Source organism: Prosopis cineraria, unplaced genomic scaffold (genome assembly GCF_029017545.1).
Source record: "Prosopis cineraria cultivar Desert tree isolate PC_DT_omini unplaced genomic scaffold, ASM2901754v1 PC1, whole genome shotgun sequence".
Taxonomy (NCBI): domain Eukaryota; kingdom Viridiplantae; phylum Streptophyta; class Magnoliopsida; order Fabales; family Fabaceae; genus Prosopis; species Prosopis cineraria.
This window is the reverse complement of record NW_026555332.1, coordinates 43,629,550-43,691,661: the sequence shown is the minus strand read 5'-3', so window position 1 is coordinate 43,691,661 and position 62,112 is coordinate 43,629,550. Positions and strand designations below refer to the sequence as shown.

The following is a 62,112-nucleotide window of genomic DNA, read 5'->3' as shown; positions in this document are numbered from 1 at the left end:
TGGGAAGAGGTGTAAAAGAACCTTGCCTAACTTCTGACTCTGTAAACACGACATAACAATAATAATCACATTGATGTAAAAAGATGATGCGTGCTTTAAGACAACAATTATGTAAGATGGTTGCTGCACGTGTAATGCCACGTTCATCCCTTGATCCATCTTTGATTGAATCAAATGTTATCCTACTACACTGTTGGGTTTAGGTGGTATTGAATCAATAAGGTACACCGCTATGTTCCTCTTCATAAAAGCATAACATCATTAATGATCATCTCCACATACAGGGGCAAATATAATCTCACTAGCTGATAAATCATATTTGGATCAGTTGGCCTCAATCAATCTAATATGGTCTTCAAGCTTTCATTTGTCCTTATTTATCAGCATGCCTCCCTACAGCATGTATAATGATACAATTATTTATTAGTAACCCATAAAATATAAAAGTAAACGAAGCAAAGGACGTGGTAAGTACTCACCACCATAGAAAGATCTAAAATGAGGTGCCTGATAGGTCCATCATAATGCTGCTCTAATTTCAAAATCTTCCCAATAGCAATCACCGCTTGCAACATTGTGTACAGTGAGAGATTTATAGAGGACACAAGCCCAGAAAATGGATGCATCGCAATACATACTAGTTGAACTTACCCAGCTACTTATATGATGCCTAGGGCCAAATCAAGTTAATTCTTTCCTGGTCAAGAAAGGCCCCATGATGTGACAAAAAACTTTGCCCTCTTGCACACCTTTTGGCCTCCTGTTGATGTACATGTTGTACAGCTTCTCCTGCTCCATAGGCTGATGTGCAGTACCAACATCTGAAAAGATTGGCGAAATTATGAAAATTAAAGGTATTATTATCCTTGTAGACTTTCTTGTAGAGGCTGCCTTTGTAGTCTTGCCTCTATCTTGGCTTTCCTCAAGAATGGGTCTATTGTACGTGCCCTCCTCTTCAAGCATAACCAACCCCATGAGTCTACTTAGAGTCCACATAAATGAGATTTACTTTCACCCTTGCTTCAACTTTCTTGGATCCTAGCCTTCAACTTCCATACCCCATACATTACTCCCTTTAGCATTGTCATCTCTAACCCATACACTGCTTCCTTCATGTCCTAATAGTCTCATTGAAACTTTCTCACATCTAAATTTCATGTTGTTTAATTCACTCTCCAGTACATGCCTTACAAAATCTTCTTCCCTTGCTTCATCATTCATTGCAACTACACCTTTCCCCAAAACCGTTTGCAACTGGAACAACCTCTTGGCTACATAATCACCAAGTGATCCCATTATGCCGCGATATATATGATTCATTTTCTACACCAAAAACATAAATAAGGCCATGTAACATAAATGACATACCTATGAAAACACTCAACTTAGAACATACCAAATCATCAAACTTAGTGACTGGAGGATCACTAAGGTCACTGTCATTCTGCAAAGTAGGTTTGATAGGTCCAGTGATAGCAAAGACATATGTGGGTCTTATATGTTCCCTAATTTTTGTTGTATCTGAATATAGGATCCTTACAACATTCTCTTTCTCCTTCAAAATAACCTGCTTGATCTTTTCATCATCCCAGTGCACTAATGCATCCTTTGTCTTAGCCACGTGATTACCATCCCATGAAAACTTTTGAAGAAACATAAGACAATGATAGGGTGGAAAATATGTCATACACATAAGGTAGTCAAGGTATACAAACAATCAAATTATCACTACTACAAAAATATAAATATAAGGCGTCATGAAAAATGATGGTCAAATAAAAACACGTCATATATGAGATAGGCAGGTGATAGTGACAAAATAAATGACGGATTTTAAAAAAACTGTCATATATTACTAGACTATAAATGACGAGTATTAAAAAAATTCATCATTTATTTCAAACCAACATTTCATTTACTGAAAGAAAAAAATAAAAAATAAATTTGAACTTTAAATGACAGGTATTTTAAATACCCGTCATATAAAGTTCAAACAATATATGACGGTTATACAAAAAACCATCATATATTAGTGCCCGCCATTTCAGATTCTTAAATTAAAAAAATAAAAAATTTTAAACATTTAAATGACGGGTGTTTTAAACACCCATCATTTAAAGTCCAGAACTATATATGACGGGTTTGTTAAACACCTGTCATATATTCGCGACCAATGTTTGATTTTCCTTATTTAAAAAAATAAAAAAATTTGTTTTAAATAAACAACCGTCATTTAAAGCCTTCCTTATATATTACGGGTGTTAAAACACCCGCCATATATTCTTGAATAAATGACTGGTATATGAATACTCGTCTTTTATTCTTGTTTTTATTTAGTTTTCGGGTTCATTTTTTCATTCTCGCCCGTTCGTCGTCCCTGTTTTCTCTCTTCTCCACTTCTACATGAAATTGATAGAAATCTCTCAATCTGCTTTCATTGTTGCCGTCGACCACCTTAGTCCCTCGCCGGTGTGAAAGTGCTCCTCCTACACCGTCCAATTCCTCTCTTATCAGCTTCCTCTTTGTGTTTTATCTTCTCTTCTCTAAAATACATGGGTTTGTGATTTTATGGTTTTTCTTCTTTTTCTTTCAATATGCTTAGATTTCTAGATTATGGGATTGATTTATTTAAGATTGTAGATTATGACTAGTCTTACTGTTCTCAGCTTCTACATACGGTAATTTTTTTTCATATATGAATAGTTAACATTTTAAATATAAATTAATCCATTTCTTGTATTTATAATAGGTGCTTGTATGACAAATTTGTTATCCCTTTCGATCTATGAATGAAGTTCGTCTTTGTTAGTCCTCATGAAGTGAGTGCACATGCCTTAATTAAAAGCGATAAAATTTTAGAACAAGTAAAGTCATTAAATAAAAATTTCAAAGCAAGGGCTCGAAAGGGAACATTATTCATAATACCATACTGTCAAGGGTAACGAAATTCTTACTTATCTTAATAATTTTTTTTATTTTTAATTTAATGGAATAATTATAATTTTGCCACACTTGTTAATACTATTAGGGACCATTGGATGTTGATCACCGCCGAACCATTCGGCAACACTCCAAAGATATATTATTTTGATTCTCTTGGAGGGGAACCAGGGAGGAGACAAATTTTATTGGAGTTGATTAATACATAAGTGTATAAAGTATTTTACATATTTATTTAATTATTTAAATTTCATACTAAAATATTTTTTATTGTTTCATTAGTGCGATTGTGTTATACTGCACTAACACAAAATAATCAATTCCAAGGTCCTTTACAAATTTTGATGTGGCCTACACTTGGAATATAATTAAGGTAATTGAAATTATTTATTAAATTGAAATTTAATGCATTAATACATATTCATATATTCTTTAATTTTTAGTGGTCCAAGACAAAAGAAAAATAGCTTGGATTGTGGCTATTACATCATGAGGTTCATGAAGGACATCATTATCCATAACTAGAGCATACTTTTTGAGATGGTATGTCAAAAATATTAACTTTTAAATTATAAAAATATTTAATGTATTAAAATTATATTAATATATGTTGAATCATTTATATATTGCAGTACTATGATGATTCTTATATTAAAGAATTCGGGGATACAGAAATAAATGAGGTAATTGAAAAATGGTGTCAATACATTTTTCAAGTATGAACCTCATACAAAGAAAATTAATAGAACTACCTTGAAGAAGTAGTTAGGAATTTTTTTTTAATAGGTAGTTTATTTTTGAAAAAAGTTTACTTTATGTAATTACATTTATTTATTGATTAATTTTAAAATTGAATATAATAAATTTTGTTGATATTCAAATCTGGAATGGTTGGCTGCTACTATTTTGATTTCTTTTTTCAAGGAGGCTAGTATAAAAATAGCTCACAAATTAAAAAAAATCACATAAAAAATGACGGTTATATATATAACCGTCATTTATACTGAAATAAATGACAGGTAAAAAATATACCCGTCATTTATACTGACTTTAAATGACGAGTATCTCATTTATCCATCATTTAAAATATGGTCTGAATTATTACCATACTTTAAATGACGGGTAAATTATATACCCGTCATTTAAAGTCAGTATAAATGACGGGTATATTTTGTACCCATCATTTAAAGTCTCTTTAAATGACGGGTAAGTGATATAGCCATTATTTATACTCCATTTGAATGACGGGTGTCTCATTTATCCATCATTTAAATTCTCATGTTGCTTCTTCCTTTGTAAAAATTTTATTTTAAATAACGGTTTTATAACCGTCATTTATTGAGGCCTTTAAATGTCAGCCAAATAAATGACACTTATTAACCATCATTTATAGACTAAAATAATTGTTATTTATTTTCTTTTTTGTAATAATATATGCTACTTATCACCAAGAAGTAAAGGCTGTTCAAAATTGTGCCATAAGGCCAATCATTGTAGTATGCACATTATTATTTAATGAATTTCTCTTTTGTTATCATATAATTTCATGTTTAATATCATAACTATATTCTTAGACAAAGTATAGTGATTGTCTTAAATGTCCCTAGTCAACCATCTATAAGGGATCATAGATGAAACAAGACTAGCATGACTTTGATTAATTATAGAGATATAAATCAAAGTCATATGCATTTAAAATAGTAGAAGGTGCTAGATCGACCCGTTATGAGAAAGTTGCATGGTATAAGTCATAAGCTTATATCATATGTAACTATATTACTAAGCCATTTGACCTGAAATCATCATGGATTCCTACATGATGACCATTAAACTTTGATCTATTCAAAAGTCACCTTTGATTGGATGATCATAAAAGCTATAATTGAGTTTAGTGATATTCATGTAAAGGAATATGAGTGGTCAAGATGAAATTTGTCCCTCACATTAAGTGAGAGATATTACTAGGCCCCTCGATGAGTAGGACTGAAAAAATATATGGCCATATTATGATAGAAAGGGTTTTTTCATTGCTACTGTCAATCCCCTCAAAGATAAAAAAAGTAATGGTCAAGTAAAGAAAAATAACAATTTCATGTCTCATACTTGATCAGAATATTTCGTGATAAAAAGGATGTGATATGATTGCATGATAGGTTATATTGGATCATCAATTCCCATGTGAATTGGGTAGTTGCAAAGTTTTGCTAGAGGTCACTTGTGACTTGTAGGCTAATAGCGTAATTAGCCTACTGTCAATTTCATATGGGCCTACAGGGTCACACATAAGAACAACCGAACTCGAGCTATAATGTCTAAGTTCATTGAATCTAAAATATGTTTAAATTCAATGAATGTAATATAGGGTGAATGAATTATATATATATATATATTTAAATATTTATTTGATAAATATTTATACATATATTTATATGAAATATAAAATTTAAAATATAATTATATATATATATTTTTTTTGAAATATACATATATTCATATGTGTGTGTGTGTGTGTATCAGATATATATATATATATATATATGATATATGTATATGATATATTTGATTATAAAATTAAATATATAATATAATATAATATATATATATATTCAAAATATATATGTGTATATATATATATTTTTTCATATATATATATATATAATATAATATGTATATGTGATGTATATTATATTATATTATGTTATGTTATGTTAGTTTTAAATTTACTTTTATATAATAGATTAAATTTAATAACTAACATGATATGAGAGAATATTATGTCAGTTTTATAATTTAAATTTATAAGATAAATTTGAATTAAATATGATATCATGGATTAAATTTATGAGATAAATTTAATTAAATTTTTATGAGCTTTTAAGTGAAAGACGAAAACCTAATCCATATAATATATATAGATAGGGACGTCCTTTATAAAAGAAGAGAGAGTTAAAAAATTTCTAACGGCAAAAACACCTTGAGAGCCAGGAAACACCCTATAGAAAACATTCAAAAAAGAACAGACTCTAGGAACGCTAGCACGTTGTTTAAATTAGAAAGTTGTTCATGTAGATACCGATAGAGGGAGCAGATCTACGTTGTCAGCTCTTGAGATCCAAACTCTTAAAGAGAATGTGCGCCAAGTTTGAAGAATTAAAAGGTAACTCTTCTATCTACCTTAACTTAAACGAATTCGTTCAGTCCATATCAGAATGGGGACTTTAAAATTTTAATCTTTCACTACACATTTCTATCCAACAGAGGCAACCACCAACATATGATATTTTCCCCTATTAGTTAGAGCCTTCTTGTAATCCTCAACCTCCCTCATTAACTCCTTAAGAATAAATTCACTCTAATTGTATGAAGTAAGAGCTGTTTTCTAGCAACAAATCATCTTAACCAACTGTGAACTCACTTTTCCTCTTATAGGAAGACACAACAGTGTATCCAATATGCAAAAAATGAGCATGGGCTCAAACATATCTTCTTCCTTACCTTTAATGATCTTGTTGTTTATCTCAAAACCTTAATGCATGAAACTTCCCTTTTAATTCCTTGAACAACTCACTTTGTGGATCAAGTTCTTCTACCACCTTCCCTCCTTCATAAGGTAAGCCCGTTAGCATGTGCACATCATTGACATCTACTTTCCAATTACTTTGCCTTGTTGATATTGTGTATGCTTCCAAGTCAGTAGCTCTCAACAAATTTCTGCATAAAGCTTGATTTATCTGCATGCACTTAAGGTCAAGTATCTTTCCAAATCCACTTGCTTTGGCCCTTGCCATAAGCCTTTCATTCTGCTTCACATATTCTACCACTTTGCAAACTTTTTTTAACAGGCAATGCATCAGTAGCCTTTCTTTACATGTTTCATTGGATGAAGACACACATGCTCTATGCTACCTTTCCTCCTAAGCGATTTTGTTGAACTGAGTCCTTTCTTGTTCTGACAATTTCTTCCTACCCACTCTTGCAACTTTAGATGCATTTTACAGTCCCTTCACCTTGCCTTTCTTTTTCAAGCCTTTTGCTTACAAATATAATCCACCCAACTTCAAAGGAGCCACGTCTTTTCTCTTAACCATGCTTGCCAATTGCCATTTTTTTTCATTCAAGGTCATAAACAAAGGTATAACATAGGGTCAAGAATTTTTCAACATTATAGACACTGAAGACATTCATTCATATTCCAATAAGAGGATTGGGTTTAGGCAAAACAAAAAATCACATTTATCACAGTTCCAAATACGTCATGACCATTGTTGAAATTCACAGTCAATCCCACATATGAATGGAAACAAGCTAAGTTTAAAGGCAACTAATGGAAGAACAAACACCCGTAACATTTCTTTGATTAATTAAGTCTATTGTTTAAATGAAGTGAAAACAAGAAGAAGCAACTCACAAAAAGAGAAAAGCGAATCTGTGCTTGCTCAAACAAAATGTGAACTTTTAGACACAATGTGCACTAAATCCTTGCTCATACTACCAACCACCATTTGCTCCTCTGTCTACGCCATTCGTCACCGCCAACTGTTGTTTTGTCTCTCTGGTGGTTCTCTTATTGGGGAATGTGTGTGAAAGATGGTTTTTCTTTCAACTTTTGTTTGTTTAACACAAGGGCATTTTGGTCAGTTCGTTATATTGTTTTACGAATATTAAATTCAATTCGGTTCTTAAATTTGTCTTAATACTTGATAACAATATACCTTTCAAAGAGGGATTTTCTAGCAATTTTTCCTTTTCCTTTTGTTATGTTTTGGAAAATAATTTTTAAGGATTGGTTTACAAAATAGTTTTAAAAAAAAACGGATAAACCCTAAAATTCTCCATTCCCCCTCTTCCCTTTCATTGAACTAATTAGACCTTCATATAATTAATTTTACAATTATCAATTTAATTGAGTTTATATCACATTCGAATTTGGAAGCGAGTTTATCTTGTCGTGATTAATTAAAAACACTGATCATCTCTTCACAATATTATTTATGGTGAGTCTCCTTTATAGCATAACTTTCGCATAACCTCTCTCTTGCATTTTCAAAATCAAGATTGGTTCAAAATTAACATTAACATTAATAATTTATTTTTCTTTTTTTGTTACTCAAGCTATCCCCACAGGATGAATCCAAACACATCAATATCATCTGATGCTTGGATTATGGTATTGTCTATAAATTTCAGGTAAACATTGCTGAACTGAATTATTGATGTTTCTATCTCTTCATAACTATAGCATCTCTCAACAATTGTGAACAAAAGACGAGCAATGCATTGTGATTTTTATACCATCTGTAATTTCCTAAATTAGCGGTCTTCCTTATATGACTAATAATTGACATGACATAAATTGGACTAACAAGCTACTTTCCAGTGAAAACTTTTATTGGATTTGTGAAGATGGAAAATGACTCAAAAAAATTCAGAAACCGGGAAATGACTGGATCCTTTTGAGTCTGAATTAATTATATGATAAAGTTAATTATTTTACATTTCTCAAAAAGTGATTGTTAATATCTTTAAATTTTTTTAAATAATTACTTCCTATTTTTACCATTGACTAAATTAGTGATCATAATAAAATAAAGTTCAAGAGTCAAAAGTATTCCAGCAACTTACTGTAATTAATGATGGGTAAACTTGAAAAAAAAAATTAACTATTACATCTCTACTTTAATTTCTATAAAATGTTGATATATGATTTCCAACTTTAAAGATCATTTTCGCTCTGTCAGATATGATTGGTTAGGTAATTAATCAATTAAACAACCATCGCTAATTGATTAAGCATGATATAATACGTTTCTCTTCCTTAGTGGTTCTCTTGTTTTTTGGAATATTTTCATTAAATTATTTATATTAACTTTTTCAATCAATCATCTTTAGGCTAATGCCTTTTTAAGGCCGACAAGGCACCACATCCATGCGACTATGCCTCGCATTGTAGTTATTTTTGGGTGATTTGATGCAACATGTTTTTTTCCCCCTTATATTAGTGAATGGTGACTTCGTGTTTTAATTTCTTTTTCATCATTGAATTTCTTGCTCTTTTAAGGGTTAAAGTTGCATCAAAGTTATTTTATTTTTCATCCACAAGGTTCAAATTAGCCGCAAGCTTACTTAAACTGCATATCAAGTCTTTAGTTTCAATTCTATTTATATGGTTAATAAAGAGTTTTGAATTTTTTAATGGTTAATGCATTAAAATTTCATGAACTTTGAGGGTATTGCATATAATTTTCTTACTTTTAAATGTTTAAAATTAACCTCTTAATGTTTAATTTTATTTTTCAGAACCTCCTACCATTAAATAACTATTATTTTATTAATATAGTTATTGTCATGTCAGACTAATGCAATATGCATAATACATGACAGGAAAAAATATTATTATTTTTTAACATCATTTAAGGAGGGGTAAGATTATAATTTTTACTTTTAACACATATAATGATATTCTCATTTTTTCAGTTGAGCAACATTATTCACATCTTTCATCAGTAATACAATTTAAGAGAATAATTATAATTTTATTAATCTTTATCAATTAAATAAGTCTTTTATATTAAACAAATAGAAAAATATCTAAAAATTGTGATTAATAGGAATTGTGTAAACAAAAATTATCCTTTGATACAAGAAACTATGATATTTTACAAGTTATTTTTAACAAAACCGATACAAAATACTAATAACAAGAAAAAATATATCTTGTTCTAAAATTGCACACATTCTATCTATACCATACCAGTAACATATTTTTTTCATTTAAATAAGTATTGAAAACTTCATTCAAAGGAAAATATAACAACTACAAACAAATAAAAGTATGCAGAAAATTAACAAAGAAAATAATGAAATTTATGTGACTATTGTCAATGGTAGCTTTTCAATACTTATCCTTTTCATTTGTTTAATATAAAATGTTATTTTAATTGATAAAAAATAATAAAATTATAATATTTCTTTTAAATTGTATTACTTGTGAATAATAAGAACAATGTCGTCCAACTAAAAAATTAAGAGCATTGCTATATATGTTAAAAGTAAAAATTATAATTTTACCCCTCCCTAACTTGTGTTAAAAAAATAAAAAAGATTTTTTATGTCATATACCATTTGTGTTGCATTAATATAACATGAAAATAACCATATTAATAAAATAAAAATTAATTAATGATAGGGAGTTTTAAAAAATAAAATTAAAAATTAAAGAAGTTAATTTTAAATGTTAATTGGTAAGAAAGTCACACACAAATGCCTCAAAATTTAAAAGGATTTTGTGTATTTTAGCTTTCTTTTTAATTTATGTAACGCCAAGGAGTGAAGCTCGAACCAAATTGAGAAGAAGCTAGGGTCATTATCAATCAATTCACATTCTCATTGCATTGATTGAAGGAGAGCTCTAGGATATTCCCTACGGTTTTTAACATAAGAATAAATTCAAAAGTTTTGTATATAAGATGAAGTTTATAATAATTAATATTCATTTTTAAAGTTAACCCTTGTTTATTTATTACCATTTGAATTTTTAAGTAATAATTTATTACAATCATTAATATTAATAACTAAAGGTAAAATTAGAAAGTTACAAACTTTTTCTAATTTCCAAGTTATGACTAATATTTTTTAGGAATAATATAACTTGTAGTCTATCAAATTTGTTTTAGTTATCAAATTGATCATTTAAATTTAATTTTTATCAATTTAATCCATTTAGTCCATTTTAATTATCAATTTAATCCTTATTATTTGAGAAGGGGGTTACATTGTTAAAATTGCTAATATAGATAGCAAAATATTAATTGCATCCATGTAGATTAATGAAAAAAAATATATATTATTTAAATTGGGAAAAAAGACTCTAAGATTAAAAAAAAAACAAGATAGCAAAACTCAATGTAAGATATTACATTGATAAAAATTAAATTATTTGAAAGTTAATTTTTTTTTCTATATATGACAAGTTATAAATATACTTTATATATTATATTAATTTAAGAGAGTCAACTTATATTCTAAAACTTAACTGATTCACATGAAATTTTAAAAAATATGAAGAATTAAATTAATAAAAATTTAATTTGAGAAATAAAATTAATAATCAACACAAATTTAAAAAATTAAAAATTTTATTATCCTGTTGTTTCATTTCATAAGCTTGAAATTTGCTTCGAAATATATCACGCACTGCAACAGTATATAATAGTAAAAGATATTTAAGTATCTGTCTTATCGTTCAGTGGATGTTAAATTCGTGAAACCAACTTGTCTGTTGACTTGATGGAATGCGTCTTTTTGCTACCGTCGAGGGGCATCCTTTTGTTTAATAATTTAATTTGTTGTTCTTATGGAATTGGTTGACATGGTCAGACTTCAGGGAAAGAAGAGAAAGAGAAAGAGAATTTGGAATCAAATTGTAAGGAGGAGTTCATTGACTCTCCACGATCTCTCATTGTTGTGAAAGAATTTTAATATGGTAAAAGACATTGAGGACCATCGTACTTTTTTGGGGGAACGACTGATATATGTCAAGAGTATCGTTAATTTAAATTAGCTCTTAACTATCAAATTTTAAAACTTATAAATTCATCTTTCAATTTTATAATTTTATTATAATAAATTTATAATTTATTTTTAAATTTTAATATGATTAAAAAATAAATAAATTATTTTAACTGTTAAAATGTGAAATACATATTGTAAATTTATCACAATAAAATTATAATTAAAAGCAAAATTTACAAATTTTTAAGTTTGATACTTAAAATTTAATTTAAATTAACTTATTTTATTGAGACCTCTCTGTCATTCTTCCTATTTTTATTTTCTTTTATTTACTTTTTAAATTTTAAGATTTTATAATACACTGTACATAATTAGGTAGCTTGCCAAGCATATTGATTTTAACATAGCCAAAGACATTATAGTGTGTCGGTTGAGAGTTTTTGAGGAGGAGGGGAGGGAGATGCTTCCCTCCTCTCATTTGATTAAAAAATTGGAGGGAAGGGGAGCTAAAATAATCCTTCTTCTTTCTTCCCTTCTTGTGGCTCCCTTTAAATTGAGGTTTTTTGGAGGGAAACTAATTTTTTTGACCATTTTGCCTTTATTTATTTTTAATATTCTAAGCATACTTATAATTAAAAAACTTTTTTTCATATTAGATTGTGCTTTACTTTCAAACCTTGACTGATTTCGTTAGATTTTTTTAAAAATGTTACATTTCATCATATTTTATTATATATTTAGTTATTTATTTTTTATAAAAAAATTATCATTATAATTATTAGTTTAATTTTTTTTCACATATTGATAATATGATAAGATGAGAGTGAATTTTTAAGAAATATGCAATTTAAATTAAGGTGTAAAATTATTTTCTATAAGAAAAAATTAAAAAATTTTAAACTAATGTATAGAAATATAATAGTAAATTAGTTATTATCTCTCCTTCCTAAATTAAATAAAGAATTATTAATAACCTCTCCCCTCCTTCTTGAACAAGCGGGTTTGTTTATAGTGATTAAAAACAAGTTTTATATTAAAAATTTTAAAAATTTTATCTTGAAAAGTATTTTAAATTTAAATGTTTTTAAAATAGTTTTATTTTTTATTTTAAAAAAGTAAAAACATCACAATACTTTTTATTTTCTAATGTTTAAAGTATGTTACATTTGACTTTAATAAACTACATTCAACTGTGACTAGTCATGTTACTATTATTAATTATCAACGACCACCATTGTTGATTAATTTTTTAATTTTAAAATTATTTTTAAATTATCTTAATAAAATAATTTTTTATCTTTTTAAAAAATAATTTTTAAGAATTAATTTTTCAAAATAGTTTCAAGAAAACATGATAAAAAAATTTATTTAAATTATATAAATAACAGATTAGTCATATAAAATGGTATAATTCCTTTAGAGTCTCATAAAATTTTTTGTCATTAAAGAATTAAAAAAATGATCAAATTGCTCTCAAATAAAATAAAAATCTTTGAGGTTGCGAATGATTATTAAATTATTATAAATTTAAAAATAAAAGTTGCTAATATAGTGACAAAAATTATGAATGAAAAGTTATAAATTTTCAACACCTGATGGATATCAAGATCTACAGATACGAAGTTTTGAATGACTATTGAATTGGTGCAAATTTCAAAATAAAATTTATTAATATAAAAATAAAAGTTGTAAATGAAAAGTTACAAATTTTTAACACCTGATACATATCAAGACCTGTAGATCAGGACTTACAAATAACTATTAAATTAGTATGCATTTAAAAATAAAAATTGTTAATATATGAACGAAAGTTGTGAATGAAAAGTTGTGAATTTTTTAATATGAGTGAAGGGCAAAAGTGTCATTTTTATAATTTTCTAATGATAGAAACATCCCTTAAGACTCCAAGAGAATTATGCCATTTTGTAGGATCAATATTTTATTCACATAATTTAAATAAATTTTTTATCATTTTTTCTTGTTTTAAAAACAAAAATGAAAATAAACCCAAAAAAGCCCTTAACATTTTATCTTCTTAACCCTGTTATTGGTTTTGTTTTGAATTAGAGCCAGTAAATGAGTAAGCTTGGCTCATATGTGTTTAGATCCAAAAACTCAATTACTATAAAATTGATCCTTTTTTTTTTAAAGCTCACCTTTTATTGACCAAGCCAATAAACCCTTTTTAAGGTTTTAAATTATTTTTAAATGTTCAAAAAATTAATTTTATATTACAACATCACATATTCTTTCTTTAAAATGTAAACTATAGTGTTCAAAAATTAAAGATAAGTAATATAAATTAAAGCTTTAAAATATAAACATGTATGTTAAAGTCTAAATTTAATTTTCAAATTAAAAATATTTTATTTTTAAGAGTAAAATAAAAAAGGAGTAAGAGCCCATTTTTATAAGGCCCAATAAGGTTGGGCTTAATGCCTAATTATATTAAAAAAATTTAATTTTTTTAATATCAAATTCTTAAAAAAATGGATTTAAATGGATAACTAACTGTTTATGTTCTCAACTCTATTTTGAAGGCTATTTATTGTTAAAGAAAATGTTAGTTAAGTATTGAAAACAATTTATTGGAACAAAAATCATAAAAAAATAATTTTAATATATAATTTGAACCCTAAACTATAGGTTTAAAGACAATTTGAACTTTAAACTTTTAAAAAAATATATTCTAAATCATAAACAATTAAAATTAGGATAATTTTACCCCTACCTTTAACTTTCGATAAATGTTTGTTAAATTTACTTGGAAACAATTGCACTTTAGGCTTCTATTTGATGGATGTTTGTTCAAAGTTAATGACAAAAGCAAAATTGCTCAAACTTTAATTATTTAGAGTATAGAATATACTTTTTTAAAAGTTTATGATTCAAATCATCCTTAAACTTATAGTTTAAGGTTTAAATTATATATTATCTTGTGGTAATATTACAAATTTTTCATGATATGAGAAACTATATAAACAAAGTTGTAAATTGTAATAATGAGTAAAGTGATTTTTGGTGGAGATTATGGTAGTTACAAGTGAGATGATATTAAGTTGAACATTTTTGTTCTTGTTGGGTAGGTTTTGATAGGCTATTAGTGGCAATAATAGGAGCGTAACATAATCTTTTACTATAAGCACACTTTCATATTTTTTTCCTATTTGTTCTTTAGTGTAATGAAATCTTATAATAATATCAGTAAAAAAAATATTATCATTCTTTATTAGGAAAAAATTTGAAATTGATTCCTCTTTATGCACTTTTTTTTCTGTCTCTTTATTTATCATAAAAGCATTTGATTTTGTTTTATAAATTTTCACCTTCATTGATTGATTCAAATAAAAAAACTCACACACTCCTTGAAAATCTTATTAAAAATTGATATAAAATGCAAAATACACTTTTTTCATTATTGTTAAATTATTACTAATTACAGTGAATTTTTTAAAATACAAAGAGTTAATATGCAATTTAAATCTTGAATTATAGGTCCAAGGGTGATTTAAACTCTTAACTTTTAAAAAGATACATTCTGAACCTTAAATAATTAATATTGGGGCAATTTTATTTTGCCATTAACTTTTAACAAACTTCTATCAAATTAGGGCTTAAAGTGCAATTTTTTTTAAATAAATTTGACGAACATTTGTTGAAAGTTAATGATAAGAGTAAAATTATTTAGATTTTAATTATTTAGAGTTTAAAATACACCTTTATAAAGTTTATGGTTCAATTCGCGCCCCTGAACATATAGTTTAGGATTTAAATTACATATTAACACAACAATTAAATATTGAACACCATAACTTAATATTTTTTTCACACGAGGCACATAAAATACTTCTCCCTCCATTTAAAAATATAAAACATTTTAATTGAATATTATCTCTCAATAAAATAGTTACTAGTCTCTAAACTAACTCTATTTTTTCATATTTATCTTTATTAAACACCCTTAAAAAATAAAATAATCTATTCAATAGGGGCAATTTAAAAAAAATAATGATTACGCCTTAATAGACTCGAAATATCTTACATTTTTATTATTCAACCTTTTAAAAAATACATTATATTTTTGAATGGAGGGAATATTTGTTAGGCATATTTAAAAATTAATATAATATGCAAAATATACTTTTTTCTATTACTATTCATTTATTATTGATTAGTTTTATTCTTTTAAAACATAAAAGGGTTAATATGTAATTTGAACCCTCAACTATAGGTCTAGAGATGATTTGAACCCTAAAGCTTTAAAAATATGCATTCTAAACCGTAAACAATTATTGGAGCAATTTTGCCTCTGTCGTTAACTTTCAACAAATTTCGTTCAAATTGGGGTCTAAAATGCAATTCTCCCTAAATGAATTTCATGGATGTTTATTGAAAGTTATCGACAAGAGCAAAATTATCCCAACTTTAATTGTTTAGAATTCAGAATGTATCTTTTTAAAGTCTAAGTTTCAAATCGCCCCTAGATTTATATTTAGGATCCAAATTACATATTAACCAATGTTTTTAGAATCAAACAGAATATTGAACCACGAAGGTTAGTGGTTCACAGTTTGCATAATTCAATCGAGTTGGACCAATAATTAAACCAATAACGTAATAATTAAATTTAAAAAATTATATATGTCATTAATAATGTAAATATAAGAAATAAATATAAAATTTTTACTTAACTTAAAAATAAAACTGAATAATTTAAGTTTATCATAACTTAATAGCTACATGATACAACATAATCTGAAATGATTAAAAAAAATTAGTCATTTTCTAAAAAAAATTTAAAAAAGAATTTATTGAACTATTTTTTTAAAAAAAATTGGGTTTAATTTTCAGCTTGATCTTGATTCCTAGTTTGATCGTCGGTCTAAAACGGCCCCATCTAGCTAAACCCTCAGAATGATTTTTACATGCTGATAAAGCCAAAATCTAGACCAATCGATGATTCGACCGTCTAACTGTCCGGTCTATTTTTTAATCACTGATATTAACCTAACAAGTAAATACTAAACACTATAACTTAATATTTCTTTCATGCGAGGTGCATAAAATACTACTCCCTTTATTCAAAAATGTAAAATATTTTTAACTAAATCTCACCTCTCAATAAAGTAGTAACTAATATTTGAACTCATCCTATATTTTTATATTTATATCTATTTGACACCTTAAAAAATAAAGTAATTTATTCAATAGGAGAGCTTTTTTAAAAAAAAGATAATGATTACACTTTAAAAAATTTAAAATATTTTACATTTTTTAACATTTAACTTCTCAAAATATGACTTACATTTTTAAATGTAGGGAATATCTATTAGAAAAGAAATGTAGTAACATAGGTTTGCATGATTTTTTTTAAAACTATACCTATTTTTAAAATTTAAATTTTGTTTGAAAATTATGTAAAAAATTGGGATAAATATAAAATGAAAAGAAAAAATAGTTTCGCAGGATAAGATGCATTGTCAGTGATTATTAAATACTGCAAGTCCATGCAGTTTTCACATTTTATTTTGGCTAATAATTAATTGTTTATTCATACTTTACACAAAAACTCTCAATGCCTGAAACTTTATTGACCAACTAAATGTTTTTTTTCGTACGGCTGCCTTTTATAATCGATAATAATATTGATTTAAAGTATAAAATAGGAAGTGTTAAATTATTCATAAGCAATAATTAGTATATTAGTACGGATTATCTTATAGTGGCATAGGAGTGTATTATTGGGTTTATTTTCTTGATATTCTGCCACTTGTCCCTGACCAGTGTGTCGATCAGGCATCTCGAAATGTACCAAATCTTTCATGACTCATACCTGCTTCCTTAGAATCATATATAACCGCAATTTTTTTTTAAAAAATATCCTTTCATGAATTGTACGGTTCAAAAGTATGCTCTATAAGCTAAGAGTGTTTTATACATATCGGTGATTTCCATTTTTTAGCGTGTAGATGATAAAACAAATGTTAATTGAAAATAAAAACATGAATCGCTGGTAAAAATAATAATATTAATAATAATCACCGAGTTTCACACGCGGGCACGACCCCCACAGTTTTTTTTTTTTAAATCACGCAATAATCATCAGAGCTTAGCTTGAAGCAGAGCGGATCCCGGACTAGCGAGGGCAATTTATTTAAAAATTAATTAGTAATTAAATGTCTTGTAAATTTTTTAAAAAATAATTTCATGTTTTGGAATGAAGACTGAAATGAATTTAAAGTTTAAAATATCAAAATTAGAGGGTAAAAATGTGAAAACCTAAATATCTAAATATATAATTTTCTTCAAGTGAGGTGCGAGACGCTCGAGCGTCTCTACTTGTTATGGCCGTCATACTTGTCACCACTGTAAAACACAATGATCTCCGAGTTACTTGGCGAAGGTGAAGGACATCACGTAAGCCAAGTCGCCGATATATAAAGAGATGCGTCGCTTGCGTAACAGTCAAACACACTCCCTCACTCTGCTTTCCAAACAACATTGTTGCTTCCCAACTTAATTCTATAAACACCAACATCCCCATCACCTGACAAGCCCATATTTTTTTGGATTATTAACATCTCACTTGTCGTTAATGGATTACATCATAGGAAACTATTCCTCATCAGCCCATCCATTCATGCTACTTCTTTGGGCGGCTATTCATTCCTTTTCGCTCAACAACATTGCATTACGTGTAATGTCTTCTCCTTTCACAAAGAACAAACTCCATTTTAAAAAGAAACAAAAAGGCAAGGACGTGACCTGAGCCACCGTTATTTTAATTAGATCTATAGACTTGATAATATATAAACTCGTACGACACAGTTGTTTTATACGATTAAAAACAACCGAGGTGGTGTAGAAGCACACGAAACACTACTAAATGGCTGTTTGTATAATCCTTAAAAGTACATTCAAAAGTTATATGCTTTTGCCAAATCTAATAAATAGTTGGATCCTAAATCAACTTTTATCAAATATAAATTAAAAACCAAACATACTTTAAGTGTTTTTATTGGTCTCACTAGGGATAATATGCCTTCAAGAAAAGACAATTAGTCAACCATTAGAGGCATTCGTTTGGAATCCCATCTGTTTAACAATAGGACGAAAAATTCGATTCCTCCGGAATAGAGTGATCACCCATTAACGCAATTCTGCCAACGTTGTGTGTCGTCGATAAGACTGAAAGAGACATCGAATTGTTAAGCCCAGTTGAATGAAGTGACCATGGGCTTAGCCCAACTTCATCACTGCCTCCGGATGTCGAACCTCTTTATCTCAGGCTCACGCCAACGTTTTTTGGTCACACGATTTTCATGTACTCATATACTATGAAATATCAAATTTTTTTTTTTCCTGGCCAACAAACTCCAGCATTAATTCAATTCAACCAACAGCAATGAAGGACATGGGAGGGACCTAATCCTGGAGACGATTTGATGAAGTAGGTTCGCGTTGTTCTTACTTAGCTACAAATGACTAGAAGTAGCCTATTAAACTAACACTCTTAAATTTGCAACTTTTTAAATTTATATTCATAACTCATTTCTTTTAGTAAAATTTTAAAAGATTAGTTATTATTAAAATAATCTTTTGATCCTAAATCTCATTCTTCCTACATTTTGTACGCAGAGCAATTCTCCGGGGAAAAAATAAGTTGTAACGATAAGCCGAGTAATCAAACTGCTATTATATAGTAATGGTACTATTTTTTTTTTTTTGATACAAAGTAATGGTCCTAATTTTTTGAGTCAAATATTTTAACCACTTTTTTATTTTTCTTTAATTATACAGTATTACAGACTTCTCATTTATTTTAAAAATATAAAATCTAGTTCAATTGGTTAACTTTGTCAGGAATATTCTAAAAAGATTCTAAAAGCTTTTTTAATTAAAATTTATATTACAAAAATTTTATTGACTAATTAACCCCTCATCTTAATAAATCTTAAATTATATATTTTGACAGTTACATAATTTTATTGTAAAAAGCATGTTCACAAATTTTAAATTTAAATTTAAATTATTTATATAATCTTTTAAACTTATATGATTTTATGTTATGTTATTAACAAAAATATATTTTTAACAATTTTAAAAAATATAAACAATCAAGTTTCAATAAAGTTTCAATAAATTGATGAAAATTAAAATAATAAAATTTTATAATATGATAAAAATTAATAAATTTTATAATAAAATAAAAATTTCAAAATACATTTATTATATTTTTAGTTGTATGCAATAATATTTTTTGAAAAATATGAATTTTTAAAAAATTCTTATGTTAAATAGAGTATTTTGGTTAAATTAAAAGTTTAAAAGTCAAATTTAATAATAAATTAATTGTTAGATAAATGAAAATGAAATATTAAATATACAAGAAAGATTTATATAATATATATATTTTAATTTTTTAAAAATTTTATGTACATTTTCAAAACAGAAAGAAAGTCTGTACGATTAAATCATAATAAAAAGTTGATCAGTGTATTTTACTCTAATGTTTTCCATCATCATTTTTTTTTTTTTTTGGGCATGAATCTCCAGTAAAGTTCTGAAGCCTTGCTTGCTATTTGCCAACTTGATTTTCAGTCGCCGTCGTGGGGCAACTGCTTTGGGTCTTGGACATTAACGACGGAAACATGGTGTCACTCCGCTTCCCTTTCTCGTTTTCTCAGCCTTCGGGCCATCCTCAGCGGCACCGCCACTCACGCCCATTCTCTGCCGCAAAAGTTGCCGTCGCAGCCGTCGCGACCGCTGCCGGAGCCACCGCTGCATGTGCCTCCTCCCGAAACCCAATCTCACAGCACCCCTTTCTTCAGAATGCTTTGAATTTCTTTTTCTCTCCTGGAAATTCGCTGCCTTTGTGGGCTTCTCTGAGTTTGGCTGATAGTTCTCAGCCCGTTACGGAGCCAAAGACGGGAGCGTCATTTCCAGCAGCTCTGGGCGATTCGCAGAAAATTTGCGGAGTGGGGATACGCAAGAAAAGCATTCTGGGATTGAAGAACATTGATGTCTATGCATTCGGTATGACATTCAACTCACCACAGTATCGTTGGTTTAAATGCGGGCGGCATTTTTCTTGGTAATATATTTCAGATGTTGATTGCCAGAAGGAGCTTTTCTTGATGATTTCTGGCTCTATGCCTGCAATCTTATTTTAGCATTTTCTCGCATACCCTATTTACCATTTACTTTTAATGCTCATAGTGTAATGGTGATGGCGGGGAACTTTCTGTCTCCTAAATTCTAAATGCTGCCTCCGCATGGCTGCACTGTGAATTACTTTATCCATCATGCAAGCATTTTACATTATCTTAAACTTCTTTTAATGGACTAAAAAATGCCACTAATTCTATTTCCCTCCTTGGCTCTAAATGATGCAATTTCTTGGGATGTTCCAAAGGGGCATAACGAAGTCGAAGCTTTTGTAATTTTGTTGTTTTTATGTATTCAACAAAAAATGTTTATAATATTTTGCAGGTGTTTACGTTGATGATAATGACATTAAGAAATTACTTGCTGAGAAATACGGAAATTTTCTTCCTCTGAATTGAAGGGAAAAAAGGACTTTATTGAAGATCTTATGGAAAATGATATTTGCATGACAGTTAGACTCCAAATAGTCTATGGTAAATTGAGCATCCGCTCTGTACGTAGTGCATTTGAAGAGTCAGTGGGAAGCAGACTGCAAAAATTTGGGGGATCAGATAATAAAGAGTTGCTTCAAAGGTGAATGGCTCCTTCAATTGCTGGTGTCCTTTCTATGCATTGAAAATTAGAGTCACTATATCTCATGTGTGTAAAATTTTTTCTGTTATGGTTTACTCTCCAATTTTTTGAATCCTCTCTCGCACATCCACACAAGTGATTTTTATTTGCTGCTGATGGACGAAAGCACAGGAAATTCTAGTCTAAATATCTGTGTGTGTGAGAGCAGGTGGTTTCCTTAATCTAATTCTTGTATATTATAATATTACTTCACTAGCCAGCTATGATGTAGGTTTACTTCTCAGTTTAAAGATGAATACAAAATACCACGAGGATCAGTAATTCATCTCTCAAGAGATCGGGATCATGTTCTTCGAACATCAAGTAAGATATCCCTCTCCATGCTTCGTGAAATTTTCAAATCAGATATTCTGAACAAAGATCCAGAAGCTTCAGCAAAGAAACCATGCGTCTGTTAGTTAGAGGCTGATTTTAGAATTTGTTAATTAACTCTTCTATTAGGACTTATCTCGAACTTACACGAGTTTTTCCCAGTAACATATTCCCAGTTGGTTACATAAAGCTAGGGCATGAAGCTGACAAGCTGTTTCATCCTGCGAAAGTGCATTTGACCCGAGACAAACTGTTATATATATATATATATACGTCTCTGTCATGGTAAACTGCAACAAGAACCTTCAATTTCATCTTGTTTGTTCCTTGTAGTTGATGGAAAGGAAGTGGGAAGCATCCAAAGTAAGCTACTCTGTCGGTCAGTTCTAGATTTATACATCGGGGAGGAACCATTTGATAAAAAAGCCAAAGAAGATGTTGAGCTCAACCTGGCTTCTTACCTCCAGAAATAGACTGCTGTTATCAAGAATCAGGACGTGTATGGATTTTAACCTTCTCATTTCTTCTATATGATTTTATTATATGCAATCAAAGAGATACAAAACACAACAGATGTCTATGGGGTTTGCTTCCATTCTTTATTCTTATCTTCTCTGTTTTACCTATTTCCCCCCTCTAAATATACTGCATTTGATTGCTTTAATGAATGCAGAGAATCATTGGCATGTACTGAGCAATCTAGGAATGGTTTTCGATGCGTAATAGCTTGATGTTCTAAGATGCTGTTGCAGGCATGTAAGTTATAGTATTTATTTTCATTTTGCACAGGTGCAAAATATATGAATGGATGAACGTCGTGCGGTGTGAGTGTGACCCATCAATCACTTTTTGTAATTTATGCTTGATCGCCCTTTATGATTATCGTTCTAGTGTCTTGTGCTGTTGTGCATTACAACATACTCCTTTTGCTTTTATGTATGCTATAAAGAGCATTGACGCTATTTATTAACCTTTTTATTTCTTTGAGAAGTAGTTTTATTACTTTATTATCCTTCTTCATGCATGTTTGGACAGTAAAAACAGCGCTTAATGCATAATTGCGGGCTCCTTCGTCTCTGACTTATGTTTCTTTTTCGATTTGGCTGCAAAGTACGGTGATATTAATTCTAAAACATAACGGTCATTTACATCACTCTATGAAAGAGAACTTTGGCAATATGAGAGTTGATGGTCTCTGCATCAAAGTAGGCTGCGTAGTAGTAAGCCCTCGCAACAGCAAAGAATATGTTGTTGATATTGTATTCCATGGCATTTGGAGGATTCTGGACTTGAAGCACCAATTCAACAAGCTCTCTCATTTCTGATTCTATTTCGGGTGTAGTGCTGCAGTGTGTACTCCAGTGGCTGCTTCCATGAGCCTGGAAGCAGCAAAAATATTAGCGTCGTTGGAAAAATTTTCAAAATAGGTTTAATGTGTTCGGAATTGTTATTTGTCACTGACCTTGCTGGATTGGTAATTGCGGAGGCTATTGCAAACTGAATTAGTGACTTCCATCAATTTTTGATAGTGAGGATTCAACTGTAGCTCTTCTAGGCGATAGCCAGCGCTCAAATTCATCACTTGCACCATCAGCTCTGCTTCATTCTGGGGCCTGTTTGCTTCCCTTTCCCAACTTGACATCCATCTTTGCCACTTTTTTCATGTAAAAAAAGAAAAGAAAACAATGAATAAAATAATAGAAGAAAAAGTTTTGGACTTGATCCTGATGTTGACAAGTATATGTGCGCCTTTAATTTGATTATAATAATAAATAAATAAACGTGGGAAGTTTGGAATTAGATAACAATCATGGAGACCTTGTGTGTTCCTGCTATTTTCTTCGTATTCCATTAACCATGTAAGTAATTTGATGAAGGGTTGGCTGGCATTAATACGAGTATAGAAATAAGAAAACTCACGGCCTGACGCAAATCACGGACGGCTTCATGACCACGCGGCAAGGACGTCTGCGAGCCAAGGCTGTCAATGGTCCTAAGCAAAACTTCCACTAGTCTTTCTTTTGCCCTTTTCTCGTTTGACTCCCTGCAACACCCAACACAACACGGAATTGGTTGAAAGGACAAGCAAGGAATTAGCTTGTACTTTGTACGCACACAGATACGTACATGAATATTGAGGAATCTTGTTCATTGATGCCGAGATTGAATCTCTGCACAAAGGTTCTCCTAGTTTCTTCATCGTCAATGAAGGACGAGATTGTCTCAACTAAAACTGCTGTTTTAGACCATGCAAGTCGCTCTTGAGATCTCTCAGGCTCAAATATGCTTGCCGCACATACAAAATAAGCAGCAAGAAGAACTTCTCTGCTTAATCCAAACCCCTCCAGTCCATTTTCGGAGTACCACCTAATTCATATATATCATTGGGCCAAAAAAGGACAAGGTTAAAGCTCAATGACTGTTGTTTGTTTTGAAGCACACATGAATTGAAACATACTTGGGTTCATTTTACATACCCTTGGATTTCGCCCCATTCTTTAAAATGCAAAGCCTGGCAATTGTTGTAATCTAATTTTGCAAGTTCCAGATAAACCTCATTGTTCACGTATGGCATCCTGTCAAAATTAAGAGAGTAGTTTGATATATAAGATATGAATGTAGTTCAATGGCAAGTGGTAATTCTTGTTATGTCCTCTAACTTGGGGTGAAGAGTGCATAAATCCAGAATGACAGGACAGAACTAACTAGAGTACCTGTAAAGGGACTTGCCAATCCAGACATCATCTTCACCACCATACTGATCAATGTAGCATCTTGTTTCCAATCTCGGCAAGCTTGCATACCACGGCACGTCCAATGCATAACCCACCTGTGGGCTCGGTCTCTTTTTAGTTTCTTGCAAATTTACATTTCATGATATGATTTATATACTGAACCAACGGTTTTAATGACATAATTTAAGCTACACACCTCGCCAGGTAAATCCTTCATTATGATCCATTTATCAAGGAGCTGATTCTCAGCACGTTTCTGGGTTAAATACTTGGCTGAGAATTGCATGGCATCCTCGAGTACGTTCTCCCCCGGAAACAGCACCTGAGAAGCTCTGTACAGATTGAACATTCCTGTCACAGCTGTTGTTGACTGCCCCGCGAAGCAGAAGAATTCTCCATTTTTCTTAAAATTCTTGAACACGTCTATCAAAATTAATTGAACGGTGAGATTATATATATATATATATATATATAGCGCATGCAATAATATTGATTGACCTTACCGGCTGAAACTTGGTGGCCATGCAACCTCAGTAGTCTAAATCCCATTGCCGTGTCGTCAATATCTTGAACGTCTGAATTTCTTGCCCAGCAAATACCCTTCTCATTCCAATGCCTGAAATTTAAGTCACAGGCATGTATCTATATAGACAGATCACTTCTATCAGAAACATTAAAGCCAGTGGGTTATGAGACGTGGGCGATATACCTATAAATGTAAGTGATAACGTCCTTGATCTCTTGCTGAAAATATCTGGAAATTCCAAGGCGTTGCAGCCGATCAACAGCCCAAATGTGCTCAAACAAATCAACTGGGTACACATTGGGAACTGATAAAAAGAAGAAATTAAGATAACATAGTTATTACGTGTGGTTATTGGTATATTTTAAAAAGCCAATAAAGAACTGGAAAGTGATGAAACTAATACCTCCCCCATTGAACCTCTTGGTGATTCTGTCCAAGTATTTGAGAGAAGCTTCACTTCTGGTATGCATGAGGCCATAAGCAGTAGAAGATGGGGAGAATAAGAAGGAACCGTCCTGGGATTGCAGTTTCAGAAGCTCGTTCCACTCCAAATTTGGCATTCCCTCCAAGCTATGGAGCAGCGTTGTGGGCACTTTATGCATCATATCCCTCGGTATTCTTTCCCCCACATTACCCAAACAAACACAAGTTATAGATAACACTATCATAATGTATGTATATATTTCAAAGCCTTTCGTAAGCATTCATTTTAGTATATATATGAACTGAAGCCAGGGTCATGAATTATGAATCTTTACTTTTTGAGCTTGAGGTCTCTCATCTCAAAGATGCGCTTCAAGTAAGGAGAATCAGAATCATTGGGCACTTCAATGTTCAAACTTCGAGCTAAGTCAAGAAGTGAAGGGAAAGCAACTTCAAAGCCGATTAGCACATGCTCAGCATTCTCATCCTCGAGCTTGCTCAGGTTTTCATTGAAAAATTTCATTCCTGCATATGCAAATACACAATTAATTAATTAAAACGAATAGGATCAAGAGAATCACTAAACAAAGGTCTTGGTCATTGAATATGATGATGATGATGAATCACCTTTCTGGCACTTATTGGGATGAAGATTCCAAGAAGTCAATGCGATAACACAAGCTAATGTGTTAAGGATTCTGTCATGGGCTGAGAACAGAAGAGCATCACCCCATGAACCATCAGGGAGCTGATTGTTGGCAATCCATTCGAGAGCTGAAGGAAACTGAGGAGAATCAGACCCATCATCAGCTTTAACGAGAGCAACCCACGCTGTGCCATAAGCTGAGATGGATATCTCTCCATCTTCCATGGAGCTCAACATCATTTTCACAGCATTGATTCTCTTTCTGATCTCATTTTCCTCAGCAACCTTTCACATACATATATATGACCCCAAGATCAGATAACTTTACATCCATCATGCAGAAAATTAAATATAAATATCTGTTACTTATTTTATGCAGTTTAAAATTGAAGGTGGAGACTGACCTGATGAGGAGCAGATTCCTTATCATCCACATCCTTCACAGTCACATTCTCCGGAGTTTCAACACTTCCTTCAAATATGCAATTTTTTTAAAAAATACATATTGAAGCATGTATTCGTGCAGAGAAAAAAATTTGGCGTGGGTAATCAAACAAGAAATAAAAAACAAGTGGATGAGTATTGCGTTTCACTTAGTCTTGAGTACGTCAATTTATATATAGGCTTGTCTTCAACTGTCCATGTTAATTAAGCTGATTAATATATAAGTAACACACTTTTATGTCACAAAAAAAAGTGTTATAATTAACATGTATAGCTAATACCTTCCCTCATACCTCTTTTAATATAATCTTATCCTTTAAAAAATCAAGGTTAAAATATACTTTTAGTCTTATAACTATATATATGATTTTAATTTAATCTTTTAATTTTATAAAGTGTCTTTTTAATCCTTTAATCCTAACATCATTAATTTCAAGTGATTATTTTTTATATCAATCATTGTTATTTTGAAAAAATTAAGCTTAATATGTCAACATTTGAAAATGTTTTGCCAATATTTAAAAATTTAATATAAATATTTGTTGGAATAAAACTAATAACGTTAAGATTTAAGGACTAAAAATACACTTTATAAAGTTAAAGGACTAAAATAAAATGTTATGTAAAATTAAAAAAAAACTAAATGCATACTTTAGCCAAAAATCAATTAAAGACCTGATAAAATATTAAAAATAATACTAATTTCTATTACAAGTTTACTAAAATGAAACATTGTGTAAGATTAAAAAAACTAGATGCATATTTTAGCCAAAAATCAATTAAAGACCTGATAAAAAATATTAAAAATAATACTGATTTCTATTACAAATTTACAAAACATGTCCTTACTTAATTATTTCAATGTGGTGCAATTGTAAAGTTTATCGATTATATTATCACGACAACTCTTAGGCATTATTAAGTAATAATATAAAAAAAAAACTCCCATTGTTCACATTAAAAAATATTTTTTTAAGAGATCAGAATAAAACAAATGAATGTAGTGATTGAATCGAGACGAAGTTCCGGATCAATAAATAGGCAATTCATCAGGCCCTGGCTTGTTGGTGAGAGCATTTTGCTTTCACCTATCAAGCAATGAGTAGGACTTGGGCAGCGAGGACATATGGTAGCGGAACATAAGCAAAATAAAGGTGGTAAATAAACGGACCTTGAGAGCGAGATCTGGATATGGCATTAAATGTGGCTGGAGGAGGACCAATTGCAAGATGAAGACATGCGTCGTTGCTGGTTTTGAATGGCCTGATGCCTGCATCATGTCAACATCCCATATATCTCCAATTCTCACATATACATTAGCCCACGTCAACAGTATTCTTCTTCTTCCAGTATGTAGTTTTATTTCAAAATTGGATATATAGAAATATATATACACTCACGAATATACAACGACATGTAATTTCACCATATAGATCATATATGGAATTTGGACACAATTCCACTGCCATTTAATGTTAGAAACATAGTTAGAATCCTAGCTACAAAATGCTTCAATTCAAGTGGTTCTCATAGGTTTAAATTCAGTAAGTGATTTAAATTCACTCATTCAATGAGCATCTGAATTATAATCATTAAATTTAATCAATATTTTAAAATTATCAATATATATTTTTCTTTAAAAATTTAAAACAATTATCATGATACTCCTTTTCTCTTAAGAAATTTAAAATTTAATATTTTTTTAATATTATATGACAAAATTTTTTATAACTGTTCGATTAAATCAAACAACTGTTATTGTATAATATAAGACATTTATTAAATGAGTGAACTCATATCCCTTAATAAATTTCAATCTATTATCATGCACAAAAAGATTCTATCACTGGACTTCACATCATCTACTTTTACATGTGAATTACAAGCCTTCGTGTGTTGCAATAAAAAATAGCCTTTCAAATTTTTTTCTTTGTAAATAAATCATCAAGTATTTGGATTGGCATTAGACTCCAATTAATTTGGACTGAATCCCAAATAGAAATAGTCCTCTTAAAAACAATTTTGTATTCACATTAACTTAAACTCGAATCATCTTACTTAAGAGTTAAGACTCTATCCATTGGACTAAAGCCCACTTGTGGTGTTTCATATGAATTTGATATATAATAATGCATCGTGTGATATAACGTTAATGATATCAAATCAAAAATTGGTGACAAAACTTGAACCCTGTGTGGGTATTTTAAACAAATAAAGAAATGATGATTTTTTCAAAGAAGAAGAAGCATAGAGATGAGAAGATAACTAACCAACGGAAGAGAGAGAGGGAAGAGGACTAGAAGAGAATGGAAAGCAGAGAATGGGTTTAAGGGTTGCACAAGCATGCAGAAATAGCCCTGAAGACATGGTCGATGATCTTTTTTAGTGTAGCTTATAGGATCTGAATCCCCTCCTTGTTCTCCTTCGATTTTTCAAACCAAAAGCAACACAAGAGGTGTATATATACATATAAGTATTTTTGAAACGATACATAGAAGAGGGTCAATGACAGTTACACCACTGTTCAGAACATTAACGCACATGGACGTGTTAAACATTAACTGGGAGGAGAAACATCGTACCATTTTGGTTTCTATATATTCTGATACTATTTATTCATACTATTTTTTAAATAGAAAGATATTTAAAAAACAAGATACCCTTCGTGAAATTCACATACAGAAATACGACCTTTGATTCTCTTTTTATCTCTTTTCATATCATGCCGCTATACTTTTTCTCGCAAGATAAAATATGTTGATTGGTAAGAATGTTTCCCAGTAAATTATTTACTTTTTTTTTTGGGCTTTTTTGTTCGAGAGAGAGAGAGAGAGATAACTGATTTTTTTTTTTTCCTTTTGCCGTTGTGTCAAGATATCCATGAACACAAGAATAATTAAAATTCTCGTGCCGAAAAAATATAATCTACTACTATAAATTCCATGATTTACATAGAAAGAGAGAACAAAATCAGGTCCAGCTAGTAATGCAAGATTTAAAGTTAATTATTGCGCATTTCTGTTGAAAAGAGAAAAGCACAGTGCCTCGCATGCATGTATGTTATGGGATATTCCCAAAATTATATGGTTCATGAACTTATGCAAATTCATTCAAACTGCATTAACTTTTTATGGCCAATATTCAAGCTATATCAATTAATACTGATTGAGATTCACTTTCACCATGTATCTTAGCCTGAGAATTAATTAAGGTGCATGCATATATTTTTATAATTACTCCTGTGAATGTAAAGATATTACTAACATGCCCTTAATGCATGCATTAAATTTATTTTTATTTATTTATTTTAATTTTTCTCAATTTAATTTTTAAATATTTTTAAAAATATTAAAGTCCTATTGAGAATAAGATCACAATTACTCACTGAACCTATTCGAACTCATAACTTCACAATTAGGAATATAGAGTTATGGTTTATCTAATATTCAAATTTAGAGTCAGTTTTGAGCTCTCAGTATGCAATAGCTATTAAATTTTCAGTCGGGGTATTCTTAAAGAGGTGCTGGTATAAGTAGCTGACTCGATTAATTTAATTCAAAGACCTAGGACATTGAAACGAAAACAAAAGAGAGAGAGAGAGAGAATTATTATCAACTTATTATCTTTTTAGATCACCCAATACCTTAAACAAGCTCGAACAATAAAAATGGAGTTGAGTGTGACATGTGAGCAATGATGAAAGCGAGTGTTATAAGAATCAAATAGGACCTGTTGAATCAAGAATCAATCCTAAATTCAATATGGTCATAACAAAAAACTGCTTATTTTGATCAGTCAAAAATCAATAGAACCAATGGGCAAATTAGTTGAACCTGGTGGCAAACCAAGGACCTATGATTAATGGGGGCATTTAAAAAAATAAAAAAATTAAAATTTTATTATTTAAATACAATATGCTTAACTTTAAGATTAAGTTAAACAAAATTAATTAAATAACCATGTTTGCACTCCTCTATTCAAAATATAGGAATAAATTTAAATTTTAATACTATACTAAAGCATTACTTTTTTAAATTGAGGAAGATTGACATTTTAAGTATGGGTTTAAAATCCTAAATTTTGCGGGGCAAAGTGTAAAATTTTCTTACACTAAAATGCAATATTTTCAAGTGAGTGCCCCCACATGCATATAGGCTTGTCATTAGTTGAATTGGTCTTGTTATTTTTTTAATTTTTTAAATTTTAATTAACATCTATAAGCAACAATTTATACATATTTATGTCTATAAATTTTACATGTACGTTGGGCTAATCCACCAGGGTTTTTTTTTCTGTGACTTTTATGTTTCTTCGTTTGTTTCTTAAGGGCCCCAATTGCAAGACCTTTTATTTTGTTAAATAAATTACCTTTTATAAAAAAATTATAAATGGAGAAAAATGTACAGAACTCAAAAAAATATGTATAGAATATATGTATGTATACGTACATATTGAAGTTATTAATTATAAATCATGAAAGAAGTATAAATATTTTGAACTAAAATGATGGGATATTGATAAACATTACCTTTTTATTTCATATTATTTATTCTGAAATTTAAAAATTCATTTTTATTATTATATATAATTATTTCAGTTTATTTGATACATATATTATTTAAAATATATTAATTTATTTACGACTGGTTGAACCATGAATCAATACTTTGTTTCATTCAATGACTGGTTTGGTTTTCTTAGCATTAACTAAAACTTAAATTTAAATTCTCATAATATAAACAAAGACAATACAATAAACAGAATGTTAATATTTTCACAATTAATGGCAGAAACAAGCGCATTGTTGGACTAGGGCCTGCAACCTTCGCGTCCCTTAACATTAGTTTATTTTTAATAATTAATGTTAGGTATTAGTTACTTTTATGATGAAGTGGGGTATGTGTTATGATAAAAAAATTGAGATGCAAGTTACATGGGCCTCCCTCCTCTTACACTCGCGTATTTTATTTAACATTAGTATATTGATCAATGTTTTGTTTATTTAACATTAGCATATTAAATAAGATAATATGTAATACTAGTGTATTAAACATATAATTATATTATTTTTCATGATTTAATTTTCATATTAGTTTAAGTACATAAAAAATTTAATTGCATATCTGGAATTGATATCTCGTATTCCGGTATATATTAATTAATTTTTTGTAAATTTTAAAGATTTTTCTCAGCTCTTTATTCAAATTATCAATATAAAATGAGATATAATAATTTATACAAAATATAATTTTTTATACGCACTTTATATTTTTCTCAGCCCTTAATTTTTTATAACATTAGTGGGGCAACGCTAAGACCGTGAACTAATTAACGAGTTCATAATAAGGATATGAGTTTGGAATAGTTTAAATTATAAAATATGGAGCTTATAACCAGCTGCTTATGCTATAGAGGTATTATGTTACTTGTCGGGCAAAGAGGGTAGAAGCTTGAGGGTTGATTGGGCCCGAAACAGTGTGACCTTCGTTGAGAAATAAGGAAAATAGAAGCTGGGCTCATTGCCGGGCTAGCCCATTTTAAAATACGACCCAACAGCTTAATTCCGTTAATCAGGTCTCTTTAATTAAGAGATCAGCAGACAGCGACCTGGGCTAACACAGATGATAAGGATTAAACTTTTGAGGAAGCAGGGGAAGGACATCATAATACGTAATGCCTCTATCAGGTGGCCAGCTTCCAGATAATTAAGGACCATAAGGACTCCGACCATTATTTGAAAAGGGCTTTCATTTGAGGAAATATTCGGGAGAGACCTTTTTCATGAAGCCACTTCCTCTTGCCGCGCGCTGCGTCCCTTCCGCTTTTGGGTTGGAATCCTCAGTCGCCATACACATCGTCTCTATTCATAATCAACCAGATTTGGACTCACATTTTCCCTTCAATGACTTGCACAGTCGGAGATACCACATCTTTGTATATCCAATATTAATATGAGTATGTAACTACATATAATATTTGATATCTGGTCCAGTATATATATGAGAGATCTGATCTTACACGTGATTCAGCATTTGGAATTCCAGATCATTGAAGGTAGCAGCCGGAGAGACATGAAGATCGTCCCAGATGTTTTTTCCCTCACCTGTTGACCCTATTTCCTGGTTTCTGACACTCTTTCAAATGAAATATATATATATATATATATATGATCATCATTAAATAATTAGATATCACGCCCTGCAACATTATTGTTAGTGATTTCTATGTGATTCGCCTCGAGATTTTTCCAACCGTACGTTGCAAGGCCACCTCCTTATAGAGCTTGGCAAATCAGGTTCTCTTCACTCTTGCTGTGATCAATTGAGCTTCATTATATAATTCATTTCACCTATTCGATCCGCTGCTGCTTCCATTCCTACATGGTTTACAACATGTACTTTATTTTGTCAGGGACGTCCCTGCTCACGGCAACTTTAAGTACACTGCGCGGTAAAAAAAACTCGAGGGTTTGACGTGGAATTGATTTAGAGTTATTAATAATGATTGGATAATAATGCCAAACATGGTTCTTCATAGGCAGGGGGCGCATGATGGCACGCAGCTCACTATCACATGCATCTAAGGCTTTAAAAATTTTGGAGTCACGTGCCGCTGGCACTAGTGATTCAAGTGAGATATTGGAGATATTTTTTTGTTTGTTTGATGAATCCAATTCAGTAATTGATAAATATATTTTCCAGCGCAGGGAGTGCAGTTTCAAAACCTATTACCAGGAAAATTCCAACTGACTTCGCTCTAAATCTGAATCTGAGAGGATGAAATTAAATATCAATGAATAGAGGTTTTGGGGGGACCGAAGATGAAAACCGTAAATGAGGAGGCAGCGGCGGCTAGAGCAGTGGGTGAGCCGGTGAGGAGTGAGGAGGAGAAGCGAAAGCCGAGCCGACTCAAAAGCCGAGGTTCGTGCTTCCCGCAAGCCCATGACAACACGCGTGCATCCACGTGCATCCACAGTCCTAACACGTAAGATTCGCCCCGCTACTGGACTAGCCCCTCTCTTACGAAATTAAATATTGCTAATGTACATCATGTAGTTATATAATGAAACCAAAAGCAACGCACTGTCAAATACATAATATTAAAAACAAACCAAAAAAATCAAGAGACAAGGACAAAGAGGGTCGCCTATATAACCACCCCATTCCCCCGACGCCCCTTTCAGGCTTTCACTCCTTCATCCTGTGTTTTTAACTCTCACCATCACCAACTCACAGTCCTCCTTCAGAGAGAGAGAGAGCGATTTTGAAGGGGAGAGAGAACTAGCATTGATCAGCCATTAATGTTCTTCAGCACCAGAGCGTGAATAGTCCTTTGCTTTTTCGCCTTTCTCTTGCTTTACCGCGCACACGCTGCAACTTCGACCCCTCTCCGCCTGTCTATTTATATAGAGCTTTAATTTTGATACAGCTGCCCACTGTGTGCCAACAGCGAGGGAGCAGATGGAGCTCAGCAAGGTGACGCTGGAAATCTTCTCCAAATTGGAACAGAAATGGCTTTCTCACTGTGAAACCTCCAAGAAAACTCGCATTCTCAGTATCGACGGTGGAGGAACCACCGGCATTGTAGCCGGAGCCGCCCTCCTCCGCCTCGAGGAACAGATCCGTCTCCAGACCGGCGATTCCGACGCTCACATAGCCGATTTCTTCGACATCGTTGCGGGCACTGGCATTGGCGCCATCCTCGCCGCCATGATCACCGCCGACGATGGCTCCGGCAGGCCTCTCTATACTGCTAAGGACGCCGTCCACGTCATCACCGAGAGGAATTCGGAACTCTACAGGCCTAAGCCGCCGGAGTGTTTCGCCGGCGCCGGAGACTTTCTTCCAGGAGCATGGATAGCGTGTTGAAGCAACTCTTCCAGAGAAGAGAGGACGGAAAGTTGTTGACCTTGAAGGACACGTATAAACCCCTGCTCATCCCTTGCTTTGACCTCAAGAGTTCGGCGCCATTCGTGTTTTCCAGGGCCGACGCGTCAGAATCGCCGAGTTTCAACTTCGAGCTCTGGAAGGTATGCCGCGCTACCACAGCCACGCCCAGCCTCTTCAAGCCCTTCCACTTTACTTCCGTCAACGGAAAGACCAGCTGCTCAGCAGTGGACGGCGGCCTGGTGATGAACAACCCAACGGCGGCGGCGGTGACGCACGTGCTACACAACAAGCGGGATTTCCCGACGGTTAACGGAGTGGAGGATCTCCTGGTACTGTCCCTAGGCAACGGCGCGTCAGGCGGAACACGGGGGCAAAAAATAAGTGACAATGGGGAGTGTTCGACGTCGTGCGTGATCGACATTGTGGTGGATGGAGTCTCCGAGACGATCGACCAAATGTTGGGGAACGCCTTCTGTTGGAACCATACGGATTACGTAAGGATCCAGGTACTTGCAGGGAGACTCGGTTTGACTTCACAGAATAGTGTTTGGTTTCTGATAAAAAATAAAATGAGGAAAGAGAATTACCCTGACATGTCTTTACCTTCACCATACAGTGAAAACAGTGAAGGGAATTTCAATTTTTCAAGGGGAAAAAAACTTACATACGCGTGTGTATGAATTTTGAAATGAATAATTGATTGACTGATTGTTTAATGAATGTGTGCAGGCGTTGGGTTTGGGAAGGACGAGAGAGGAGGTGCTGAAAGAGAGAGGACTAGAGTCACTAGCGTTTGGGGGAAAGAGGTTGCTGAAAGAGAGTAACGAACAGAGAATCGATAGCTTCGTGCAGCGTCTTGTCGCTTCTGGAAAGTCCAGCCTCCCGCCTAGTCCCTGCAAGCATTCCGCCGTTACTCCTCTCGCCGTCGCTGAGGCCCGCTAGTTCTATTCTTTCTTTTTTTTTCTCCCTCTCTTTCTTGGGGTTAGATTTTAACTTTGTACCTTGTAAGTTGTAATGTTGTAAGTTGTAACCTACCTCAGGTTATGGCCCAAGAAAAGAAATGAAAGCCTCAGGTTTTTTACTTCGGCTAAATGCCAGTTGTCTTGGTTAACTTCATCAATTTGCTCTGCGGTCACGGTTGTTAATCATGACAGTGACGATGATGAGGGAGTTTTCCTTTACCCTGGGACACTACAAATCCTTCCGGACTAGTTAATTACCGTTTCTTGTCAATTTCCCAAAATTGTCTGCGCAGATTGTGGAACACTACCTGACTTGACCAAAACCGTTTGATTTTTTTTTTCTTTTGAGCCTTAACTTTTATTTGCATTGGAAAAATGGACAATATGTTATTAAAAACATAGGAGTCCCGATGGCAGGTGAAGGATAAATCATTAAACGTTGGATGAGCAGTCACGGGTGGTCATTAATTTCATAGGATTCTTGGGACCAATTGACTATTCTCTCGCAATGTCTTGCGTGTTGTTACTGCGCTAGCAATTCCTTCAGGAGATTAATATAGTACGGTGACAATATCTCTAAATCAACACTCGTAATTGACGGTTAGTTACTCTTTTTTGACCATTTTTTGACCTGGGTTCAGAAGATAAAAGTGATTTCATCAGCCCCAGCAAGCATCCCAAGAGCCAAAATTACAGCCTTGCCAGTGTTAGTTAAAGTTGTTTTACAAGGGGGGAAAATAACCGTACGGCAACGAGACCAACAAGGGCGTGTTGACGTGGGAAATCGCTCCTGCTCCTTTTGCAGGATTCAAAGACAGAGCAAAAGGGAACCCAAATCACAAACTTTAGGTGCGAGATTGATAACGCTGTAACCAACAAGGACACTTCTTCATAATTCCCCCCCATGTCACAAAAGCTCGCAATATTTGCAAGGCGTGCAGAGAACCCACCTTCCCCCCCCCCCCCTTTCATTTTTCTACTTTTCAGTGTTACTCATTTATAGAATGCTCCTCTGAACCATCCTGGCGCTTCTTCTGGTAGGTAAGTTTGGTGAAGGCAGTTTTAGTACATCTTCCTCCAGCCACCCACACTGGCTCTGCTCATGCCACGGCATTAAATAGCCTCTAATCTCTTGTGCTTTACGTCACTTTCTGTCGTTGGTTTTGCCTGTGGGACTTTCTGATATTTTCTCCGCGCCTGCAGGATGCTTTATACAGCAAGTTAGGTAGTACTGTGCTCCAAAACACTCACTCCTCTGCCTCATTACCATTGATTCCCTGATAATGACAACAGGTAAGACAACATTTCCTGGCTAAACTATGGAAGAATCGGGTGTCTCTGAGCATCCTTTTACCCCAACCTGTGATGGATGTAGGACTCCGCATTGTAATATACTAGTGGGGTCTGACTCTGCATTGGGTGTTTCAGAAAATAGGGTTGGTGGTGGACCCTACGCTTTTTTCCACCACTGTACTTTGTGTGTTTAGTTACATTTCGAAGGAGAATTTGCATTGCATCGCATGGCAGTCCTTTACTTGGGCAGGGCCCTAATCTCATAAATGGCTTTCCCTTTAGGAAGCTCCCCTCCTCTCTGCGCAGTTTCGCTGGGGGAAGATTTGTTTTCCCTGTTCGTGCTGATCAGGTAATGAGGGATAGTGGAGGCGTAGGTTCTGGAATCTGACTCGCCTTGTTTTGAGAGTGTTAATCGACTTCGCTAGCGGGGTAAACAAAGACAAGAGGCCGAGATCTGTAGTAGTACTGGATCTGATTCCGTCTGTCGATTAATAAAGTACAATAATAATGCTGGAGTGAAATTAATGTCCTGCTCCCGACCATATAAAACTCTTCCCAATTTATACGCCTAACCAGTCAACTTTAACTACCATTACCGAATACCATTCTTTATACATTAAAACACTCGGCTTCGTGAATTAGAAGTTTTTTTCGGGGAGAAAAAAGAACTCTCCTCGTTGCATTTTCTTTTTCCTGTTTTGAGAAGATTCCCTGATTTCCATGGTTTGAGCTCTCGCACTCAGAATATCCAAAATCGGGAGACATGAAGAAGGAAGTATGAAAACATTTCAATTTTGTTTATTTATTATCCTTTCTCGGAGAAAATATATAATCCGACATACTTTTACCCTCATCAATCTCATCTAAAAATTATCTTACAATAACTAACAGAGGCGGTATGTTTACCGTAGAATAAGAAAGATAAACAAAGAACTATGTACAGAGACGGAAGGGCGAGATCAATATTAAAAAATATAAATAAAAAAGGACTTTCTCGAGCCATGGACTCGGAAGCTGAGATCGGCTTAGCCGCTTAGGTGCAATGGCAGGAGGGGTGATGCCAAGGACTATCTGACTAGGCGAGTCCGGCCGAATAGGGAAGTGGGTCTCAAATCTTTGGGTCATCCCTACCCTAATGGCAAGCCCCACCCCATTTTTTTTTTTTTTAACCAGACAATTAAAAATAATAATAAAATATGCACTTTTATGAAATTAATTAACAGCTGTGGTGTGGAGTGAGGGATTTACAGGCCGTTTTATTTTAGCTGAGCTCAAATTAAAAAAGCATAAGAGTCCAAATACGTCACGAGAATGTGGTGGACTCAGATTTTCTTCTTAGTCCTTAGTCTCTCACATCCTGGCTTTTGTTTTAAATTGCTTGCTTTCACCTCACTTGCACTCGCATCATCAAAGGCGTTTGCTTCCCTGCCTCCTTCCTCCACTCACCAAGCTTCCATATATGTTTAATTATAATTCACTCTCTTAACTAACTGCTCATTGATTGATTATTATGTCAACAATTATAATCATACTTATGTCTTTTAAATAATTTAAATTAAACATCTTTTAATTTTCTTCTAGAATCTAAACAAAAAGTTTCATGCGTTGAGCATTATTATATACCAGTCTGAGATTTAAATATTTTGCCTAAAAAGCTCAAATTACAATTGAAAAAAAGCATAACTTATTCTAAATTTTACTCTAACCACACAATCATGGGGCTAATTAAGCACTATCATAGAGTAAAGCTGGTTGGGCCACACACACGCAAGTGGGTGTCCTGATCGAGGATCTCCAGCATTTTTATAAGCAGCCTCCTGTCCTGGTTGGTTTATTTAATACTTACACTGAAAATAGGGGTAAAGACGTAAAGTAATGACTAATTAACAAATCGCACCACGGAATAACTGTTGCTGTGGTAAGTGGGAACTTTTCAGTCGCAAGAAAAGGGGGTAACTTTTCAGGGGCACTGGAAGTCGCAATCTCATGTCAAGTGAATATAAAAAAAAAAAAAATTAATAATTTGATCTTTCAATTTCAACTCGTGGCGACTCAATGTTGTAAGTTTGGTTCATTTGAAAACTTTATTCTTATAGCTAACGGATCCAGTGAACCATGCCTTACGTTGCTAACGGAGTTAATTCCGTTAAATTTCACGGAATTCAGTAAGCCGTGAGGTGTTTTTCACGTATGGTTTTTAATTTTGCCTTGATTCCTTTCAGTTGCCACATGTTGACTATGAGGTTGTCTTGATTTAGATGCCATGTACGGATTTAACTTCGTTAGCGACATATAATCATGGTTTATAAGAACCACTAATAAACTTTTTAAACGCGCCAAGCTTGAGAGATTAAGTGGCAACTAAGTTAAAAATTTAAAGAGTTAAATAATTAATTTTTTTATAAAAATACAAATATCTTTTATCTAATTTTTATTCAAAATATACTTGGTATTTATAAAAAAAAATTATTTCATTTCATATATTTATTAACCTAGATTCCTGTGTTTCTAAATTTATAAAATTCTTCTAGCTTACCGTGAATTATAACCAAAACTAAAGTGAAAACAATAGCAGGGATGGAGCCCAAAATTTCAATTAAGAGGCCAAGATCATAAAGTATATATTGTAATTGAAGAATATATATATATATATATATATATAACTCACATAACATAAATATCTCAACATACATATTTATGTTCAATTTTACAAATATAGAACCAAAAAAACCTTTCAACAATCTCTTTTTCAATATAAACTATTATCAAATAGGTGAAGAACCCGTTTTCCATTTTATTGTAAAGCCATGAATCAATAATTTTTTTTTTTAGACATCAATCAGTTACTCCTAAAAAATATGGATTGTAGAATATATTATGTAAAATATTAAAAGGAATAAAAAACTAGAAAAAGTCATAACACAATTGGAGATTGGAGTGGTTAACCTTAGCATTGTCCTTTACATGTGCTTTGTTTGTACTCCCTTCATCCCATATATAAAATATTTTTAATTAAATCATGCGAACCAATAAAATTAGTTATCTAATTAAAAGTAAGGTAACATTCTAATTTTACCTCTAATTATTATAAATAAAAAATAAATCTATTTTTCAAAGTAAATTAATGAGAGTACTTATTTTTTTTCTCTTTTCAATTTAATAAAAGTATAATGGTCCATTCATTAAAAAATATGCTAACAACCCCTTATATTTAGAAACAAAAAAAGATTCTAGAAGACTTCTCATATATATAGAGATGAAGAGTATACTACAATAGTCATGAGATTGAGATTGCGGCGAAAGTCATAAATTTAACAAGAAGGAGATAAAAACAAGGAGAAAGGGAATACCGAAGGCCAGAGCATAGAGGGATTGCTTTAATTTATTGATTCACCCAATTCAGTCGAAGTCACTGCTCAATTGACAATGGGATAGTAGGATTGCTTGAATATTTGATAATGGGGCGGTGACAATTCAAATTCTCATACATAGCCTAGCAAATAACGTATATTCCTCAACTCAAACGAGAAAACTTACCCAATATAATATGCTGTCTTTATACATAAAGAAAATTTGTTTTTTAGATATTAATTTTTCCAAATTTTTATATATTGGTTTATATTTATTAAAAAAGTAGATCTTATGTTTAGTATCAAATACACACAAATAACTCTTGGTGGACCAAAATATATAACTCGTGTGTTTTATTAAGAAAAAATTTAGAAGTGTGGCCCCCAATCCACCCTTGTCTCCACCATTGAACAATATTACCCCAATTCTTAATATAAAACAATTAACAAATTTTGTCCTTGTTACAAAATGGTAGTTATAACCTTGAAATAGTTGAAAAATTTGTAAATTTTTAGTTTTATTATTTTTTGCAATTAATGGCCGTAATAAATTGCTATTTAAGAATTTAAATGACAATAAACAAACAAAAAGTAAATTTAGAAGAAGCATCAATTATTGTAACTTTATCTTATATTTGGAAAAACAAAAGCTTTCAAATTTCATCTTATAAAATTAGAAGAAGCATCAATTATTGTAACTTTATCTCATATTTGGAAAAATAAAGGCTTTCAAATTTCATCTTATATATTAAAGATTGGAGGGAGTATGTATTTTCATGAGAATAAGGATTTAATTTTATTAGCATGTAAAGTTTTGTTAAAAGATGCTTATATTTTAAATCAGAGTGAGTATATTCCGTCCAATTATATATATAAGTCATGTTCTTTAAAAAAATATTGACAATCCTCTTAATAAGTTATTTTATATAAAAAAGGTGGATTATTAAATATTTTTAATTTTATTCTTTTACAATTTTTATTTATAAAGTAAAATGTTAAACATGAGAGAGGAAATGCTATTAAAAATAGTACATTTGATCAAAGTAAATTGAAAAATTTATTTATAATAAAATCAATAATCTAGTTACTTTTCCTTAATTGCGGTAATAATGTAGTTCGAAATGACTTATGTATAGATTTATAATATGGCTAATGAGGGTTGGCTCTAGTGAAAGGGGTAGTTGCTTTATAATATGATAAAGCAAGTTTTATCCCTACTAAAAGGGGTTTTTATTTTTTGTATCTAATTGCACCTCAAATAAATTGTCTACTACTCTAATCATTTTTACAAGTCATTTTTAACATGTTTTATTAATATTAAAAAAATTTTAAAACTCATTAACTCTATTTTAAAATTTAATAAATTTTTAATTATATTTTTATTAAATATACATACTTTAATAACATATTTTCTTTCTCCAATATCTAATGGAGGATAAAAAAAATTTATAATAAAAATTTAATGATATAACTTATAAATAAAATTAAAAAAATATTTTTTTTATTTTATAAATAAAATTAAAGGGAGTATGATAAAAATACATTGTGAACAATAAAAAAATACAAAGTATAATATAGCATACGTGGCAACATACAAAGGCACACAATCTAGTTGACTGTTCCGAGGGGCATACGTTGAGAAAGTACTACATAAATACAAGTGTGGGAAAAATGAACCACATCTTCCTATCACCAAAAGCAAAAAAAAGTATATATTGTGGGGAAGGGCTAGATTCTACCCTAGAGAAGCCCTAAGGCTTAGTGCAAGTTCCTTTTTGCGGACGTCAAATTCAATATCAGTACGTAAAAGCTTCAAGAGGTTCCCCACAGTATATATTTATCAATGAATAGGCGGCACCTAACTACTTGCCATTGTTTATTTTAAGCTCTCAGATAATTTCTTTTTTTGCTATAAAGCAGATTCCAAAGCCTTTGCCTTATCCTTTCAACATAGACTTGAGTGATGGGAATTCAGGCATCCCCCACAGGCCCACAGTCATCAATTAAACAATTCTTACATTATACACGATCATATTACTGTTAGGTGGCAATAAACTCCTATATAGATTATCCATTTAAGTAATTAATTAATAACGTATTGGTTCTCTCTAGAATGGTGGCTGTGTCGTCGTCGACCATTTTCAACATATCTATAAGAGTCTGGTTCCTTTATTATGGACCAGGTTCAGCTTATTTGTAATAAATTAAAAAGACCTCAAAAGGAATGTATGCGGGGAGTGAAGAGCAAGGTTTGGGAAGATAAAGTTGAAGTTGGGTGGACAATCAATCATATCCGCACATTCTATGATGATGAACACGTACGTACATACTCACTAATTTACAACAGCACCAACAAAATTCAATAACCAGCTGGGAAGGTGCCCAAAGGAATAGAAGCAAAGGTATTTTCTATTTTGTGAGGTTACTTATATAATTAATAATCATGTATAAAAATGGTGGGTAAGGCCTCGAACCCACTTGATTGGACCTAAGTTATCCTCCTCGAATCTCAATTTCAAGAGTAAATATTGCCCCATGCATGCACTTGTATTGACGCAACTACTTTTGGTGTTTTTATATATAAAACATGCGTCATATTATTGAGTAAGATTTTTAATTAATTTCTTCTCTTGTATAGCATTATTGTTCAAGCTTTTTAGGTGCACTTAAAGGACATTTTAATTTTGTGAAGGGTACACTACCAGATACAAGATGCCAAAAGGCCCTACATAAAGACAGCGTCGGCCATGCGTGCAAATAACTTCAAAAGATATAGCCACACTAATTAATTAATCTTGGATTGAACTGCAGAAAAAGCATCTTTGCTTACACAATAATATCTTAATTACTTCATTATATCGATCGGACACATCATTATATTATGTATATCGTGTACCTCTAACTTGGGGAGGAAGACATGATGAGATCCTCGACATAACTTCTAGCTAGTTGTTGGTAAGAAAAGCTCAAGACCATTCTCAAATATATGGGTTTGATTGAAAAGTTTGTCTCTTTTTTTGATCACCAATCACTCCTCCGTGCTTTCAAATAAGAATTCAAGACTTCACCTAAACCAAAAGCTAAGCATATCCACACAAAGGAAAGTAACACAGTCGTCATCAGTTTATTCTTTGCTTGTTTAAAATATAACACACTGGTTTGCCACTAGCGCATTTTTATTACGGACCTCAATTAAACCAAACGCTTTCATCATATACATACAACAACAACAAGAAGCAGGATAATTCTGCTGCATAAAGGTGGGGTTTCTAATGCCCAGCACTGCACAGGGAGCTAGAAATGACAGCAAAGAAAGTAACAAGACGATATATTTATCTTTCTTTTTTTTTTTTGGGACCAAACAAGGCGATATATTTATACAAACTTTGGGGAAATTGCAGCTAGGAAAGAAAAAAGATATTCGGGCATGATTTATAATTCAAGACTGCACGTGAAGGGGCCGGGTTGAAGATCAGAGACATGAATCATGTTGATTGAAGACTGAAAGGAACCTAACTAGCATGGCATTCAAGTACCACAAGGTACATGGTGTACTCTATGTCTGGTGCCATAATGTCAGGGTACTGATAAAACCTGAAGGCATGGGCTTCCCTCATTGAATGTTACAGTTTCGAGTTGGTAATTCCATTAAAACAGCCAGTACGTGAAATCTTCTCAAGATATCACTGTTTCTTGGTCTGTGGCACCCTCTGCTACAAAATTGTGAGGGACCTAGCTACGTCGACTCATATTATTCAATGTGAGTATTTTCTATATATTATCATCCGCACTGACATTTTTGTCATCATTCAATATTTACACTGTGCAAAACTCTAAATGGGGTGGGGATGGTGTGGCCTTAGATTCCTTTCCAGATCAATTATTATATTGATTCTACATCTACTACATTATACTATTCTATATGATAACGCTTGCGTTGTATTAATTGGATTACACTCTTAAATTAATGCTCCCAGCATCTGCATTCACTTGAATGCTCATAAAATCCTCGGATGCCGCGTATTATATCGCAGACCAAAACTTTTGTCTTACAATGTCAAATTGCGGTCCATTATTTTTGTCTTCTTTTTTAAAAAATTAAAATTAAAAGAGAGAGCAACCTGATGGAGATCATCAACTCCTTTATTAAACACGAATAATAAGTAAATCGATCTGCAACATAATTTTCTTACGCTGCATGTTTTGAAGAATTATTGCTATACTACTTTACACACACACATACAGAATTGGATTTGGTGATTATAATTAATATAGACACCGAGTGTTTATATTATCTGAGTGGTTGAAATTTAAATTAATAGTTCTGAATTTATAATTTACATGAGTGATGAGTTTATCTAAAATGTTAATTTGAGTTTCAATAACTCAGATGGTAAAGACACTCATTGTTTGTACTAAGTATAATCACCAAATCAAAATCCTACATTTATATTGAGAGAGAGAGGGAAAATCAACATAATTAATCTTTATTAATAATCGCACACCGATTGAATTATTATAAGAGAATAAAATTGAGCGAGTGACAATTTAGGAGGGGTGCGTGTGTATTAGTTGCATGTAGAAATTATTATTGGACAGATTAATGCTCATGAATCTCCACTGCATAAATTTATTAAAGAATCATCAATAATACTACTCCTCCGCTAGCCTTATTTTCTGGGCCCATTACTGCTCTCCCGCTGCACACATGAAATATAGACACACAAACAAACACATGAAAAATCTGCAATGTTTCTGTACAGTTCAGAAGCTAGCTAGAGTCCAAAAGGACGCAGTGTATTTCACACATATCAATTTGTCATTCAGATGCTAGCCAGGATTCTCTGACCATGAAACAAAGCAAAATCCGCCAATATCAGCTGCTTTACCGACAGCGGAGGTCTTTTTCCTTCCATCAACCATAGCCCACTCAATACAAATGTGCACGTTTCCATCAATATAATGCTACTCGGAATTTGTAGTACACTTACGTTGGCAATACTATCACCAGCAAGGCAAATGTCATCTAATCATCACAAATAAGAAAAATCTGTGCCATTGTAAATTTCCGTGAACAATTAACTGACACTGAACTTCGCTGCGGCGAGGCTTTCTTCGTGCATGGGCTGTGAGGAACCGTACGTGGGAGTCGATCGATCAGGGTAAACAAAAGTGTATAAAGTTAACCACAGTTTTCTGAATGCTCTGATGAAAATTAAATTAATTAGAGCTTGTAGTTTGTTCCCTGAGACTTGATATTTCCTATTTGATTATACTATATTTTACAATATCAAGCAGATATATATAATATATTAGACATGGTGGTGGCAAAAGTCTCGAGATTAGAGATAAAAGGTGATTATTCTGTTGAAGGTGGGATGGTGAGAAGTTGCAGAAAAACATGTATAGGAAGCAGAGGTTTCTCTTCCAGAACGTGGGACTCATGCTGAATCCCATGAGTGATGGAAAACATCAGCTTCAAGAAACATCGTAAGGACATATGGCACGCATGCGGGTACGTACGGTGAGAGCAACTCGTGCGGACAAGTTTAGCAATAATTGTGATTGCAGTTTGATTACCCGAGTCCAAGAGTGTACTGACTTATATATTTTTTATGGAGGGTGCAATTAATGGTGAAAATGGTTGAACTCGGACAGGGTTTGACTTATTGGAAGTTGGAAGATCTCTTATTAGTTAATCACACCTCACGCGTCAAACATGGGCTCCCTGGAGTCCAATCTTGCTGAGCAGACGCACACATGCATTACAATCAGATTATCATATATAATGTGCTTAATTTAACATTGATTGCCTGTACTTGAGATTCGCATCAGTCAAAGCAAGCTGTCTAATCTAATAGCCCGCTTATGTAATATATTTAAAAACTCGCGAGATAGATTCGTATGGAGATCAATGTTTAGGAGCTGGGAAAGAACAATAGCGATGGAGGAGTGATTAATTATGCAGCAGGAGTGGTGTTGACCCAGTGAGGAAGAGGGATGGTGGGTCGGGAAGGAGCACGTGTAAATGTTGTGTACAACAATGTCGGCTAGAGACAAAACACGCAAGCAAGGAGGGTGAGGCTGCAGAAAAGGACAAAATAAGGAAAAAGGTTAAGCAAAGTAAATCTCGTGGTGTGGACGGAGAATACCATGTCTCTGGGAAACCCCATGGGAAGCTTCCTCCTCCTCCTCGCCGACAATTCCCCCCCTGCTTCCTATTACCACTTTGGCTATCGTAATCACATCCTTTCTTTTCTGATCCGAATTCGATGATGGTCCCACATGGTAGTACAGAGATCATTGATTGAATTAAACTATTGTCGAAGATGTTAACACAAGCTACAGAGACAATGCTAAATCACATCACTACCTTTTTCCATGTCTTATATTTCAATTAAACAATTTATGTAGCTACTGAGAGACGATTGAAATGCATTTTGATAAAACTATTATTTAACACATCATTTCATTTATTCCCAATTCAGCATAAATTTTAAAGCGTTTGAAATCTTATTATTACAGTGATACTCACTGGCTAAAAAAATTGAGGCACCCATGATATCCAAATCTTAATTTTCAATAGTTTGATGGCTTTACGTTAATAACACAAATATGGAATAAGCGTTCATGGCTTCGAGGCCTGTATCAAAGCAACTGAGCTGGGATATAATTTGGTGTCTGCACTTCGATTGTTCTGATGGCTTGAACTTGATTTGAGCAAGGCTTCAATTCTGTTAGTTGCTCCTAGTAGATGTCTTCGCTCATTGCTTTGATGTTTTCCTTTTGTCAAACGCTGTTAGAATTATTAACCAGAGTCATTTTCTGTTGGACAGCCTCGGGCCAGATCCGCACTTGTCTTGATGTGAATTTTCAACAAACCTAAATCAATTGTGAATCGATTTGAAAGACGTTCAATCATTTAAGAAAGACAGTTAGGGGATAAAATTAAAACTTGGCTCAAAACTGAGCAATCCAAAAGAACCTTTTAATTGATGCATGTTCGAAATTCATAGGCCATCCAACAATTCCAGAGCATTTTTTTTTTTGCCAAAAACAATTCCCGAGTTTGGACCTATCTTTTCTCCTCTAAAAAACGTCCAACAGTTTGAGATGACCATATTGTCATTTGGGGAGCCCACCTTCATTTTCAGTTCTGGGAATATTTCCATTCAAACATGGGCTCAGGTCCAGGACCATCGTTCGGTCAATGAACGCCCATTGGACTTTTTTTATGGGCCTTTTCATTTGTGGCCCTATTCATTTGGACTCCGGCACCTGAACATATGTTCTTTCATTCTCACCCCCTTTCTGGTCTCATATTCTTTCTTTCTCAATTCTCAAATACCTAACTAAAATATATACCTTCCTTCATTTCAAGAATGATTTATTTTATATCTATCCTGATATATTCCTTTCATTCTTTATTATAAATTACTTTTAACTGTTTCATATGCCTTAAAAAAATAAATATTGTTTTCTTGATATCATTAAAAGTGATATGTGCTTTCATTGTTACCTTTAATTTTAAATAATAATACAACTATATTAAATATATTCACTCTATTCAAAAGGGGTAAAATTAAAAAAGTAATTTAATTATTGTAAAATGTATTATATTTTAGATTAAAAGGTACTTCTAAAGGACATTTTATAAATAGAACCGAAAGAAGTATTTAAAAGGAAAGACATAATTATAGGTTCTTGCACTTTATTTAAATTTTGTCATAAGTCCTTGTACTTTTTTTTGCATATAAATTCCTATAATTTTGTTTTTTGGTGTTATAGTAAATTATAATAGAGAAAAAAGTATAGAGACTTGTAATAAAATTTAAATAAATTATAGGGTCTCAAAGTTATGTTTTTCTTATTTAAAATGTCATTTTCTTAGAACAATTTTGAAGCTTAGGTGGAAATAGTGGAATAAAGTGTGGATAAAGATTAATAATTGGCAAATTGAAATCCTTCTTATGTGGCAAAATAAAATTTAACATCGATAAACATAAAAAATTATTTTAAAGGAATAAATATTATTGCATTGCTTCAAAATCGTATTAACAAAACAAGAAGATAAGGTGACTCGACTCTGATTAAAAAATTTCCAACATAAAGAGTTAAATTTAGAGAAGATAAAGAGATTAAAATAAATTTAAGATTTAACATAGGTAAAATCATAAAGCCACGAAAGAGATTATTAGCTTGATGTGATATAAATGATTCATGAAATGAATATGGCGGGAGGCAGGCGCAGGCGCGCGGCGCGGCCATACCAGAAGATTGGGGGAAAAAATTTGGCGGGCGATTCAAACCAACAAATAAAAGCATATATAACATACGGACATTTTCATTTGACACCCTTCTGGTTCTGGCCTATAGGTGTCCACACATTTATTCCCGCACTACCCTCATATTCTCAATTTGTTTTCTTCTCTGCCCTCGGAACATCGATGGATCAGCCCCCATCGTCTGCTGCTAGACGCAGCTTGAAGCGCAAGCTCGAACAGGAATTCGCGGAAGAAGGAGCAGATCAACCAACGGCCGATCGTAAAGTTTTGGTTGTTGAACCTCAACAGCCTCGTCAGGATCTGTTGAGTGAAATTGTGTCGCAAGTCACTATTCTCAACTCCACTTTCTCATCCTCTCAGTCGGATCGCCTAGCGGCCAAGCGTGCTGTTCATGTTCTCTGTGAACTCGCAAAGAACGGTAACTGTTTTATCCTTTAATTATATATACTCGTATTTGTATCCAAGCCTACACAACCGTTTGCTTTTTAATGATTTTGTATGCCTGAAATGACTCGGCGTGTTTAATTGCGGAATTGGAAATTATCCCATGTGTTGTTACCTACTTTGATTTTTCGATTCTCATCGTGATATTCGATGTGATGATGTTCATTGCATGCGTTATTCTTCGTTTCTGGTACTGCTTCTGGCTTTTTTAGTGCATAATTTTGATAATTATCTCTTTGCAGAGGAAATCGTGAATAGTATAGTCGATTGCGGAGCCATTCCTGCTTTGTTGAGGCATCTGAAAGCACCAGAACCGGTTAGAGAAGGTCATGGTGGTCCCAAGCCTTACGAGCATGAGGTGGAAAAGGGATGTGCCTTCGTCATTGGACTTCTTGCTGTTAAAGTAATTCAGCACTGCAGCCTTCCGCTCTCTCACTGTCTCTCTCAAGATTCAAGAATCTCAATTATATGACACTTTGAAGCGTTGTATATGTTTCGTTATTAGTCATATAAATTGTTAATTAATGATGTTATTACTACAAATAGTGATGCATAAACCTTTTCCTTCAATCATGAACTTCTCCATTTGTGTCGTTTGCACTGATGTTAATGAAGAACTGTATATACATTGCTGGTAGAGACTACTGAGTTTCTGCTGCTCATCCGTCAATCTATTTTAAGTTTTGTCGCCGTTCTAGTGCAGATGACGATGTCGGTTTGATGCCATTGTTTGTCCGCTTTCAATCTTTTTATGAAATCATCATAATGTCTTTTAACTCCATTGATTTATTTTGGACTTCATCTCGAGCAGCCAGAGCATCAACAACACATTGTCGATGCTGGAGCTTTGCCCTATCTTATGGATTTGTTGAAGAGGCACAAGACCTGTGGCAATTCTCGGGCACTTACTGGTCTTATAAGGAGAGCAGCTGATGCCATCACGAACCTTGCGCATGAAAATGGCATCATCAAGACCCGTGTTAGGTATTCTATTCTTCAAGCCTTTAGAAACATTATTTCTAGAGATATGCTATTCCCTGTCTCAGAGGTTGACTGTGCGTTCAGGATGGAAGGTGGTATCCCTCCTCTTGTTGAATTGCTTGAATTTGATGATGCAAAGGTACAAAGGGCAGCTGCAGGGGCTCTACGAACTCTTGCATTTAAAAATGATGAGAACAAAAACCAGGTGGATGACTTTGCATAGCTACTTTGTTCCTCTTGTAGATTCTTTTGCTATAGTTGTTGATATGAATCACTAATTGCAGATTGTTGGATGCAATGCGCTACCTACTCTTATACTAATGCTTGGATCAGAGGATGCTGCAATACATTCTGAAGCAGTTAGGCCCTAACAGAATTTTTATTATTATCTTCTATTTGTTTAATTTCCTGTGCTATAATTTTTCTAGAACCAGCTGAAATAGGAGCTGTGTAGGTTGGCGTGATTGGAAATCTGGTCCACTCTTCTCCAAACATAAAGATGGAAGTTCTTCTAGCTGGAGCTCTACAACCTGTTATTGGATTACTTAGGTAATGTTCACCAAAATTCTGCTTTGTCCTACAAGCTCTCTTCCTTTATTTTATAAACCACATTTCTCAAGTTCATAATTTCAATGACAGATCTTGCTGTTCGGAGAGTCAAAGAGAAGCAGCCCTTTTGATTGGTCAATTTGCTGCAACAGATTCTGATTGCAAGGTGGGCTGAATTATGTGTGTTGCATTTAGATAGTGGCCCAAAAAGTAAAACTTGCATTTGGATGGTTTTATGAAATACTTTTATCATGCCCTACACGTTCTTGCCCTTTAATCAGTCACATAATTTCGTGTTTAATGCAGGTTCATATTGCTCAAAGAGGGGCTATCCAGCCACTGATTGACATGCTTAAGTCTCCAGATGCACAGCTTCGGGAAATGTCGGCTTTTGCACTTGGGAGACTGGCTCAGGTTACTATTACTACATTGACCAATTTTCTATATAAGAATATGAACTTTGATGGCATTAGATTTTAATATTCATCAGGGGCTAATCTTGGGCTTTAAAAGGTTTAGTCTATTATTAGGTGTATATTTTCTTTTACATATATTTTTAATTCTAATGATGATACAATCAAGTATGTGATATAAAATTTTGTGTAAGATTAGCCTCTAGCCATTTCTTTAATATTCCTTTGTGCTTTTTATGATGCTTGCTTTAGGACACACACAATCAAGCTGGTATTGCTTATAGTGGAGGTATAGAGCCTCTACTCAACCTTCTGTGCTCGAAGAATGGAGCTCTCCAACATAATGCAGCCTTTGCTCTATACGGTCTTGCTGATAATGAGGTGAAGTCTGTTGCTTTCTTCCTAGCTCAATCATCACTGCATGTTACCCTTAATAATCATATAACTTTTTCTTCATAGGACAATGTTGCGGATATTATTAAGGTTGGCGGTGTTCAAAAACTACAGGATGGAGATTTCAAAGTTCAAGTATGCTCATTTATTTTTCTATAACATCAAAATTTATCGGTCTAAATGGAACTTTTTTCCAGCATGGTAAACTTATGTCAATGTATATTGATAGAAATCCTTCTCTTTGGTTTATCAATATGGTCGCCTAACAAGTCTCATGTGACTTGCAGCCTACAAAAGAGTGCGTAGGAAAGACAATGAAAAGATTAGAGGAGAAAATGCATGGGCGAGTGAGTTTTCTTGCAAATGATCAATTTCTGTGCTGGCAATTTTGTTTGTTTAACTTATTGATGCATGTTATATTATAGTCTAGCTATTGTTTGTTCAATTTTTGTTAGCATCATTGGACAGGACTCATCAGTTCTTTCTCTAGCAGGTGCTGAAACAATTATTGTATCTTATGCGTTTTGGAGAAAAGGTTGTTCAAAGATGCGTGGCTCTGGCTCTTGCTCATTTATGTACCCCTGATGATCGCGAATTTATTTTTGTTGACAACAACGGTAAAAAATGATTCACTTGTGGTCTGTAGCGCATTTTGTTTTTGGATGCTAAAGTATGTTCAGTTAACGTGCTACTGAATTTTGCAGGACTTGAGTTGTTGCTGGATCTTCTTGAATCCACAAACATCAAACAGAAACGTGATGCTTCAATGGCACTTCACTCGTTGGCTGTCAGAACCACATCTGTCTCTCCTTTTGATGGTGCTCCTCCATCCCCGACTCCTCAGGTAATCTGCTATTTATGTCTCATTTGTTTACCTCATTCATCTAATTGAACAAAGACAAAAAATAAATACAATTTCATGGTTTTGTTAACAAGTTTTCTTTCTTTAATCAATAAAACTATGATACTTGGTGATACTATATTGAAATACTCAATGTGGCAGTTGTTGGAAATATTAGATTTAATCACCGAGAAGTCATTTCTTTTTTCTTAATCTAGTATTCTAAAGATTCCCCCCCCCCCACCAAAAAAAAAAAATTAGTGTTGCATAAATGGGAGTTCGTGTGGCTATTAATATGACATGAGTTAATATAGATGGGTGGCATTCTCTTTCAAAATGATGTTGAGTCAAATTTCATGATGTTAAGATATTGTAAAACCGAATGTTGTTTTGGAGGGGAATGTTACTTGAGCGGGAAAAAAGGGCTCTTTTTGTTTGGCTAAACCTTGTATTGGCCTGCTTTTATTTGTTCATTGAGCCTTGTGTTGAAGTCATTTGTTGATCTCTTGATGAAAATTTGCTTTGCTTGCTTTGAGCCGGGGGGGTCTTAATAAATCATTTTGATTGGAGGATTTTAGTGACTTGGGGATTTTCTAGAGGGACCAACTAGAGAAATGAATAATGTTACAAGGATTAAATTGTGTGCTCTGATTTTTTTCTTGGTTCGCTCTGATATTTACTTTTTTTTTTTAATATATTTTTGGTCGCAGGTATACTTGGGCGAGCAATATGTAAACAATCCTACACTTTCTGATGTCACGTTTTTAGTTGAAGGTGGACAAGATGCCCTTGAATATTTTTCTTGCGCATAATTAATTTTGAAATATGTACCCATAATGTTCTGTTTCTTCCTTTCTCAGGTAAACGCTTCTATGGCCACCGAATTTGCTTACTTGCTTCCTCTGATACGTTTCGAGCAATGTTTGATGGTGGTTACAGGGTAGGCATTAATTAATGTCGTTAATCTGTTTTCTTTTATTTGTGTTTTAAAATTTTTCGGGTCATTGTGACGTTGCTTTGCTAAGAAGCTCATCAATCATTGTGTAAAAAATAGTAGATATGCCGTAATTCTCTCCATCTTTATAATTAGTCATTTGAAAGTGAGGGTGGAACCTACACTTTGTAATTTTAAACTAATGCAACTATGCTGCTCTCTATTATTTTGCTCGACTTACTAAATTTAACAGGCCCCGACATTACTTAGCAGTTAAAGAAAAGGGCATTTTTGAATCTGAGGGGCCTAAGTGTCAATAGCCGCACTGACTTCCTTGGAATATGCATTGCAGGAAAGGGAAGCCAAAGATATAGAGATTCCTAATATTAAATGGGATGTCTTTGAGTTGATGATGAGGTGTGATTTTCTGTCCCTTTCTCTGATATTTTCACTCTTTTCTTTTACCGTGCTTGGTCTGATAGACGTCGCAGTTTGCATGACTTGATTGCCTTTGGGCGCTTCCAGATTCATTTACACAGGAACCGTCGATGTCAATTTGGATATTGCTCAGGATCTCCTAGGAGCTGCTGATCAGTATCTTTTGGACGGTCTTAAAAGACACTGTGAATGTGCAATTGCTCAGGTAAGGCTACAGTGTAGTTTCACGGTTGATTCTCCTCTTTTTTCCCCGAACTATTCTATGGACATATTATAATCCCATCACTTACCTTGTTGATCCTAGGATGTCTCCGTGGAAAATGTTTCTCTTATGTACGAGTTATCAGAGGCATTCAATGCCATGTCACTCAGGCAAGCATGCATACTATTTCTGTTGGAGCAATTTGATAAACTGAGCGCCAAACCATGGTATGCTCATGCTTCATTGAGCAAGTTGAATGCTCCATTCTGTGCTGTTTTTCTGGGAAAATGGTCAGGGGATTAAGTCTAGCCCAAGAAAGCTATCTTATTTAATAATAATTTGAATAAATCCACATGCTTTTCGTTTGTCACTGACATGTGCAGGTATTGCCGGCTGATGCGTCGCATCGTACCAGATATACGCGAATTTTTCAGAGGTTTACTCACCAAGCCTACACGAGCGGACTCGTGATTTAGGTTGAGTCTCAAAACAACTCGGGAAAAATGGTGAAAATGTATATAAGTGTAAATGTTTTGATAGGAAACATGAGGTCATTTATTGTCAATGAGCTTGTGATGTAGGGAAGATTAAATACGTAGTAGTATTTTATTACTTAGAAGCTAGGATGTAGGATGCTAATCCCACCATTCTTTTAATTCCATTTTTGGACTTGGTTCGGGCCGTAGCAAAGACAGCTAGCATCATCCTATATCAAGAGAATGCTGGTTAACGGTTCTGGCTGCGGTCACTGGTAATGAATAGAGCAATGGTTTCTTGTCATGTCGCTGTTCAATTTTTTTAAGTAATTAATTTTAATATTTATAATTTATATACTTTCTCTTGTCCTCATTATAAAGTGTTTTTTAGGATTTTTTAATTTTTAATATAAGATATTTGATAGGATATTAATTATTTATTTTAATATTATTTTTATTTAAATTTAATTATAAGAGAGAATGTAATGTAAGTTTGAAAATTTTTCATTTAATTATAAATAAAATTAAAAGTTCATTTCATTTTTAGATGAAAAATTCAATTATCTCTTTGGTTTTGAGAAGGTAATTAAAAATGTTTTATAATAGGGACTGAAGGGTTTGTATTTTGAATTAAAGGTGTTCAAAATCAATTCAAATTGAAAAAAATTGATCAAAACTAAATAATAGTCAAGTTTGTTTTGGCTTTTGTGGGATGAAAATTGATTGATTTGGTTTAAGTGTTGGTTGAGTATTAGAAATCAAACCAAACTTGATAAAAAATACTATTTACTTATTTATTTATAAAATATATAATCATTTATTTACAAGAAGTATTTTTTTTTGTATTTTTTATAGTAATAGATGATCATTTTTAAAGGACTTGAATGGAAATGTATAATATTAAATAATTATAATAATCATGTTATGATTATCATTTAATTATTTATAACTTGAAAGTCTCATGTATTTAATTTATCTATAAGCAGCATTTTGCTTGATTTTGTATAATAAGTTTTTCATTATTTATTAAAATATATATATATCAATAAACATTTTTAAAGGACTTAAATGAAAATGTATAATATTGAATAATTTTAATCTTATAAATTGATATCAATTTTTATGATTAATTATTGTTAACACTTTGAAATTTTATTATATTTTTATACATCCATGAAAAAAAGAGTCAAAAAGAATTAAATTTTATTTTAATATATTGCACCATTATGAAGATGGAAAAAGAAAAAAAAAAGTCAAATAAGTGCATTGAAGTTTGATTCAAACTTTAATCAAATCAAAAATAAAATTGAACCAAACTAAACTTTATAAAAATCGATTGGGTTCCAATTATGTGTAAACCGAATGGTTCAATTTGGTTTAGTTTTTGCTCAAAACCAAGCAAAACCAAACAAAATTGAGCCTATGACCACCCTTACTTTGAATAGCAGTGTTGTCATTGAGACAAATAGAGAATTGAACCAAACTAAACTTTATAAAAATCGATTGGGTTCCAATTATGTGTAAACCGAATGGTTCAATTTGGTTTGGTTTTTGCTCAAAACCAAGCAAAACCAAACAAAATTGAGCCTATGACCACCCTTACTTTGAATAGCAGTGTTGTCATTGAGACAAATAGAGCTATTGACATCATGCTGCTATTGATTAATTCCCTACAAGAATATGGCACAAATCATTAATGTTTTAAACTAATAATTAAAAAAATGGATCGAACTAGTTGGTTGGATCGATCGAACTGTCAATCGGTCAGGCTAATGGCTCAATCAAGTAAAAAAAAAAGTCATTTGAGAAGTTTGGCCGGATTGAGCCGTTTTGGATTGTTAAAAACCAAATTGTTTTAAAAAATGTCCTTTTTCTTTCATTTTTATTTTTTTAAAAAATGATTAATTTTTTTAATTATATAATATTATGTTGTATTATGTAGTTTGTTAAGTCATGATAAATTTAAAATATTTAATGATATATATATGTATAAATTTTTTAATTTAATTATTATGTTATCGATTCAACCATTGATCTAACCCGATTGAACCATGCGAATCGTGAATTACTAATCTTTCTGACTTAATATCCAGCCTAGTTCTGAAAACATTATTTTAAACTACAATGGCAATGCCCTAGTACTAACGTGGCTAAAATAAAAACACGCGATGCTCATGCTAAGTTTCGGCCCCTTGATCAAGAAAACGTAAATTATAGTAAATTTTGTTTGAATGCTATCTCATCCATGTCCAGTGTCACTTTATATTTAGATTAAAGTTTAAAATTAAAATATTATTTTTCTCTCATTTGCATCATAGACATGCATAAAGTGTCCCTAGATAATTAAATCATTATTCAGATTTGAGTTTAAAATTAAAACTTCCTAGGCCTGGCGTCCCAAGGTTAAAGTACAGCCTCTAGGTTTTTCTTTGCTCCCACTAGAGAAAGGTGCTAGTGGTGTCAAAAGTCCTGACACTTTCCGGCAATCCTTCACCATAAAATTTTGATGCTTACCTATAAGTTGAAGTCTGAAACCAGGAAAAGTTTTGGAAGTCTCATTGCTACATGTAGTATGTCTTGAAATGATTATCTCAAATCACTAATGGCTTGTATATGGCAATGAATCCATTTATGAATATTACAACACAATTTTTGATTCTGTCGGGGACAATCGAAGGATTGCAACAACGTAATTGTCAACAATTTCATCTTGCAATTGTGGAAGCACAAGTGGAATCATCTTTGTTTGACCAGCTTTCTTTGATTCGACAAGCCTGCATTGGCCGCTCAATCTGCAGTGCCTCTGCAGCTTCCATCTCCAATTGCACACAATATTTCCCAAATGCCTCTACACTAACCTGAAGTCTGAAATCTATGCTAAAGAGGAAGTTCATCTCCAGCCTATTCAACTCACAAGTGCTTACTCCTCCAACTTTTGCATAGTAGGCATTGTTGAAGAATCTGCACAACCATGTCAAGCACAACTTCAACTACCATGCCATTGCGCCGGTTAAGAAAAACAAAACACTATATGTAAAATACTGACTTTATCAAAACCCAATTCAACACAATAAAACATTCATGAGATGCAAGAATGTCATGTATAACTACAACTCCCAGAGTTGTAAACGTGTTAACCTATCTTTTGCAGCTAGAAAAGCAACCAAAATTTCTACTATTAGAAATAAGCATTGAAAACAATGACAACAAGAAAAGGAGAGAATCTGTTAGCAAGAACGTACGCGTCATCCATAAATTTTGCTGCTAGCATGATGCTTGTTATCAGAAGTCGATGCACGTTAAGTGAAGTAAGCTCGACTTCGGTGCACTGAAGGAATCTATCCACATAAATTTGTGCTACAACAAAACAAGATGGGCTGCAACCTGAGTACTTGAATATACGGTCGACGTACTTAGAAATGCTCAGAGCAGGTGCTCTTAAACCATGAAATACTGTAAGTGCAGCATCTTTTACATGTTTTGCCTCCAATAGCATTTCATTTCTCTGAACTGAGCGCTCTAGTAGTGAAGAAACAAGAGATAAAACTCGTGGAGTTCCCGCAACTCCTTTGCTCGATTCTTTGAGCCCCAATGAAAGGTATATATCTGACCTTACATCGTCGGATTCAAGCGCCAGAGTCCCCATATCCAACCTACAGAACAATGAACTATCATCAATAGGATAATCGAAATATTGAAATGCAATTTACCAAAACAGTAGTTCTTAGGATGTTCAGTAATCAGTCGCTAGAAAAAATAGTTAGTTTCATAATGTCATGACTCAACAACAAAAACAAAGCAGCAACAGCAGCAAGAAGCCTTATTCTACTAGATAGGATCAGCTATATGAATTAAACGATGCCAGTGTCATGAATCATGGATTAACAAAAAATGATAACTGAATTAGTCTATTCAGAACTATTTGGCCACAGAAAAATTGCTCTACCTTTCTGAATCATCAGACTGTCACTCACATCCCATAACGAAATATCATTATAACTTAAGTATGAATGCCTTATGTCGCAGAATTCTCATCGGGGGTGCTTAGATATAGATTTCCAAGATAACAAAAAGTTCTATTAGACGCAACTAATACTTTGATAGGCTTATTAATTAGTATGACTAAAACAAGATATTCTCTACTGTCATACCATGAAACAACTATAAGAAAAAACCTTTTTCCAATTCAATATCTATAGTCAGAGGCATAACAAATTCTTTAGACAGAAATTCATGTGGCCATCCCCAAACATGGATTATACACTTAATTTTCCCACACAACTTCACGCTACATTTATCTTTTGTCAGTGAATCATTCCCAGATTTAGAAGGACCAATTTTACTTCCTTCTTCCTCCTTTCCCTTCGGGGTTCCAAAGTAGCTCCAGAATACATCAAATCTCATAAGAAAGGCTTAGTTATTAAGCCACAAGCTTCAATCCTATTAATATATGATAAAAATTGACAGCTCCAAACTATACATTCATAGTCCTCCCATCCCATCCCTGGAAAATGAAAGAAAGGGAGAAGGAAGAAAGGGAACACTTAGCTTGACCAGCAAAATCAGAAACAGGAAAGACCGACCACGCAAGATTTAGCCAGAAGCACAGAACAACAAATCGAAATCCAAAATCAAGCACGAAACTAAGGCACAGCAGATTGAGCCCAAGCCCTCAAACCCAGGGAAACATCAAAAGGAGACGCGAAACTCACAAGTTTTGAAGGGATGACTCTAGCGTAGACCTGGTGGTTTCTTCCACTACATAAGGGTAAGGCGCGAAGATGGTGACCTGAATCGAGGAACATCATCTTCTCCCTCGGTCCTAGCCATTGTCTGATTTAACTGGTCCCTCTGAGTTAAAGGAGTTGCTTTATGTTAATTAATAAATATTAACACGACGAAAGTGCATCATGGGCTTCTTGCATTCCCCTTTTATTTTTTTCCCCCTCCTCTCTCTCTTTCCCTCTCTACGCTTCACACAAAGATAGCGTCTGTACTCTAATGCATTCCACCGCTGCCATAATTTTCAAGTAGGTGAGAAAAAAGCTACGTAGACAACCGGGTCCCACTCACGTTCCTCTACGCCTTTCTAAAAGCCAATAAATAAAACCATCTTGTGATTTCTTTCAATGATTTTTCTTAGTTACTGTGATTGATGCAGCAAAAAGTGAAGAAAACTCAAAACCCGGAGCTTCCATAATAAACTCTCTTGAAATATTTGAGCGATGAATGAAGGAAATTGCGATTGTTCTGCGCTGTGCTTGATGTTGTCGTTTGTGGTGGGTAAATACAATGAACGTAAGGATAATATCATAATAGTGAATCCGGAATGGACTGCGGCACAAGTCAGGCCACACTTTAGTGGATGACAAGTAAGTGACCTGCAATACAATTTAAAGTTTGCTTTTTTTTTTCCTCAGCATGGGAATCCAATCAACCGTTCCAAATTCCCAAGCATCTCTGTCTCTAATGCTCTTCTTTTCCTCCCTCACATGATTCTGAGCCCCTCCCACGCGCCCCCCCCCCCCCCGGGGGGGGGGGGGGGTTTGCACCCGATTGGACCTCGGCTCTGAGCGTGTTGTGTCTGTCTCTACATTTTTACCTGTAATTTAGAAGGAAAAAAACTGCAGGATTTTAGTAGTAACTTAATTTTTTTGTTTTTTACCTACAAATGTTTTCATATTTATATGCATATATTTTTTCCAATCTAAAATAAGTCGCAACTTAACTTTTATTTAAAAATTTAACAAGGCTGTGAATTCGTCTATATTAAATATAGCTTATTACTGGCTGGTTTATCAACCTTGAAACTGTTCAGACTTCTAACCTCTTGTCAATATCATTTTACCAACTTTTTCATATTTATGAAAAGCTAATTTTGGCGCAATTCGCGATGACTTTTGTTACACTATTCAATCTTCAAGTTTTCCGTAGCCTGGTTGGTTTATTTGATGCAAGTTAACTTTTGGAAATTGAATGTCACTTTGCCAGATTGCCGGTGAATGGTCATGGCCTTCTCACGATTTTGTGAACCATTACCGCGTTAAAATATACGTAGATTACTTAAAAATTTAAATATCAACACTCGACAACTTGTAATAATTTGTAAACAAACATAATTTAAAATTTATCAATTCAATTCAGGGGCAGTCAAACTTCGTTTTCATAAGCGTTACCCAAAAAACACACACACGCACACATAATATTAGGATGAAAATAATAATTAGGTTGCGTTTTTCATCAAAAGTGGGTGCAACAGCAACATCAATCACAACCTCCCAACTCACTCCTAATGTTAACGTTATTTTTTATTTTGGCCTATATTTTCATACCAACATTATTTGTGTGTAATCATGCGTAAAAAATATAAATAAAAATGTCCCTCAACTGATTCGGAAACTAGTGTTAGAATACACATTATTATAGCCCTACGTTAATCAACATCTACTCAGCAATCAATCACTCGAGCATTGACATGTCTATTGGTGATATTTTTATTAGTATTTTGTGATAATGATCATGTGATTATCCAAAATTATTCCTATTTTCGCGTGGCCTTCGAGTGGCATACATGAATAGATACCGCAGTACAGCTGGCAAATTGTCGGTGGCGTTCAGGCAACATCAATAATCAGATGATGTATTTGCTACTGTGCTAAATTATTTAATAGTGATTAATGCCTACACTATCACAGTATATCACTGTTGGAAAATATTATTTGAAATTATTGTTCATTTCCAATCCCCATTTCCAAATTGTCGCGTGGCTAACTATGTGATGCATTGTATTATAATCTCTCCTTTTCTATTATAAAACAGAGAGAGATTATTTTTTTAACTCTATTTATAAATTACATGATTAAATATTTTTTAAAAAAATATGTTGTTAAAATATATATATTTAATAAAAATAAAATTTATTAAATTTTTTAAACATGTTAATGAGTTTTAAATTTTTTTATTTTTGATGAAATATGTTTGAAAGTCTATTTATAAATAAAATTGAGAAATAAATATTATTCCTACCTAAATTTCGGGCATCTTTTCTCAGCTAAGCTTGTAAAAAATGCATTACACTTAGTACTTTTTAAAATTACCTTTTCAAATCTATCCTTATACAAGTATTTATTCATATGAGCATGAAAAATACTTCTTTCGAGCTAAAATATAAATAATTTTTGGAAAAAATTCATTTACCAATAGAGTCTTCATTTTCATAAAAATATATATTATTTTTTTAAATCCCAATGACCAATAAACTCTATAATAAGTAAGAGATATGTTTACATAAAGATCTAGATTAATAAATATAATAAGTAAAATAGGATTTTTTTTTTACATATATTAAATTACTTATATTTGGGACCAAAATTAATTGAAAGAAATTAAAATGCTTGTAACTAAACACTTATCCTCACTTTTCATAATAAAGGGAACAGGGATAAAAAGGAAAAGACAAATCATTTTTTCGTGGAGGTGAGAAAAATACTTTTATTGATACCATATACTTCTAACCATATTTCATACACTAATAAAAAATAGTTATTGCTAATTATTTCCTCTCATTGGTTTTTATTATAAAACACTTCTAATTATCTCTCTAAAACTAATATGAGAGGTAATGAAATTATTAATTTTTTTTGAAAATATAATAAACGTCTAATTTTACTCATATTTAAATAAAATATTTTTTAAATTTACATTACATTCTCTCTCATTATTAATGAGTTTTAATATGAATAAAATTAAAAAAAATGTATTTAATACTCCACTGGCAAATGCCTTATATTAAGAGTAAAAAAATTCTTCCAAAATACATCCTATACCAGGAATTGGAAGGAATAGCAATAAAAATATAAAACATATCACAAATCATAGTTTTCATAAATCATAATAATTATGACATATTTTAAATATTGACAATGAAATGACAAAAGGTAAAGACCAATATGCACTCCTTTTGAGCCAAAACATAAGCATATTTTAACAATAAAACATATATCAATTAAATTTTTATTCTCATAAAAATATATATTATTTTTTATTTTTTCCTTAGTTTTAATTTATGATGAGTGCAAAAAATATCATAAATTCACACACACACAAATCTAGGTTAATAAATATAAGAAGTGAAATGAAAAAAAATAAAAAAAATTAAATTGTTTATATTTTGAATAAATGTTAGTCAGGAGAAAATACATATATTTTATGTCAGAGGAGTATAAGTGTATAACATGTACTTTGAGGATAAATTTAATGACCATCCTATAAATGTGAACCAAACACACAAATTGCCGAGGCCCAATCACTGTTTGTTTGAATAG

The 62,112-nt window shown here is 32.6% G+C and overlaps 5 protein-coding genes across 6 annotated transcripts; 3 read left to right on the top strand and 2 right to left on the bottom strand.

Moving 5' to 3' along the window:
- Positions 1-19,992: 19,992 nt before the first annotated feature.
- On the top strand, positions 19,993-22,571 carry LOC129290600 (fatty-acid-binding protein 1). Its single transcript, XM_054927422.1, is given in 6 exon segments — positions 19,993-20,487; positions 20,944-21,000; positions 21,003-21,192; positions 21,464-21,555; positions 21,898-22,063; positions 22,238-22,571. Coding segments are annotated over 5 exon segments (864 nt in total). The 5' UTR covers positions 19,993-20,102; the 3' UTR covers positions 22,038-22,063; positions 22,238-22,571.
- Positions 22,572-22,709: 138 nt separating this feature from the next.
- LOC129287858 (ent-copalyl diphosphate synthase, chloroplastic-like) lies at positions 22,710-26,353 on the bottom strand. The gene is made up of 13 exons (XM_054924458.1): positions 26,299-26,353; positions 25,876-26,179; positions 25,584-25,773; positions 25,229-25,443; positions 25,009-25,129; positions 24,803-24,915; positions 24,496-24,722; positions 24,279-24,394; positions 24,042-24,140; positions 23,692-23,931; positions 23,485-23,608; positions 23,027-23,218; positions 22,710-22,943 (listed from the first exon to the last, which is right to left on the bottom strand). The coding sequence occupies exons 2-13, from the start codon at positions 26,132-26,134 to the stop codon at positions 22,710-22,712; spliced, it is 2,130 nt and encodes a 709-aa protein (XP_054780433.1). The 5' UTR covers positions 26,135-26,179; positions 26,299-26,353.
- A 7,173-nt stretch (positions 26,354-33,526) lies between these two features.
- Positions 33,527-35,308, top strand: LOC129322389 (probable inactive patatin-like protein 9). The gene is given in 3 exon segments (XM_054968719.1): positions 33,527-34,144; positions 34,147-34,733; positions 34,957-35,308. Coding segments are annotated over 3 exon segments (1,146 nt in total). The 5' UTR covers positions 33,527-33,798; the 3' UTR covers positions 35,170-35,308.
- A 12,774-nt stretch (positions 35,309-48,082) lies between these two features.
- On the top strand, positions 48,083-54,092 carry LOC129318032 (ARM REPEAT PROTEIN INTERACTING WITH ABF2-like). Of its 2 annotated transcripts, none has more exons than XM_054962541.1 (19): positions 48,083-48,535; positions 48,804-48,964; positions 49,373-49,545; positions 49,627-49,747; positions 49,827-49,901; positions 49,997-50,091; positions 50,182-50,257; positions 50,398-50,505; positions 50,757-50,885; positions 50,964-51,032; positions 51,185-51,244; positions 51,391-51,514; positions 51,602-51,741; positions 52,449-52,512; positions 52,599-52,678; positions 53,025-53,089; positions 53,198-53,315; positions 53,415-53,482; positions 53,696-54,092. In XM_054962541.1, exons 1-19 carry the CDS (start codon positions 48,280-48,282, stop codon positions 53,781-53,783), a joined length of 2,070 nt encoding a protein of 689 aa, XP_054818516.1. In that variant the 5' UTR covers positions 48,083-48,279; the 3' UTR covers positions 53,784-54,092. The 2 variants fall into 2 exon arrangements, with proteins under 2 accessions (XP_054818516.1, XP_054818511.1); XM_054962536.1 differs by having other exon boundaries at positions 53,415-53,539.
- A 2,217-nt stretch (positions 54,093-56,309) lies between these two features.
- LOC129321521 (cyclin-P3-1) lies at positions 56,310-58,781 on the bottom strand. The gene is made up of 3 exons (XM_054967312.1): positions 58,501-58,781; positions 57,031-57,441; positions 56,310-56,749 (listed from the first exon to the last, which is right to left on the bottom strand). Exons 2-3 carry the CDS (start codon positions 57,432-57,434, stop codon positions 56,494-56,496), a joined length of 660 nt encoding a protein of 219 aa, XP_054823287.1. The 5' UTR covers positions 57,435-57,441; positions 58,501-58,781; the 3' UTR covers positions 56,310-56,493.
- Between the last annotated feature and the right edge of the window lie 3,331 nt (positions 58,782-62,112).

Excerpts from the sequence above, each read along its gene's own strand:
- LOC129287858 (XM_054924458.1), bottom strand. The coding sequence starts at position 26,134 with ATGATGTTGAGCTCCATGGAAGATGGAGAGATATCCATCTCAGCTTAT. Across the intron at positions 25,774-25,875 it reads TCCCAATAAGTGCCAGAAAG|GAATGAAATTTTTCAATGAA; the intron begins GTGATTCATCAT and ends TTGCATATGCAG. Across the intron at positions 25,444-25,583 it reads AGAGACCTCAAGCTCAAAAA|AATACCGAGGGATATGATGC; the intron begins GTAAAGATTCAT and ends TGTGGGGGAAAG.
- LOC129318032 (XM_054962536.1), top strand. The coding sequence starts at position 48,280 with ATGGATCAGCCCCCATCGTCTGCTGCTAGACGCAGCTTGAAGCGCAAG. Across the intron at positions 48,536-48,803 it reads CTGTGAACTCGCAAAGAACG|AGGAAATCGTGAATAGTATA; the intron begins GTAACTGTTTTA and ends ATCTCTTTGCAG. Across the intron at positions 53,540-53,695 it reads AAACTGAGCGCCAAACCATG|GTATTGCCGGCTGATGCGTC; the intron begins GTATGCTCATGC and ends TGACATGTGCAG.
- LOC129321521 (XM_054967312.1), bottom strand. The coding sequence starts at position 57,434 with ATGGGGACTCTGGCGCTTGAATCCGACGATGTAAGGTCAGATATATAC. Across the intron at positions 56,750-57,030 it reads GCAAAATTTATGGATGACGC|ATTCTTCAACAATGCCTACT; the intron begins GTACGTTCTTGC and ends ATGGTTGTGCAG.